The sequence below is a fragment of the Cynocephalus volans genome, chromosome X (genome assembly GCF_027409185.1).
Source record: "Cynocephalus volans isolate mCynVol1 chromosome X, mCynVol1.pri, whole genome shotgun sequence".
NCBI lineage: Eukaryota > Metazoa > Chordata > Mammalia > Dermoptera > Cynocephalidae > Cynocephalus > Cynocephalus volans.
In genome coordinates this window covers 61,230,747-61,302,835 of record NC_084478.1, presented here as the reverse complement: position 1 = coordinate 61,302,835, position 72,089 = coordinate 61,230,747, and the positions used below count along the sequence as shown (strand labels likewise).

Here is a 72,089-nt window from a genome sequence, read left to right as displayed (position 1 = left end):
GTGTGTCTTAGATTGATTTCCTCAGGAAGCAGAGCCTGAGGCAGAGGGCATATACATTGCTACCCCACTGGGGGAGTGAAGCAGAGACGGACAGAGAGCCAATACAATACAATGGTGTGTTACCAAGCCAGCCACCTCGAAGTGCAATTTGCTGGCTCGATCTGTGTGAGCATGCCCCGGAGAAGCCCTGTCCACTCCATCTCAGGACTTCCCTGGCTGGTGGAGTCGGGAAGAGGTTGGGGGCGGGAGGCAGGGACAGGAAAGAAAAGGGAATGAATTTATCCATTGGCTCTTGTCTCTCTTGGGTGGAAGGTTTACCCCACCCATATTTGCTGCTTAACCAGTCATCAAATCTAAACCCTTAATAGGGTCAACTCACTGGATGATAGTTTTCTGACAGGGCTATGGTTAGTTTATTAAAAAAAGAGCATAGAGACCACTCTTTCACCAGGCACTAGGCCAAATGTCTATTACCAAGCATGACACTCTAGACATTTTCTCAATATGAGTAAAGAAATAAGCGATGCGGCCTTGTGTGGGCCTGTGGTGGGGAAAGACTGGGAGGGGGGCATTTAGCACCTTGCCTTCAAGCAGGGGGAGGGGGATGTGGAGCATGAGCAAAGCCTCCCTACAGAGCAGGAACTTAACACTAGGCTTGCCTCGGGTATGGAAATTTCCACCATTAGGCTTGGTCCTTTGGGAAAGGCAGTGTTTAACTGAAATCCCCAGTCAGTAATGCATGATGTCATCAAAACTTTGTCCTGGATTATTTATAAATCTTCAGAGAAAGCCTCAGGGGGGACGTAAGAGATGCTTCCTGATGAAGTAAGAAGATCAATTCTAAGACACCAGAGAAAAAGAAACACACACACACAAAACAAATAAAACACCAGAGAGAGGGCAGGGATGGATGGGGCATTGCCGGGGTTCCCTGGGGAGCAAGCGTTGTGGCCTCACAAAGGCAAGAAGTCAACTGTTGTCCACCTCACATTGGTGGTCACACCCGCCTGTCCTTCCCAGAGGTGACTTTATTGTCATCCCTGAGTAGCCACAGAGCTCCAGTGTCACTGTGGAGGAGGTGAGAACACTGACACAGGAATCATACTCAGGAGTTATATGTGAGGCTTAAGGTGTTAAAACAGTGGGTGTGCGGAGGTGGGTGGGGTGGGCCATGTCTAGCAAAGATGCAAATGCATTTACAGTTTGGCCAAGAAATCTCACCTCTAAGAATCAAGTATGAATTACATCTGAACGGATTTGAAGGAACACATACACAACATTATTTATTGAGAATTATTTATATAAATAAAAGTTTGGGAGCAATCCACATGTCCATCAATAGGAACTGATTGAATAAACCATTGTTGCTAATCAGCAGTGACTATCCCGAAGATATAGATCTGCATATTCTTGAACACACTCCTTCGGAAATCTTTAATTCCTCTAAATTAGATCAACAAGAAGGCGTCATGTTTGGAGCTGTAGAAGTTTTAATCTTTTTCAGTACATGAATGACTAAACAATGACACAAATGGAAGACTCCCTCTTTCACCAACCTCTGCCTCCACCCCACAACCTTCTGGGCTTTAAATGAGGCCAGAGGAAACTTAGCCTCAGCATTTCAAAAGCTTAAGACAAGGACTTAACATGGAAGCTATTTCTTAGCAGTCACTCTAACTCTGTAATATCACAATCCCATCAATATGCTGAGGCAGGAAGGTCGTGGATTAGAATATAATACTTAGGGCTAGCTGGTTAGCTCAGTTGATTAGAGCGCAGCATTATAACACCAAGGTCAAGGGTTCGGATTCTCGTACCATCCAGACACCAGTAAAAAAAAAAAAAAAAAAAAAAATACTGTACTTAGAAACCCAGGACCATAAGAACTGAAAACATGTAAAATTAAGGAAATCAGAGAGTTCATCATGTTAAGAACTGAAGTAATTTTGGTATATATTCCAGAACTCCAAATATTTCAAGATTTGAGAGTATAATATGTGTATTCCCAAGAAGACCTTGAAATGTTTTTAGAACAGCAGATGTATAAATTATTTTTAAAAGGTAAAGAATAAATGTTTGGAAAGGGGAGAATTACAAAAAGAATCAGAGAAATCTAGTTTGAAAAAGCCTCAAAGAAATGAGCCTCTTTTTTAAAAAATAACTTCTTGTGCATTGTAAGAAAAATATTTTTTATTATCTTATATTTAAATGGAGCCTTTACTTGGGGAAAATTATCATACACTTATAAAATTTGTAAGCAGTGTCAAAGATGAAACCAGTTATTAAATTAAAGGACAGTAAACACTTCACAATGTTAAGACTTAATTCTTCTTTTTTCACTGCATGGAAAGGAATTTATTTTGGGGTCTGACTGCTGTACTAGTGTAGATCATGGTTTGATTATGCTTATAGAGTTACTTTTATGCTCTGAATATACAGGCATCATCTCCTTAGGCACCAAGATTATAGAGTTTCTAGCTGTATATAAAATTAGTTTCTGCTTTGTTTTATTCTGGTTTATTTGCATTTAGATATTAAACTTAATGTTAGAAGTAAATGGAATAAAATAAATAGATATTGGTATGGCTAGGACTTCAGTTGTTTTGCTTTTACATTGTTCTTGGACATGCAATTAAGGCTTCTTTGAAGATGCCCTTTTCTGAACTCTTAAAAGAATAAAAACACTCCTACATACGGCTATGCTAACATATGGCCTCCTTAATGACGGCACAAACAAGACACCTACTCATCTTAAACAAATTTTAGCATAAGACATGAACAAATGATACATTAGTGCTGAATGTTCCTGGGTACATCCCAACAGGGAAATAAAGATTTATATGCATCAGGCTGGATGGACACCCAGAAACTGTTGGTGCAGAAGTGAGAAAACGTAACCTGACAATGATGTATGCTACTTAGGAGCTAACTAAATGTTATCATAAATTATAAGCGTGGAACTTTGGGAAGATATTCAGAGAGGTTTAGTATTTTTTGTTAAAGGAGAACGAACGTAAACACACTTAGCCTGGTGCTCAAAAGTTGGTAGTCTCCCCTCTAAAACCCTCCACATCTTTGATGAAGAAAGCCCCATTACACAATCCTCCATTCTGAGTAGTTATAGTTCACTAACTCATCTGCAATGAGATGTACTTTTTTGTGATCTAAGGAATTTAGGTAACAATGAATAGTTTTCTGATCACACCAGATCATTTAGTCAGTCTGCAGCACACACTTGAACAGTGGACTTTCAGTCTTCTGCAAACTCATCCTTACCAAAGAGGGGCTTCGTGCTCCCTGTTTAAAGATGGCAGCATCTAGGCAGCTCTCTCCCCCACCCCTGCCCACCTCCAAACCCCCACACAAACAGCCCATGCATAATTCTTTCTCTCTGAGGTAAATTTCCATCCGAGGTGGGGACCACGGTGCAAGATGCCTGATTCCTTACCCCCTGTCGATGCTGGGGAGGAGTGATTATGTCCTAGGAAGTCCTTTGCTGAGAGTCTGGGAGTCAACAGGAACCCTCCAATTCCTTTCCTGTTCCTACTCCAAGTAGTGCCAGCCTCCCGTCCCGACCTTTGACCTTTCTCGACAAGGATTCTCACCACAGCTGGAAAATGATTTGTTGCTCCAGTTCACTCCTTGCTCATTTACATAAATGGAAAGTTGTTTTTTCAGTCAGACTGGAGCTGCAGACTTGCCATGGGACACGTACTCTTCAGATCCTGAGAAACCAAGGAAGACATCAATAAAGCCATGCTGATTCCACCCTCACCCTGAGGCAAATCAAAATCCTGCAGGACTCTAAGACAATGTCAAGGATAAGAACAGAAGCCAGAAGGAGCCTTGATGACACTTTTACCTGGCTCCTTACTCATCCCCTCCCACCTGCTTTTCACATCCCTCATTACATTCCCTCAATCCCCTCTTTAAAAACCCCTCTGTAAATGTGAATCTTTGAGATGGTTTTAGTCTGCCCATCTCCTTCAGGTTTACCAGGGAGATGGGTTAGCCAAACATCTCCCTCAGGTTACCAGTATTTCTGAATAAAGCTGACTTCCCTTTTCACCAACAATTTGACTTTTAGGTTGTTTGTTTCTGTTTTAGTGGTGGGCAGCTGGACTTGGGTTCAGTAACAAGGGTGGCCTCGCTGCTTGAAAGACCTCCCAACCACCTCCCCCCATCTCTGCTGGACCAGATCCTCTTCATCCTTCCAAGGCTGCAAGCTCTCCAAGCTTTTATCACTTTCCCCAGGCAGGATTAACTCCTGTCTCAGTGAGTCTTCAGTATTTGGATGGTACCCCTCTTAGGACAGCCTGTTGTTTGTGAACTTATTTTATCTGCCCCCACTCCAGTCACCCCCTCCACTAGAGTACAAAGTCTCTGAGGGTAAGCGTTGTTCCTTATTAGGGTCGCTAGGTTTCTTATTAGAACAGCCTACTAAATTTGAATTTCAGATAAATAAGAAATACTATTTTTGCAATAAATATGCCCCAAATATTGCATTGGAAATACTTATACTAAAATATTTTTCATTCATTATTTGTCTGAAGTTGAAATTTATCTGGGTGTCTGATATGTTTATTTGTTAATCTGGAAACCCTAGATCGTTTCATCTCTGACCTCCTAGGGTCATTATCTGTAAAGGAGGTATGGTTCTTGCCTAACTCGGGAAATGCTGGAAGCCCTATTCCAGAACAATAATGTGAAATCAGAGACCCCATGAGCCAACCTGAATGGGCTCAATGCTTTTGGGACTGAAGGCTAGATCCACAAAGTAGGCATGCAGCCCATAATCTCAGAACCTGGCCAAGGCTGGCACTTGGCATCAAAAATTCTATTGATAATGATAATGGGAGTCTATAATGACATCTTGGCTACTCATCCATGTCTTTTGTTGACTGATCCCAGTGGATTCAAGCCATAGTGTTTTCTTCATAGAGCTTTCTTCTGTGCACAACTGTGGTTTCAAACATTGTTAGAGGAACTTCCGTGAAGCCAGAGGAAATATATTTAATATCTCATGCATTGATTTTTGATGTTCTGATTATGAGTCCCCACTAGATTTTTCCCCTCTGGCCATGAAAATGTTTTATAAATTAGTTTGTAGATAATCTTTCCACATCAGCTGCTTCATTGTAGCCAATTTCAGTGAACATTGAGAGTAAACAAGGCACACATGAATGTGTCTCTATTAGCTTCCTGAGGCTGCCTAATAGATTATCACAAAGTTGGTAGCTTAAATAACAGAAATTTATTCTTTCACAGTTTTGGAGACCAGAAGTCTGAAATCTGGCTCCCTCAGGGGGTGCTCCAGGGAAGAATTTGTCCCTTGTCTCTTCCAGCATCTGGTGGCTGCCAGCATTCCTGGGATGGTGGCCTCATCACTCCAATCTCTGCCTTTGTCTTCACATTGTCTTTACATCACCTTCTTGTCTGTATTTGTGTTATCCACTATTGGCTCTTGCCTATAAGGACACTTGTGATGGCATTTAAAGTCCACCCTGATAATCTAGGGTTGTTATCTCATCTCAAAATTCTTAATTTAATCAAAGATTCAAATTAGATAACATTCACAAATTCTAGGGGTTAGGATTTGATGTCTTTTGGTGGCCATTAATCAACCTACTACAATACCACATGAATTAGTCTCATTCTCTCTCATACTAGAGTTAAAATTGTTTAGAAAAAAAACAAGCTACAGTGATCTTTAGGATGGAAAGAGGAAAATGAGTTAGAAAAGTTTATTGAGGGGAAGATAAGAAAGCAGGAATTCTTTGCAGTCAACAGGGATAAGCTAATATAAATTCAGCAAAGACTGGCCAGTTAGCTCAGTTGGTTAGAGTGGGGTGCTGATAACACCAAGGTCCAGGGTTCCATCCCTGCACCAGCCAGCCACAACACACACACACACACATACACACACACAGCAAACCTCAAAGAAATTAAAGTTATGTTAGAGGGACACATTTCAATTTCCACAGCATAGTGCACATATTCTATGTCAGCTAGTTTATTAGATTTTATTTATTTTACTTTATTGTTTATTTGGCGACTGGCCTATATGGGGACCAAACCCTTGACCTTGGTGCTCTAACACCACATTTCAACCAAGCTAACCGGCCAGCCCTAGATTTTATTTCTTTAAAAATCACAATATAAGATATTTGAAGATTTTAAATAATCTCATCCACTCATTTTTATCCTATCACTTCATTTGAAAGTGAATGTTGGATTTCGAAACATCTATATTTTGCCTTTGTCCAGAGTGAATCATTTTGGGAAGACAAATCCTTATGTTGTGCTAACTAACAAGAAGAATAAAAAGGTAGACTTTGCCCTTTAAAAGGTCCAAAACAAGAAATTTTTAATACGTACCAAATTCTGTTAAGGTCTAAGGAAAATAAAATCAAAATTTAAAGTGAAAACTTTCCTGGGCGTGAGAACTCTCGGGCTTCAGATCAGCGCTTGAGTTGATTCTTTGCCCTTGGACAAGCCATGTAACCCCTGAGTCTTAGTTTCTCAATCCTCAAAAATGAGAGGGCCTGATATAAAAAAAAATGTTTTTTAATTGTGGTAAAAAACAAGTAACATAAAATTTAACATCTTAACCGTTTTTAAGTGTATATTACTGTAGTCTAACTGCAGTGTGTTCACATTGTGGTGCAATAGATCTCTAGAACTCTTCTTGCAAAACTGAAACTGTGTATCCATTTAAACAACTTGTCATTCCCTCTCTCCCACAGGCCCTGGCAACTGCCATGCTATTTTCTGTCTCTATGAATTTAACTACTCTGGGTACTTCATATGAGTGGAGTCATATAGTATTTGTCTTTTTATGACCGGTTTATTTCACTTAGCATAATGTCCCCATGCTGTAGCATGTGTCAGAATGTCCTTCCTTTTCAAGGCTGAATAGTATGCCACTGTTTGCATATACCACCACATTTTGTCTCTCCACTCATCTGTCAGTGGACATTTGGGTTGCTTCCACCTCTTGGCCATTGTGGATAATGCTCCAATAAACAGGGGTGTGCAAATATCTCTTTGAGACCCTGCTTTCAGGCTTCTGCATACATATCCAGAAGTAGGATTGCTGGATTATATGATAGTTCTATTTTTAATTTTTTAAAGAACCTCTACACTGTCTTCCTTAGCAGCTGCACCATTTTACATTCTTACCAAGAGTGGGATTCCAATTTCTCTTTATCCTCGCCAACACTTACCTTTTCTTTCCCTGACAAGAACCATGCGAACAGGTGTGAGATGATAATTCATTGTAGTTTTGATTTAAGAGGGCCTGATTTAAAAAACGGCCATCTTTTTTTTTTCATTGTGGTAAAAAACTTATAAAATTTACACCCTAAGCATTTTTTTCTTCTTTTTTTTTTGGCGGCTGGCTGGTATAGGGATCAAACCCTCAGCCTAGAAGTTATTAGCATCATTCTCTAAAAAACTGAGCTAATCAGCCAGCCCTTAACCATTTTTAAGTGTGCAGTATACTAGTATTAACTATATGAATGTCGTTGTGCAAAAAAGACCTCTAGAACTTTTCCATCTTGTAAAACTGAAACTCTGTATCCAATGAACATTTCCCCTCCACCGAATCCCTGGCAACCACCATTCTACTTTCTGTTTTAAGAGAGACTGGTTTTTAAAAAGAAATTATTGTTTCAACAAATTTTGAGAATGCATGCAAAACATTTGGCATAATGCCTGGAATACAGCAAGTGCTCAATGAATGGTGGCCATCGATATTGTCATGGTCTGTCATGGCCCAGGCATTGTGCTGGAGGCTGGAGATTCATGAACAGGAAGACTGAGGCCCTTGCTCTGGAGGAGTTAGGACAGATGTCTATTGACAGTATATTGGGGCCCTAAAACCAGAGAAGAGAAATCCAAATATTTTAAAGATGAAAAAAAATAGCTATATTAAAAGCAAAATTGATTAAATTCAAAACCAATATTTTTAAGGGTGAAATATGAGCTGTTATTAAGTCAACCTAAGGGGAAAAAAAGTGTTTTAGTATACATGCCTTCAAGTTAAAACAGCAAAGTTTCCACGTTTATATACATTGCAAGATTCATCATGAAAGTAATGTGTATGGCAGGTCAGAAGTTAATGTCTGTAGCCAAAATAACAGTTAGCAAATTCATTAACTTTGTTTAGGTTTAAATTGCTATCATTAAGGTTAACAATTTTCTGGCTGTAAGTAATATATCTTTATTTGAAAAAGGAAATATCATACAAGATGGTAGCAAGTTGTAAGACAATATGTACTGTAAGACCATATTTTTAAAGCTATTAATAAATAAAGCAAAGAGGTCACTTGCTACATTGAATACATTAGTTGCTTTTGAAATTTTAAAATATTGAGCAGGTATTACTTTTTACATTAGAAAACATCAATAAAGACACTGAAAATAACAAAATTAATTTCTAGAAAAAAGAAAATATTTTTATGCAAAATACAGAAAAATTTCTTCAAAAATTTACAAAGATAAATCTCTAACAAGACTGATCAAGGAAAAAAATGAGTGAGAGAAAATTAGGAATAAAAAACAATTATTACTAAATTACTGTAGAAGTTTAGAAATAATAAGATAACACTGTTAACAAATTTGTGCCAATAAATCAAAGAACATATAAAAAGGCTAATTAAAAAATATATATATATCCAAAGTTTATTCAAGAAGAAATAGAAAAAGTGAGCAGACTACTAACCGTGAACAGAAATTTAACTGGTAATAAAATGTATCACCAAAGTCCCAGGTTAAGGTAGTTTTACAGGTGAATTTTATGAAATCCCAAAGATTCATTAATGCAAACTATATCTGAGAATAGAAAAACAGAGCTACTTAATTGATTTTATGAGGTACAAAAAAAATTATAGACTAATCTTACATCTAATTGTGGATTCCAAATCCTAAATAAAACAATAGCAACTTAAATGCAAACCTGAATAAAAAAAGGAACATAATATGGCTAGGCAGCATTTATGCCAGAAGCGCAAAGGGTGTTCAAAATCAGAAAATTTTATCAGCAGAATTTACCTCACTAACAAAGTAGAAGAACTATATGATCATCTTAGTAGACAGAAAAGATATACGATAAAATTCAACACTGATTTAGGATTAAACCTTACAGCAAACTGGGAATATAAGGAAATGTCTTTAACTTGAGAAGGTGTCTGAAAAAACCTAGAGTAAACTTCCTGTCTGATGGTGAAATTCAAGATGCATTAATTTTTAAACAAGACAAACATGCCCATTATAACCACATCTATTCCAAATGATATTAGTTGTCCTAGGCAATGAAACAGGAAAGAAAAAGTAATTAGGAAGCATAGATTGCCAAGGAAGAGACACAATGCTATTATTTGTAGACAACATGATTTGTCTACACAGAAAATCTAAGGAAATCTATAGAACCAGTTTAGCAGGATTACTGAATATAAGATCAATATATAAAACAACAGTAATATTCCTAAACCCAATAATAAATTACAAAATGCAATTGTATAAAATATAGCATTTATAACAGCAAAAAAAATTATAAGAAAAAATACAAAACATTATTAAAGGATAAAAAGAGCTACTTTAAATCTCCATTTATGATATTCAACAATTACTTATTTTTTTTTTTTTTGCAGCTGGCAGAACAGGTCCATTTTTAAAAGATAACAATTCTGCTACAAATACCATAGTTCATCAATTATAAACATATTTTTAAAATTGGCTCTAAAATTGGAATGTGTCTGACAACCAATGGTCTCTTATATCTTGTACCCCAGGATAGATTGTGATGTAGCTGTCGTTGCTTGAGCCTGAGCAAACTTTAGGTCATTGCTGTTCATATTCTTGTCACTTCAGTTGAGTTATGTGCATTTTGGACTATGTGTTTAATGGCTATTTAAAATGTCTTCACATGGCAAAACTATGACTTAGCATTAAGATGAAAATTTATTGTGTGTGCAGAAAGGCACAGAAACTGAGCAGCAGGCATAAATTTGATATCAAGGAAGTAAATCCATGTTATTAGAAGAATGACTGAAATTGCAAATTTTCTTGCAAAGAATAATCAAGAGCATTATCAGACCTAAGAAAGGAAGATACCCACAGTAGGTGAGGCTAAATTATGTTTTGATATTGTGACTGGGAAAAACATTTCAGAGACAGCAGTGGATGGACTGTTCTTATAATAAATGCTGCATTACCAATGTCCTTGATGGTACAGAGGCTATTATTGTGTGGAAAAACACGGACATTGAAGTTTTACAGTGATTCAGAAAGGTCAGATTCTGAATGGCAAGAAGTTTTAGAGATATCTTAGCCAATTTATTTCACTTATGTTTTTATTTTTATGATCACACAAGAAAAATAATAAAAGTATACATCTAAACAAGTCTAAAGGAGCTCTTTCAATAAGTATAAAATAAAAAGTCTAAGCAATAAGAAGACATTATGTCAAGTTTAATGGGCAGCAATTTTTCGTTCTTAGTGGCACATAAAATAATAATGTCTTACAATCTGTGGCATCACAGAATAGATGAAATCTACAAGTGCAATGCAATTCCAAACAAAAACTAACATAAATTTTCTTGGAACTTGACAACTGAATTCCAAAATTCATATGAAAGATTAGAGTTACAAGATGGAACATCACAGGGACAGATTACAGAGGGCTTTGTGGGTAAGGGTAAAAAACTTAAATGGTTTTTTCAAGTGTGGTGGGAACTGGTTGATGCCTTTTAGCAAGTTAGTGCTACTCTCATTTACAATAAAAGAAATAAGTCACGTTGTCTGCAATGTGGAGAAATCTACAGAATACCCCCAAATCCCCCAAAGAACAGGGATGTGAGATTTGCCCTACCAAATATTAAGACTTATTCCAAAGCTATACTAAGATAAACCAATGTGTAATAGTTCAGAGATAGATAAACTGATTAAACATAATTAAAGAACTCAGAAACAGACCCAAACAATTATGGAAACTTGATATATAGCAGAGGTGGCATCGTACCATTTTTTTGTTTGTCTGTTTTGGTTTTTTTTGGTGAGTGGCCAGTATGGGATCCAAACCCTTGGATCTTGGTTTTATAGCACTGTGCTCTAACCAACTGAGCTAACCAGCCAGCCCAGAGGTGGCATTATAAATCAACAGGGAAAGGATGGCCTCATACTGAAGCAACAACTGAGGCAAATGGAAAAGCAATTTGATCCTTAAACAAAAATGAATTCCACGTAAATTAAAGGCTTAATTGTGAGAAGAAAATCTTTTAAACTTTCAAAAGAAAATGTAAGGTTTCTTCAGCAACTCTTAAAAAGACATACAAATAATCAAAGATCAATAAATTTTTGTGAATTAAAACTTTTTAAAAAATCTGTACAAAAAAGTGACCATCAGCAAAGTGAAAAAAACAAGTCAGAGACTAAGAAAAAGATGTTTACAATCAACATAACTGACTGAGGATTAGTATACAGATATATAAAGAATTCTTATAAATCCAAGGAAAAAGAAAAACAAAAAGGGTCAATAGGCCTTTCACAGATCAGGAAACCCAGATAGTTAATAAACATGAAAGAACATAAAAAAGATGCTCAATATGCAAAATAAAATGAGATATATTCATACCCATGAGGTTGACAAAAGTTAAACAATTTGATAACACCAAATGTGTTCATGATAAAACAAGAATTCTTAACCATTGTTAATAAAAATATAAATAAATACAACCAGTTTGGCAATTTCTAGTGAAGTTGAATAAGCACATGTTCTTTGACCTTACACATTCCCTTTATTGATAGAAAACTAAAGAAGCTCTCATTCATATATACAAGGAAAAATGCACAAGGATGTAATGCAAAATTTCTTGTATTAATTAAAATTGAAAACATCATTAACTTATTACAGTCTACCTTCAAATAATATTATCTCACTTCATGTTTAGTATTAGAACTCTACATTACACTTCCAGTTCTCTCCTCCAGGCCTTTGTTCCTTTGTTGTCACATATTTTACTTTTACATCTTATAAACCTCACAACATATTGTTTTTATTTTTGCTTTAAACAGCTGATTATCTTTTAAAGTTATTTAAATAATGAGAAAACAGTCTTTTATGTTTACCCCTGTGGTAGGCAGAATAATGGTTCCCCAAAGATGTCCACATCTTAATTCCAGGAACCTGTGAATATATTACCTTACCTGGCAAAAGGGACCTTGGAGATGTGATTAAGGTTAAGGACTTTGAGATCGGGAGATTATCCTGGATTACTAGGTGACTTCAATCTAATCACACAACTCTTAAAAGTGGAAGAGGGAAGCAAAAGAGTAAGAGAGATGGCAGTGTGAGAAGGATTCTGCAATGTAGGAGGTCGTGTGCAAGGACCAAAGAACTCTAACATCTAAAGGCAGTTCCCAACTGACAGACAGCAAGGAAATAGATTCTTCCCTTCAGCCTGCAGAAAAGAACACAGGCTTGCCAGTACCTTGATTTTAGCTTATTGAGACATGTGTCAGACTTCTGATCTACAGAACTGTGAAATAATAAATTTGTGTTGTTTTGTTCCACTAAATTTGTGATAATTTGTTAGGGCAGCAATAGAAAACTACTATACCCCTATCAATAAATATGAGTATATCATTTATAATGTACTTTATTCCTTTGTATAAATACAAATTCCCATCTGGTATCATTTCACTTCTGCCTGGGGGACTTTAAAATTTCTTGTAGTTCAGATGTATCGGTAATGAATTCTTTCAGGTTTTGTATGTCAAAAAAAGTCTTTATTTTGCCTTAGTTTTTGCAAGACATTTTCACTAGGTATAGAATTCCAGTACTTTAAAGGTATTCCTCCACTGTCTTCTATCTAATATATCTTTTCCCCCCCTCTGGCAGATAAATAGGAGAAAATATTTGTGATCTTGGGTTAGGAAAAGATTTATTTGATACTACACCAAAAGTATAATCCAAAAAAGAAAAAATTGACATGTTGTACTTCATCAAAATTAAAAACTTCTATTTGTTACACTTCTCACTGTGTAACGGAGATGCAAAAAAGGATTACTCAAAGCAACATGAGTGCAATGAGAAGCCCGAAGGGACTGCACCTCAGCAACTCCTCTGTTAGAAGGAGAGACTGGGTACAGCCCCAATTCAAAGTTAGCTTCTGTTTTTATTGTAAAGACAAGGAAGTTTCACAAGAAAAATCAGTTGATTCAATCATTTCAAAATGGACACAAAGACATAGGCAATGTGACAAAAGCTATCCATAGCTAAGTATAGCTTAAACAATGGAATATAGTAACATCATTAAAACTAACAGTGTGATATTCCAAAACATAATTAGTGAAATGTTAAGCTAATTACACTGTGATCATTATCTTTAACTTAAGATACAACTATTTTTATAACAGCTAAAACAATCATTACATTCCTATGATTCTATCTGTGATTGTATCTTAAGTTTCCTATTAACAAAAAGTTTTCCCTTCAGCAAACATTTCTCACATATTTTCCTTCAGCAATTCTTTAAAATCTCTTAATAAGATCGGTATGTCAACTACCTGTTAACTCTAAAATCACTAAAGTATACAATCCCATACCTAAGCGTGATTAGAGTTGATGCAATGGGCTCTTGCCCCTATCTGTAGGCTTTTGCCTCCTCCCTAAGGACTTTTGTCCCCTAAGTTTGTTAGCTAAAAACCCTATACTAAAAATCAACTGAGAATCAACATTTACTTGATTAGAATTGATTAGATAGGCTTTTGCCCCGCTAGCTGTAGGCTATTGCCTCCTAGCTAAGGACTTTTGTTCCATAAGTTTTTTAGCTAAGGAGCCCTGTCTAAAAATCAAACAACAATCAAGATTTCTAACCCTCTACACTATTCTTCGAAAGACACTGTTAAGATAATAAAAAGACAAACTATAGACTGGGAGAAAATATTTGGAAACCACATATCTTATATATTCTGAATATATAAAGAACTCCCAAACTCAATAGTAAGGAGACAAACAACTCCAATAAAAGAACAGGCAAAAGGTATGAACAGACACTTCACCAAAAAAGATATATAGATGCCAAATAAGTACATAAAAAGATGCTTGAAATAATTAGTCATTAGAGAAATGCAAATTAAACCACAATGAGACATCACTATATGCATTTTATAATGTCTAAAATGTAAAAAAGTCTGACCATATCAAATATTAGCAAGGATGTGGAGCAACTGGAACTCTCATACACTGCTGGTGAGAATGTTGAATTATGCAACCACTTTGGAAAACAGTTTGGCAATGTCTTATAAAATTAAATTTATTCTGGGCTGGATGGTTAGTTCAGTTGATTACAGCATGGATTGCACCAAGGTCTAGGGTTTGATCTCTGTACCAGCCAGCTGCCAAAAAACTTTTTTTAAAAAAATCAAACCTATGCCCATCATATGATCCAGTAATACCATTCTTAGGTACTTACCCAAGAGAGATAAAAGTTATGTCCACACAAAGACTTCTATATAGCAGCTTTATTTGTAATAGCCCAAAGCTAGAAACAACTCAATTATCCATGAATATGTAAATGGAAAACAAATTATAATAGATCCATACAATAGAATACTAGTTAGCAATAAAATGAGCTAGAAGCAATAACATGAATGAAGCTCAAAATAGTTACACTGAACAAAAGAAGCTAGATAAAAAAGGAATAAATACTGTATAATTCCATTTATGTAAATTTCTAGAAATGCAAACTAAAATCTTTAGTGACAGCAAGCAGATTAGTGGGGCCAGGGGCAGGGTGATAGGGATGAGAGGGTGTATTAGTCAAGGTTCTCCAGAGAAACTGAACCAATAGGATACATGTATACATAAACATATGAGGGGATTTATTATGGGAATTGGATCATGTGATTACAGAGGCCAAGAAGTCCCACAATATGCCATCTGTAAGCTGGAGACCCCAGGAAACCTGGTGGTATAATTCAGTCTGAGTCCTGGCCTGAGAACCAAGGGAACTGCTGGAGCAACTCTCGGTCTGAGGCCAAAGACCTGAGAGTGTTGGGGGCTGCTGGTGTAAGCCTCAAAGTCCGAAGGGTTGAGAACCAGGAGCTTTGATGACTGAGGGCAGGGAAAGATGAATGTCCTAGATCCAGAAGACAGAGTAAATTCACTTCTCCTCTGCATTTTTGTTATATCTGGGCCCTCAATGGATTGGATGATGCCTGCCCACATTGGTGAGGGTGGATCTTCCTTATTCAATCCACTGATTCAAGTGCCAATCTCTTCCAGAAACACACTCACAGACACACCTGTGCGTCTGTGAAATATTTTTTTCCAGCTATCTAGGTATTCATTAACCCAACCAAGTTGACACATAAAACTAACCATCACAAGTCAACCTCTTGTCAACTTGGCACCAACACAAGCCTCCCTAAACCATACTTAATTTCCACATAAGGACAAAAGGTCATAATTCTGCCTAACATGATACACTTATCCTGTGTACAACCAAAAATGCACAAATCCCTTCCACCATTTTAGGACATAGCAAGAAGTTACCCTCTAGGAGGAACAGGTCTTCACCATACACTGAATCTGCCAGTGATTTGATCTTGGACTTCCCAGCCTCCAGAACTCCGAGAAATAAATTTCTGTTGTTTATAAGCCACCAAGTTTATGGTATTTTTCTTATAACAGCCCAAATACACTAAGACAGAGGGATAACAAAGGGGTACAAAGAAACTCAAGGGTGATACATATGTTTATTACTGCTTGTCATGATATGATTATCGTTTTATGGGTGTGCATATATACATATTAAAATTTACCAATTTTGCACACTTTAAACATGTGCAATATACTATATGTCAATTATATCCCAATAAGCCTGTCACTAACAAACAAAAACTAAATGATGATACCATTTCCGAACCACCAGTTTGACAAAAATAAATACCAAGCTGTATTAGTCCATTCCTGTTGCTTATAACAAAATACTTGAAACTGGGTGATTTATAAAGAAAATGAAATTTATTGCTTACAGATTCTGAGGCTGGGAAGTCCAAAGTCCAACTGGTGTTGACAACAGTGACCCAAGGGTCTCCCATTGCAAGATGGTAGAAGCAGAGAGAGCAGAGAGAGAGACAGGCAGACTCTCCTCTCCTTTTAAAGCCCTCAGAACCATGCCCCTGACCACCATTTTTAATCCATTCACTACTGCACAGTCCTACAGTCCAATCACTTCCTCAAGGGTCCACCTTTCAATTACCATAATAGGATTTCCCACCCTCTTAATGGTCACAGTGGGGGCTAAGTTTTTAATACATAAAACTTGGGGAACACAATTCAAGCTTCAGTGAGTTGGGGGGGGGGACATAATTCAATCCACTACACAAGCATTGGTGAGAATTTGGAAAAAATGAACTTTCACACTGGTGGTAGAAATACAAAACAGTACAAACACTTTCCAGAACAATTTGACAGCATACAATAAAATTTAAAATGTTAATACCCTACGATTAAAAAAATTCTACTTTTATGACTATAACCTAGAAAAACTCTTCACACAAACACCAGGATACGCAGTAGTATGTAGGTAAATATGAGGGTACTTCAAAAAGTTCTTGGAAAAATAGAATTAAAAGTTAATGCAGTCTATCCATGAACTTTTTGAATTATCTTCGTATGTAATCATTAGCTCTCTGGGAGGGTAAATAGCCTATTTTCTACCATTTGCCAATTTCTATGGTGTAAATACTCCCACTATGGCTGCTTTCTAGCTATTGACATCATTGAATGCAGAATTGAGAAGTGATACTTACACCAACTAAATGTACATCAATAATATAATGGGTAAACAAATGTAGCAAACTTGTGCAGTGGACCATATGGATGTATCTCGGAAATATATTAAGAGAAAATTTCCAGTTGCACAATACATACAGTACGATACCATTTATATAAATCTAAAAACTCATGAAAAAATAGCATACATTATATATTGGTAAATATATATATAGGAAAGTTATTTAAACATGGGAGCAAGGACATATACCAAATTCATGATAGTGCTTAGGCCTGGGGTGGGAGGAAATAGAATAAAACTGGTGTGTTGTTTATTGCTACATAACATTATTACCACAAACTGAGGGGCTTAAAACTACACACATTTATTATCTCAAAGTTTCTGTGGGTCAGGAATCTGGGAAAATGTTGGGAGCTCCTTGATTAGGTTTCAAGGCCTTTTTGTTCCACCCTCAAGGCCCTTGTTTCCATTCTCTGGGTCATCATTCCTTTTCCAGAAAAAGAAGCATGTGCTTTCAGCTGAGTATCAGGCTACTTCTTGCCAGTACAATTTTGGGAGTCCATTAGGCCTCCTTCATTCTGTATTCTCTGTCCCTTTCAGTCGAAGTTGGCAGTGTTCCTACTGAAATAATTTCCTCAAGAAGGTTTTGAGTATCTGGTTGATCTGATTGGGGTTTACTCCCTTAGATAAAAGCTACACCCACAGATCTTGGCTCCACCTTCTGTCATCCCTTCTCTCTCATGGGATTCTGCTCAAATGACTTAGGGACAACACTCTTAAACTTCCTAGAGGCTCTCTGGTTTGATTTCGAAGATAAGTGAGGCACACCTTTAATGTCTTGAAAGGGCCCCTTGTATAACTGAATACTCTGATCTTTCGATGTTCTGAGGTTTTAGCAAAGGGTTTTTATAGGAAGACCCTCAGCTTTTTCTCTAAACCATATTGTCTTAATTTTACTGTCTTTTGCCATATGCATAGGCTAAGACCTTTCCAAACCATCAAATCCTGGTTCCTTTTTGTTTAGCAGTTTTCCCCTCAATTTATCTCTCTCTTACGTTTTACCACAAGCAGCAAGTAAACAGGTGATACTTTCAACACTTTACTTGGAAATCTCCTTGGCTATATAGCCAAGTCTATCACTTACAAATTCTTTTTTCCGTGTAACTGCAGGAGACAATTCTGCTAAGCTTTCTGCCTCTACCTAACAAGGATCCCCCTTCCTCCAGTTTCCAGTAACATGTTCCTCACTTCCTCTTGAGTCCAGACCAACAGCATCCTCAAAGTACAGATTTCTACTAACAATCTATTCAAGGTGATTTAGGCTTTCTCTATCATGCTCCTTAAAATTCTTCCCACCTCCACTCACTACCTAATTCCGAAGTCATTCCCAAATTTTTTTAGGTACATGTTACAAAAGCAGGCCATTTCCAGGTACAAAAATTCATAGTTTTCTACTGCTGCATAACAAATTACCACACATTTAGTGGCTTACAGCAACACACATTTATTGTCTTGCAGTTTGTGTAGGTCAAAAGTCCAGGCATTGCTTAGCTGGGTGCTCTGCTTAGGGTCCCACAAGCTGCAATCAAGGTGTTGACAAGGCTTTTAACTGGAGGCTTGACTACAGAAGCATTCCCTTCCATATTCCCATGGTTGTTGGCAGCATTCAGTTCCTCGTGGTTGTAGGATTCACAGCAGCCTGCTTCTTCAAAGCCAGAAAAGGAGAAAGAATGACTCTAATCTAAAGAGTGTGCTAGTATGATGGAGTTATATAATGTAATGTGATCACAGGAGTGACATCCCATCACTTTTGTGATATTCTACTGGCTAGAAGCAAGTCACAGGTCCTGCCCACATTCAAGAGTGTGAATACCAGGAGGTGGGGGTCATGGAGGTTCCTCCCAGAGTCTGTCTGCCGCAACTGGGGTAAGAAACAAAGAGACCTTAAATTTGATCTGTAGAGGTTTACTTCTTTTGTTTTAAAAAAAAAAATCTGAAGCATCAGGAGAATACTAAAAATCGACATACCCTGTGCAAACAATATCAAGTTATATAATACAATATCACAGGAATAAAAAAGGAGCATATCTAATAAAAAAAAACCTTTTATGTGTGTTAATACAAAAAATCTTATATCGTAAGCTACTACTGTTTAGGAAATGATCTTTTACAATAGTAGAAGGTTTACTTTAATTTTCTGACAAAGCTTATTAATACCTCACACATCTCTGCTTATATTTTCAGACTCTATTCCCCTCAGGGCAGAGGCCATCTCTGTTTTTTTCAATTGCTGTATTGTTAAATTAAGTAACCTTTTAGTGGCTGAGCCCATAAAGCAACCTTTGTTTTGGATGGGTTTCTGTAATTCCTTCCAGCCTCTTGACTCCCAAATCTTATAGCTGCTACATGGGTTGTGTGTTATAGCTATATATATACATATACACATGTATTGGCATAAAGTATAGAATCAATTTTATATGAATTTTGTTGCTGTATTTGAGTTTTAATTTTATTTTTCCTTTGGATAGATATGAAATCCTTTATTCTAATAAGCAAAGTGTTACTATTGCCTTCTCAGGAGACAAATACAGCATTCTTTTAATTTGTTTACAATATGAAACTCACAGTGACAAAATGGATCTTTGTATTTTCTATGTTTATTACATCTGTTGTCACTGTGCAGTCTGCGTTTATTGAAAACACCCAACATCTTGTTGCATTAAAAGCCAAACAGCATGACATACAATGTCAATCTGATTTAAAATTTTGTTTTTCAACTTTGTTAGTATGTTAATATGATCTTTTTTTAGAGAAAAGAGAAATAATTTTTTACCTATCAATATTTGAAGTATTTCTTATATAAATTGGATTAGACATAGAAATATAGAAAGCATCATGCCACATTATAAATTGTTAGAATATAGCTCCACTGCCAAAAAAGGAAACAATTATTTAATAAATTAATAATTCTCAGATGAAGGAAGAAATCTGTGGATTGAACCTGCTAGCAGTGTAAGTGCACATCTACTTAACTAAGTAGAGTATTTCGTATTGCATTAAAGGAAGGCAAGAACCTATTGTATTTTTATTCTGTTTTGGGTTTTGGTTTTTGGGGTTTTTTTTTTTTTTTTTTGGCAGCTGGCTGGTAAGGAGATCTGAACCCTTGACCTTGGTGTTATCAGCACCAGACTCTAACTAAGTGAGTTAACTGGCCAGGGTACCCCTTCCTCACCATCGCATCTTCTCTTATATGGAAGGCTGCTGTTAATATTTGCTCACAAATATAGTACAGTAGTCTTTTACCACCAAAACATCTGAAATGTTATGATCAATGGCCTGTTTTTACAACCATGTAGTCACTTACATAAATATTGAGCACTTACACAGTGGGAAATATAAATATGAGTGAGACATACCTTGCCCTAAGGAAGTTTATAATCTAGCATGGAGATGATGTACATAAATAATAGCAACATAATGAAAATAGCTGCAGGAGTGATAGAAACAAGAGTACTGTAAAAGTTCAGAAAAGAAGTCATGATAGCCACCATGTATTTACTACTATTTATGCGCCATGTACATTATGATGGTTTTTACTAATACTCGTACTCCAATACTATTTGAGTATTAACTCAAAGATATGAATTGAATACTTACTATCTTCTGGGCACTGTTCTTAGCACAAGACGTATTCTAGTAAAGCTCTTTTAATCTGCACAGCAATGCTATGAGGTAGTCATGATTATCCCCATTTTATGGAAGAAAAAAACTGAGATTCAGAAAATTTCAGGAACTTACCCAAGGTCATAAAGCTGGTAAGTTAATGAACTAGATTGAACCCACATCTGTCTGAACTCAAAGTTTATGCTCTCTGAAGTGGCTTTGGTTCTTGTCTTCAATATGCCAGATATTAACTCACTGTTTTGGTTATTTGCTGTGAAGTAAATCACCCAAAACTCAGTGTATTAAGACAACAATGGGGGCTGGCCGGTCAGCTCAGTAGGTTAGAGAGCAGCCTTATAACACCAAAGTCATGGGTTTGGATCCCCTTACTGGCCAGCCACCAAAACACACACACACACAAAAAAACCAGAAACATAAAATAAAAATACAGATAGAAAAAAATATATGAATAGAAAATGTAAAAAAGAAAATACCTATAGTTTTCAGTTGGTTAGCATGCAGTCTTATAACTCAAATGTCATGGGTTCAGATCCCCACACTGGTTAGCTGTAAAAAAAAAAAGACGACAATGATGTGTTATTTCTCCAAGTCAGTGAGCTGGCTGGCCAGTCTTTCTGTTGATGTGGCCTGGGTCACTCATGCTGCTGCAGTCACCTGGCGTATGGACTTCCCTTTAAGTAGATTTCTCTCTTTCATACTGGCACACCTCCTACCCCACACCAGCCATTCTCTCGATATAGTTATATGGTAATTAGGGCTTGTTCAATTAGGTATTTACATTATTATGACTATGCAAATCCTGTTGATCACCAAGCCAGGTCATTTTATGTGTTCCTGCTATACAGAAAAATGATCTTCTTTGTTTTACAATTTGATAAAAAAGAATTTATACTGGCCACTTTGGAAATGTAGATACCTCATCTGCATATTGTATTACTCAAAGACTGGGAATTTAAGAGCTTTTGGCTGACCATCTATTTGGCACGCTGCTGGCACAGAGTAAGTACTTGTAGCATGAGTAAACACAGACTGGCCCTCAAGTGACAAGTTCAGTCTGAGACTTGGGTTCTTCATCTGTAAAATGAGGAGCTGAACTGTCTCTGAGGTCCTGCTGTCACCTGTGACTGGGAAATAGGTAGAGGGCATGGGTGGTGCTGTCTTAAGCCTTGCTTCTGCAGCTCAGTTCCATCATCCCTTGACATGCTGCACACTAAACTGCTTTCCCTCACAGAGAACCTTCCTAAACCTTCTCAGTAAGGCGGGAGGGGGCAATGTGCACACGGATGGTGTGGTGGCTTCACAGGGAAAAGCAACAGAACACGTTTGTCCATCCACTTTTGTCAAATTTGAAATGTAATGTCTATTATTATTTTCACAGAGCTCCTATTATCTTCTTAATGAGCATTACCTTCCTAGCGCAGCTGGAGGAAGAAGAGGTGGTGATCACGGAGGGTCCCATAGGTGATCCTTCAAAAGGGTTGACTTTTCAGCAATGTTTAAGGTACCTTGCTGGCTTGATCGTTCATATTGTGATGAAAGGCTGTAAGAAGAAGGGGTGGGAAAAACTAGACTTCAACACAGGGAGCAGGTAGCCAAAAGGTATAGGCCCTTTTAATGTGCTCATTCTCCCACCAACCAGTGGTATGGGTCTAGCCCACCCCGCCACCCCCAGCTCTGCCTTTAGTAGTGCTTCCCCTCATGCTGTGAACTCCTAAGTCTTTGGATTCTGCAATTGAGCCAGTTCATCACTGCTAACATTAAGTTAACATTATTGCTGGACTTAACTAATATTATCTCACATTGTTTCCAATCTATTGAGTACATTTGTTACATTTGCGTTTTTTCATGCTTGTTGTTGTATTGTTGAATCCACAATTCACAGAAATGGGTCAATGACTCACAAGTGGTTTATTGAAAAGTAGCAATGAAAATAGTGATATACATGTGTAGATTAAAATGATCGGAGTCGCGAAGGAAGGCACAGCAGACGAGATGCAGGTGAAGAGCAGAGGGCCACTGCTCTCCCAGGCGAGTGGCCCTGACCCAGACGCTGTTACAGCTTTTATTACATTTAGCAAGCTTGTGCATGCGAGATAAGCATTAATGCATAAATTCTGTTATATTTTTCTCAAGAGCAGAAGGCCGTTACCTCCCTTCTCAAGCACTTGGTTATCTATAATGCGCCTCCTGGGAACATCCCAAGGAAGTGTTCTCACAACTTCAAACGTTCTCAAGGACTGTTTGCAATCCTTGACATTTCTTGGTTGTTTACTCGTATGCGAGTTCACCAAGTGAACACGTCCTTGAGTGCTGACCACAGATGTCCATTAACCATTTCTTTCATAGATGCTCCAACTTAAAATAAGGTCATAAATACAGTCAATAGGGCTCCAGTCTAATTTTTACCATGAGTCTGTAAACGCTAGTATAAGTGAATCTGCTTGGGATGATTTCTGGCAAGTAGCTGAAAAAGAAAAGTTTGAATTGGAAGTACAATGAATAATATCTGAAAACTGTCTTTTACTAAACCTGTGATCTATTTAAAACCCTCCAGGGCATAGTCTGTTACATAACTTTATTAAATAGTAGGAGGAAGATACTGAAACTCCTGTCATTTCAAATCAAACAGTGACCTCTCTGGTAAATTTATTGTGTTTACTCAAAACACGCATGCAATAATGCTTCCCATTATGCAAATTATTAACTTTATATCTAAAGATAAAGAAGAGACTGACCTACGGAAGCATATTCAAAGTTTCCCTTCATGTGTTAAACACACATATAAATCACATTACTTCTGGAAGCTTGTAAAACCAAATTCAAAAACTGATGATCTTATTATGCTCAGAGAAAAGCAGAATTAGCTATTGGCCAAAATAATTTCATGTGCTAGGCTGATATTTTGCTTTACAACGAGGAGAAACCACTGAAGTGCCAAGTGTGACTCAGCACTCAGCAAACATGTCGCACATATATGAAGAGGAAGGGGTGGATGACAGCTTGTTCTGACTATAGCTGAGAAAATCATGCTTGAGGAGAAGAGATGTTTTGTTGCTAGTGGTAATTTTATGAGCCATGATGTAGCCTGGCAAAGTGAGAGCTGCACCTGGGGCAATAAGTGGATTGGTCTTTAGGTACAACCACCTTTACTCATAGAGCAGGTTCAACTTGACTCCGATCCACACCCTGCTGTATTCCCAGGAGACAATCCACAAGAACCAAACCAACCTCCTGACTCTGACTGAGTGTTGCAAGAAAAGTGAAAACTCTGCATATAATTAAATTATGTGACTTTTTAGCATCATGTATGAAGAAATAAGCAGTATATAAAAAGGTAGAACCTTGCAACACCAAGTTCAAGAGTTTGGATCCCCATACTAGCCAGCCGCCAGGGAAAAAATAAAAGGTAGAAGTCTGCTTTTTCATATGGAAATATGCTCCCTGGTGAGGGGAAAGGTGCCCAGAGTTTGGGAAATGAAGAACGAACGAAGTAAAAAAAAAAATTTTTTTTTTGACACATCGATAATACCAGTAAAGACTATTATTAGCCTCAGTCAAATAATCAGGGTCATGATCAGGCTGAACTTGTCACTTGAGTCTGTGACAAGTCTGTGTCTAATCATTTTGCAACTACTTACTGAGTGCCAGCAACGTGCCGAATAGATGGTCAGCCCAAAAGCTCTCTTAAATTCCCAGTCTTTGTGTAACACAGTATGCAGATAAGGTACCTACATTTCCAAAGTGGCCAGTGTAAATTCTTTTTTTCCACACTGTAAAACAAAGAAGATCATTTTTCTGTAGAGCAGGAATACACAAAATGACATGGCTTGGTGATCAACAGGATTTACAAAATCATAATAGTGCAAGTACCTAATTGAGCTAACCAAAATTACAATGTAACTATATTAGGAAAATGGCTGGGGTGGGGTGGGAGGCGGGCCTATGTGAAAGAGAAAGCCTCTTCCACTATAGAGGGAAGTCCATTTATAGAGCCTGAAACTACAAAATCAAGAATATTTGGAGATAGCATGGTAAGTACCAAAACAATCAGTTAAAAGAGTTGAAAGTTATTACCTTTAGAAAAACGGGCTTTGTGAGACTGGGGCACTGCTGTTCTTTGCAACAATCCTTGTATTATTATGAAATTACAGGTACATATAACGTTGTTTTAAAAAGTTAAAAAGTTTTTTAAAAAGCAGTGTTACTGTAGAAAATTTGGAAAACACAGAAAATCATAAATAAGATAAAAATCCCATACAATTTCTCTACCCGGTCATAAATGGCTTTTTATAATCAGCAGATTAGCAAGTTTATCTTTTTCATTTTTCAATAATAAAAAGAATGATACCTTGCATATCAATATTTGAAATATTTTTTTGCAAAAATAATTATAAAGCTATCACCAAAGTAGAATATCTGTTAAAAACAAGCTGGTAACTACCTTCTATGTGAAAGTAAAAGATAATTGCACTAAGTCAGATATTTTTAATACTTGCAATGATTTTTAAAATTCGTCAAATGCTAGAATAATTATGAGTGTGAGAAGACAGAAATAAACTCTACTAACTGTAACTTGTAGAATTGAGATCCACGTTTTCTCCAAGGTGACTTTTCACCTGACACAATAAATCCTGCATAGCTCACCTCCCTCCTCCCACCCTCCCACCTCCACTCACACCATTTTTGCAATGTTTAGATCACTTTTTAAGTGAAACAAAGACCCTGAGGTTATATGGGTCTTTAGGCAAACTGCCTGCTTAATATTTACTCTTCCAAGGGGAGGTGACAAGGGCTTAAAAAAAATGCAACAGCTGCCTGGTTAGCTCAGTTGGTTAGAGGATGGTGCTGATAACGCCAGCATCTGGGGTTTGATCCTTGTACCCATCATCTGCAAAAGAAAAAAAAAAAGAAAAATACAATTTGGGGAAGGGTTCAAATCCAGAGAAGTGAATTGGCTGCCTGCTCTGACTAGGGCATCATCTCATTTAGCCCCTAGTTCTGCAGACACTCCGTGGGCCTGTGGGGAGCTGTCTCTGGAGCTTTTTCTTGGTTTGCTGCTGAGGTCAGAAGAATTAATTCAAAAATCTGCACTAAAAAAACCCCAAAAACCTTCACTGAAACTGTGGCTGGGAATTGGGTTAATGTAATTGAAAACCACCAGTATTAAATGTTTTTAATTTTTCCTCATAAAATTCCAAGGTTATAATCAAACACCCAAGCTAGAAGAGCACAGCCTATAGGCACAATCTGGGGAGTGTGGATGAATGATTAATCTGGGGACTCTAATGGATCGTCACAAGGTGATTGATTATACACAGCAAATGCTGAAAAGACTGGTCTTTTTTGTTTTGTTTTACTTGTTTGTTTCTAATGGCCTGATATTCTGGATGTTTCTCCATTGAATGTAGAGTCTCAAAACTTTTGCAAAAGATAAACTTTCAAAGTACCCTCAAGGAACAGACCCACTTCCACCCATCCAAAAACTGTCAGATGTGCTAGATATTTTGGAGTGAGAAATGTTATTTTGAAATCTGCTTATGGGCAGGAAGACTTACATCAGGGAATGGGGCTGTTGGCAGCCTTCCCGTCTCCTGACATACTCAGGGCTGACTGCACTGGCCATGTGTTTGCTTTTTAGTCCCCTGAGGAAGTGTATTGAGTTATATAAAAATTAGCCAGAAAAGATAAAGCCACAGAAGTTTTCCTGGGACCCACCAGCAAGCTTTGAATAGTCTCTGATCAACCAGGTGCTGCAGCAAATTTTGCCTGTGACTTTAAGGATTTGCATGATTGAGGGTTATTTCCTTTACTCTACCATCTCTGACTCATGTGAACAATTTTCTCCTCTGTATACTCTTTAACAGCAGCATGTTTACTGATCTGAGTGCTGCTTTCTTTTTCTTTTGTTTTGAGATGAGCGCTGCTTTCTTTTTCTTTTGTTAAATATTTAGGTGACGTTATTACTAACCTTGTCTTCTTCCTTCTGTGTCTTTCTTTGAAAAATGAATTATTTCTCTCATGCTCTGGGGTTTTCTGGTTACAATAAGAGACAACGGCTTTTGAGTCTCCCCCCAGCCCCCCTTTTTCTTTTTTCTTCTTTCTTTCTTTCTTTTTTTTTTTTTTTTTTTTTTTTGGTCCTGGGCCGTTAGAACTCTACTTTTTTTGGAAGGAGTTATGAAACAGTGTAAGTTTAATTTCTCTGGCAATGCTATCTACTCCTGACAGAACCAGGAAAATTTGGCTTTATTTTTTATTTCATTTATTTCCTTGGGCTACTGACTTTCTTCAACCACCATTATCATGCTATGGAGGTTATTTTCTATCCCAGAATACTGTAACTTGACAAATAGCAAGAAAATATTTTTAGCAATGATGTGTGCTGTTTACAAGAGCATATATTTGTTTTAATACAAACATCAGGGGTAAAAATTAACAGTATAATTATGACACTCCTGTCTATTGCATATAGGAAAAAGTTAATAACCATTGTTCAATGAGTTAATTAAGTAGCCAAATTATTCTTTATTCAATTTGAACTTGTAGAAAGGGTCATTGATTGGAGAGTGGATAACTTACTATTCATGTCTACTTCGCTCTTCCATCTTTTCCTGTATGTAGGTTTCTATGCTTATTAATAGATCCCTTGCTCTTAGTAACTCAAGAACGTCACAAGATTTGGATTTTTTGCTTTGGCAATGCATTTAACATTGCCCAAAATTACAACAATATAAAAAGTTGTACCTAATGAGAAGTCTTACTCTCTTCTCTCTATCTACCCTGTTTCCTCCCACCTTCAACCAGTTTTATTAGTGTCTTGTGTATTCTGCTAGTGTTTCTGTACACAGATACAAGCTACAAGCAAAGACGTATATTTGTATCCGACTGAGGGTTGTTACACAGAAGACTTGTATGCCAATATTCAGAGACTTGTAGACCAATGTTCACTTCAGCATTCCAAGTATTTACAATAGCCAAAAGGTGAAAACAAACCAAATGTCCATCAATAGATGAATAGATAAACAAAAGTGGCATATCCATACAATGGAATATTATTCAGCCATAAAACAAAATGAAGTTGTAATATATTTATGTAATATATATGTAAGGATGAACCTTGGAAACATTATGCTATGTGATTCCACTTATAAGAATGCCTAGAATAGGCAAATTCATAGAGATGGAAAGTAGAGTGGAGGTTAGCAGGGGCTGGGGGCAGGAGGAATGGGGAGTTATCGCTTGATGGTTACAGAATTTCTGTTTAGGGTGATGAAAAAGTTTTGGAAATAGTAGTGGTGATGGTTGTACAACCATCTGAATGTACTTAATGTCACTGAACTGTACACTTAAAAATTGTTAAATGGCAAATTTTATGTTATCTATATTTTACCATAATTAAAAAAATAATAATGTAAGATACTAAAAACTGTACACTTCAAATGGGTGAATTGTATGATATGTGGACTATATCTCAATAAAACTATTCCCTCAGAAAGGTAGCACACTGTTCTGTCTTGCTTTTTTTCCTTTTAACAACATATCCTACAGAGCTTTCCAAATCAGGATACAGAGAACTTTCTCATTCTCATCTGTTTTTTATGACAGCTATGGTTGTATCCATATACTATGGTTTATTAATCAGTCCCTTAATGCTGGACACTTGGAATGTTTCCAATCTTTTGCTGTTCCAAACGGTGCTACAGTGAATAACCTTGTACATTCATGGGAAGGTATCATGTGAAGATATTGTCTGTCGTTTTACTTTTGGGTTTTTGCTAATCTGTTAAGTGAGAATTACTATGTTCAATTACCATGAGTAAGGTTCAGGATTTTTCACATTTCTAAGGGCCATTTGTATTTCTTTTTCTGTGAATTTACTTATATGCCCTTTGCTCTTCTTCCATTGGGGTGATTGGTTTTTTTTTATCTACTCTTTTTAGGAGCTATTATATATTAGGGAGATTAGTTCTTTGCCTTTGATATGAATTACAGACATTATTGCCAATTTGTAATTTGTCTTTTGGCTTTGATTTTCTTATGCTTAAGTTTTAATTTGTGTGTGTGTGTGCACGTGTGGCCGGCCAGTATAGGGATTGAACCCTGGACCTTGGTGTTACGATACTCTAACCAACTGAGCTAACCAGCCAGTCCAAGTTTTAATTTTTACATAGTCAAATTTATCAGCATTTTGAGTCATTCATAAAACGCTGTCCCCACTGAAAGTTATAAAAAATTTGCCTAGATTTTCTTCAAGAGTTTTTATTATTTCAATTTCTACATCTAGATACTTGAGCCATTTGGAATTTAGCCTGGCATATGTTGTGAGCTATGGATTCAGCTGTATCTTTTTTCCAGATGTCAGATATCAGCCTTAGTTTTCTGACAACAGTTTATAATAAAGTTCATCTTTACCTGATTTAAGACTCCACCTTTTCCCTGGTAGTCTAGTGGTTAAAAGAAAAAAAAATTCTACCTTTATCATAAACTCAATCCTGGTGTATATTGTTTTTATTTCTGGACTTGCTATTCTGTTCCTTTAATCTGTCCATCTGTTCATGCAGCAGTACCACACTGTTTTAACCAGTGACTTTTATAGATTATATTTTCATATCTGGTTGGACTAGTCCTCTTTCATTTCTCCTCCTTTTTAAAGTTTTCTTGGCTATCTTTGTTTATTTTTCCATCCGGTACTTTTCTATCACTACCTTACAAACCATTCAGTTCAGCCTAATGTGGGGATAAATGCCAAAGGGCCAGAATCAGGTCTGCAGTGTAATCCATTACAGTATCAAGTCCTAATGCATTTTTATTTTTTTTTTAATTTTTTAATTTTTAAATTTTTTTTGTCGTTTTTGTGACCGGCCGCACCGTGCTCAGCCAGTGAGCGCACCGGCCAGCCTTATATAGGATCCGAACCCGCGGCGTGAGCACTGCTGCGCTCCCAGCGCCGCACTCTACTGAGTGCGCCACGGGGTCAGCCCTCCTAATGCATTTTTAGCAGAAATTGAATACATAACTTGCAATAAAACTGTGTATACAATTTGGTCTACTTTTTTTCACCTAAGCATTTTCATATCATTACAGTATTTTTAAACATAATGTTCCATAATTTCCTTAACTATTCCTCTATTGCTTGGACATTTTTCATTTTCCCTTATTGTTTCTACTCCTTTTCACTATTTTTTTTTAAGGCCCTTCAATGAATATCTTTAAGTATAAGAACTCTTTATACAATCTTTGGCATTGATTTTTTAAAATTTTTACTTATTTATTTTTAAAGCTGCTAGTTTTGAGTTGGCACAGATTTTTTTTTTTTTTTACATTTTTTTTTCTTCCAAATTTTATTTTATTTTGTCAATATACAATGTGGTTGAATATTGTGGCCAATTACCGAAACCTCCCTCTCTCCTCTCTCTCCCCCCTCCCTCCCAACAATGTCCTTTCTGTTTGCTTGTCGTATCAACTTCAAGGAATTGTAATTGTGTCTTCTTCCCTCCTCTCCCCCAGTTTTTTTGTGTATTTATTTATTTATTTCTTAGCTCCCACAAATAAGTGAGAACACGTGATATTTCTCTTTCTGTGTCTGACTTGTTTCACTTAATATAATTCTCTCTAGGTCCATCCATGTCGTTGCAAAATGGCACTGCTGGGAATATACCCAGAGGAATGGAAATCATCAAGTCGAAGGTATACCTGTTCCCCAATGTTCACTGCAGCACTATTTACAATAGCTAAGTGTCCGGAGCCATAGAGCCCGGCTGTTGGCTAAGAGCCTACCTGTCCGGAGCCATAGAGCCCGGCTATTGCCTCGAGGCCTCAGAACCTTGTTTGCTGTTATGTTCCGTCCCTCCCCCTCCTGTGCACTATGGGTGTGGGAGACTTTGCAACTTGCCATAGATAACAGGGGAATTTTCTGTTTACTGGAACTACCCGCCCTGCGGTTTTCCCGGAAAACATCTGCTGCTCACTTCCTTATCTGCTGATTCCCTCCTGCAGGTTATATAAGCTGTGACCTTCTGGCTAATAAATGAGACTTGATCAGAATACTGTCTTGTCTCCATTTCTCTCGTCTCTTGTCCCATCCAATTCCCATTCCCCCCTCCAGGGTCTGCGTTGAATATCCCACGGGTCGGGACAGCTAAGAGTTGGAACCAGCCCAAATGTCCATCATCAGATGAGTGGATAGGGAAAATGTGGTATATCTACACAATGGAATACTACTCTGCTATAAAAACGAATGAAATACTGCCATTTTCTTTTTTATAAGATGATCAGTAAGGGGATCTTAACCCTTGGCTTGGTGTTGTCAGCACCATGCTCACCCAGTGAGCTAACTGGCCATCCCTATATAGGATCCGAACCCGTGGCCTTGGTGTTATCAGCACCACACTCTCCCAAGTGAGCCACAGGCCAGCCCGAGTTGGCACAGATTTTTAAGCGAGATTGTTATTTCCATGCCAAGCTGTAATTAAGTGAGAGTTTTGTTTGTTGGTTGGTAGCTGGCCGGTACAGGGATCCGAACCCTTCGCCTTGGTTTTAACACCACTACGCTCTAGCCAACTGTGCTAACCGCAATTAAGTGAGATCATTGAGGCAAGAGACACGAGCATCTTTAAGATTGTATGTACACATCACTGAAATTTGTACCCGCTTACGCTCCAACACACTGCTGTATGCAATATTAATTTTACCACACTTTGCTCAACAGCAATTATCTCCTTCCTTTGAAAGGCCACTTAGGGCATTTTAAATTGTATAAATGTGGGGTAAATGGGTCCCATTGTGTTGGGGTTAGGGCGTAACAAGACCATTTAAAAAATAAGTTTTGCACAAATTTTCTCCCTCTTGGAATGCTGATATGGCCTGGAGAGGAGTAGATTTATTTACATAGTGGCCCAGGTGTCTTCTGGGAGTTAATGATTACAAGTCTCCCTTCCCTGCTTCAAAAAACACTACTGGAGATTTTTTTTGGTGGGGGGCAGCTTGCCAGTATGGGTATCTGAACCCTTGACTTTGGTGTTATAGCACCATGCTCTAACCAACTGATCTAACCAGCCAGCCCACTTCCGGAGGTTTGAATTATGAACATCTATAGGATGAGGGTGGCACTAATCAAGGCCCAATGGCTTAAACAATCAAAAAGAGTCTTTAAGTTATCAAAAGGTTAAGAGAAATGGACCTAACGAGTAAGCCTTGGCAGTACACAGGAAGAAGAGGTAAAGGCCCTCACTTCCAGAGGCTGAGAAAGCTTAGTGAGAGAGAGAGAGCTGGGAAGCTCTTTCAATTTAGTGCAACACAGGAAGAACACCTTACCTGCAAATGCCATTTGTTTGATTTTCATAGCTGTCCTCGGGGCTGAAATACTTGCTTCTGTGTCTCCCTCCCTCCCAAACTCCAGCCCCTCATTGACAACTGAGTCCTTTCCATTTGGTTCTAGGTTCCAAGGCTGGATCAATCTGGATGGGACCTCTCTCACTTGAAATTCCAATACATTCTTGGGGATCCCTAGACACAGAGAGTGGGAAGGGGCTAAGGAACTATATTAGTCTGCTTGGGCTGCCATAACAAAACCCTATAGGAAGGTGACTTAAACAATTTATTTTCTCACAGTTCTAGAAGCTAGAAGTCCAAGAGGGCTCTCTTTTTGACTTGCAGATAGCCACCTTCTCACTTTGTCCTCACATGGCCTTTCCTCTGTGTGCATGTGAAGAGAGGGAGAGCTCTCTGGTGTCTCTTCCTCTTTTTGTGTGTGGCCTTGTTTTTTCTTTTTCCTCTTCTTATAAGGACACTAGTTCTACAGGATTAGGGCTCCACCCTTATGACCTAATTTAACCTTAATTACCTACTTAAGGCCCTATCTCCAAATATAGTCACACTGGGGATTAGGGCTTCAATCCTAATTTTGGGGGGATACAATACAGTCCACAAAAGGAACCTTTGGAGGGTAGCTTGGATTTCTAGAGTTCTTACTAATAGTGGTATTTTGGGCAGGGAGGTGGAGAATATACCACAATTACTGTGAGATACTACATATAGATTTGGGAATTGGAAGGGAGTTTAGTAATCCAATCCTTAGTTTGTAGTTAAGGGAGACCCAAAGAGCTCAAAAGACTTAACTAAATTAAATTTGGGACTTAATTATTTTACTCTCAGTAGATTACTGATAATACATGTGAGGACTTATGCCCTTTACATTCTTTTCCTCTCACTGTTACTGAACCCAAGTCTGGCTGCCTGCCGCCAAATGGAAACAAAAGACTCAAAAGTCAAATGGGTGAAAAAGAAAGGCAGCTTTAGTCAGGAATGCCGGCCACCTGAAGAAGATTTAGGCTAACCCATCCCCCTGGCTCAGATTCACCGAGAGGTTTAAGAGGGAGGGAATGGAAAGCAAGAGGGGGAGATGTGAGCTGTGGGGGCTACGTGTAAGGGGGCCAGGTGCAAATTCTCATCAGGGCACCATCTGACTTCTGTTCTGGTCCTTGATGTTATCTTAGGGTTCTGCAGGACTTTGATTTGATTTGGGGTAGAATCAGCATAGCTTTATTGATGTCTTCCTTGCTGATGCCCATGGTCAGTCTCCAGACATCTGTCTCGGAACTCAGCAAGCCTCAAAGAAGAACTGTTAGTTTTGCAAGGTACTGATTAGCTTTCAACAGCCTCATTTTTCTACTTAGCAAGCAAGAATAGAAAGGGGACCGGAACAAAGAGAGGAGAGAAAAAACTGTCTTTTAAAATTTTTCTAAAGCTCAGGTGATTTTAGGCTCCAACATGGTTTCAGTCCTGCTCACTCCAACAACACTAATTATAATCTGTATTTGTGTGTCTTACTTTGTTGCTGTAATGTCCGGGAAGATCAAAAACTTGCCCATCTTGTTTATTGATCTATCCCTAACAGTGCCTAGCACATTGCCTAGCCCTTTGGAAGTACTCAACAAATATTTGGTGAATAAATAAATGACTAAATAATTAAAGCTAACCTTTAATGAGTATTCATTATGGGTCATGCTCAAACCTCTTTACATACTTGATTTTATTTTCAATTCATCCTTCTAAATTTTCAGAGGAGAAAGCTGAAGCTTAGTAAAGATAACACCCTTTTCAAAGACAAAGCTAGGAAGGACAGAGCTAGAATTTGAACTCAGGTTTGGCTGATCCCAAAGTTCATCCAAATGCTTAATCAAAATGCTGAACTGCCTGCTTCAAATTCAACACAAGGATCAGAAGGAAGGGAGAGAGGCCTCTGGGAAAAATAGAGAAAAACTGTGTGGAGCTTACTCTTTTTAAGATGCGTTTTTGTTTTTTGTTTTTTTTTAAAAAATGACCAGTAAGGGGATCTTAACCCTTGGCTTGGTGGTGTCGGCACCATGCTCCCTCAGTGAGCTAACCGGCCATCCCTATATGGGATCCGAACCCGTGGCCTTGGTGTTCTCAGCACCGCACTCTCCCAAGTGAGCCACGGGCCAGCCCTTTAAGATGCGTTTTAAAGCATGTTTGGGTGCTGTCCAGCAGAGAACAAACACTGCTTTCACATAGAGGAAAGAGCATGAACCAACTCACACAGGTTGGAAAAAGCCACGTGTATTTGGAAAACTGAATACATTCAGGAGACAAGAGAGGCCAAAATGTGAAGGGTCTTGTGTGCTGCGGGTCAGCAAACTACAATCTGCCGGCCAAATTTGCCCCGCACCCCCATTTTTAAATTTTTTTTTAATTTATTTTTTTAAGGCTAGTCATGCAAAGCAGTGGAAGTGGAGAAGGAACAAAGAAATCTGTAACTGATTATGATCGATTAGTTGTAAACATCACTTCACTGGAACCAACCCCACACCCCATTTTTGTAGAGTCTGTGAACTGAGAATGGCTTTTACATTTTTAAGGAATTGTTAAAAAAAAAATTGCGACAAAGACCACAGGTGGCTACCAAAGCCTGAAATATTTACGATTTGGCCTTTACAAAAAAATTTGCCAACCCCCTGCAATTTGCCTTGAGAAGTTTAGATTTTACCTTGTAAGACTTTACCTTGTAAGGGGCAATTGTTAAGTATTTAAGCAGACAAAGGATGCTTACCTGTGGGAGAAAAGGGAGGCGGAAAGGAGAAGGTGATCCTGAATTTTTTCTCATTCCTTTGGGTAGCTTCAAAGATAGTGAGAGTTGTTTTGGACTGGCTGAATCTGTAGATCATTCAAATGCAGATATCTAGTAGGGCAGGACGGTGTAGCCTAGGAGGGGAGGGGAGATTGCCTTGGAAGTGAGAAGTGTTCTGTTTGTTGTTCTGTCTGCTTTTTGTTTTTCTCAGTTCTGACCAGCTTGTTTTTAACAACTGAGATTTCCAAAGAGAAGACCTTGAGGAAAGGTGGAGCTCAGGAAAGGATGATCGAGTTTCATTATACCTTCACTGTGGATTAACTAACCTCATATTCTTGCTAGTCTCTATAGATTAGTTAAATTATATTGGGTCATGGGAAAAGAGAATTTGCTTTTTCCAATCAATTTTAAATTAAAGGAAAACATACAATTGAACCTAACAGGTTGATTATTTGCATGGATACAGTAAGAAATAAAGGAACACAAGTTACTTAATAGTAACTAGAAATTAGTATTGTAAATTAATACTGAGAGGGCTGTTTTGTTTAATTGTACTGCGAATGTGGATGCAATGCAAGTTCAAAACAAGTTTGGGGGCTGGTTTATGTTAACTTGTATTAGCTGCTTGGTGATCAACAGTTTTTCATTCTGCAGAGTCCCATGGGGCTTCGGGGTGAACTTGACCTATTCCTTTGTCAGATTTAAATAACAAGAATAATGCTAAAAAATTATGTCCTTTTGAGTAACTCCTGCCAGGTCAGTTATTCAGGAGGTTCCGAAACCTTCCTTTACCTCCTTGGGTTCCTGGTGGAAGTGTGAGGAGAGGAAGTGGGTTAAAAGGTTCCAATTCCCAGTAGCAGGGCATTAGAAACATTTCTGTCCCTTGGTGAGAGACCTTGCCTCCTTAGAAAAGCATGGTTTGAAAAAGCCCTTTCCTTCAAATGCTTGAATTCTGGTGCAGTGTTCAAAATACTGTTAAAAGTTATTCTGAGGCCGGTCCGTGGCTCACTCAGGAGAGTGTGGTGCTGATAACACCAAGGCCACGGGTTCGGATCCCATATAGGGATGGCCGGTTAGCTCAATGGCTGAGCGTGGTGCTGACAACAAAGTCAAGTGTTAAGATCCCCTTACCAGTCATCTTTAAAAAAAAAAATAAAAGTTATTCTGAAAAAAAACCCAAGTAAAAGTAATTCTGACATTTGTTAAAATGATAAGGAAGACTTTATTCCAGACTATTGCAGAAGTGTAGCCAATGATCAGAGCTAGGGGCTCAATGGGTGGAAGAGCCAAAAGAAAACACCAAGGGAAAGAGGATTCTTGCTTTAGGCAGGTCAGAGTGATCAGATAGCAAAGGTGGGGCATGAGGAATTTGAATGGATATTGAGAGTAATTAGATATCAAAGGTAGGAGGAGTCTTGGGCCAGCCCGTCGCTCACTCGGGAGAGTGTGGTGCTGACAACATCAAGTCAAGGGTTAAGATCCCCTTACCGGTAATCTTTTTTTTTTAAAAAAAAAAAAAAAAAAAAGGTAGGAGGAGTCTCACTGCAGGATTCTTGCTACAACTGGACCAGGCAGGCCAAAGACCTGGCCCAAGGGGGAGCCTCCTGACTAGGTCAAGAAGAGAGTCTTTGTCAATACCACGCCGATTTTCCCTTTATACCACCATGTGGCGCCCCTCCCCCCATTCCTCCAGCCCTTAGGCTCTTTAAAACAAAATAACGAAATTCAGGTTATGGAAAATCGGGGGAGGGGGGGTGCGGTGGCGAGGCCATAGTTGCGGAAGGAAACGGACTACCATTCCCTTAAGGCCTGGCGGGGCTGCGATCCCACAGTCCCTTTCCCCGCCCCTGGGCCCTGCGCCTGCGCGGAAGGTCCTGCGCGAAGAGGAGGGGGCGGGGACAGGACAACGCGCCTGGAGGAGGAGGAGGAGGAGGAGGAGCAGGAAAAAAGAGATCATAGACTTCCATTTCGGCCTAGAGCGGCCCTTAAAGTGCTGGGGAGAGGAGGGCGGGCGGGGACCACCCCAGAGCAGGCCGCCGGCAGTATCATGGCCACCCGGAACCCCCCTCCCCAAGGTGAGCGGCCAGGGCCCGAAGTAGTATCTGGGACGCGGCTCACAGGTCTCGACCTTGGTCCCGGGACGCCTCCTCCTACCCCTGCCTCAGGATTCCTGGGGCTCTGTTTTTCTGGGGTTTTTTTGAGGCAGCCCCTTTGAATCCACCCTCCGAGCTATACTTCTCTCTCCCCTCTCAAGGCGGAGAGGGACCTCCCCAACCCCAACACAGCCCTACCTCTTGCCTTATCTTCACCTCTTGGCTCTTCATCTCCATCATTAGACGTATTTCTTTAAAAAAAAAATTTTTTTTTTTTAAGTCTTGACTCTGAAGTGATTTCTTCCCGTCGGGCTCCTCGCCGGCCCTCAGAGGAGGACCCCCTCCTCCCACTGATGGAAATGGATCCTGCTCTGACCCTGGCCCTACTGAGATTTGGGGGGGTGACCCCTCACTGCCGTGCAACTCGGAAGTGGCCCTGGCTCCGTGCCCCCAGGCCGGTACCTGGGCCTCTGGAAAGGCGAGGGGGGTATCATTGCAAGGCCCTTGACTCTTGAGGCCCTAGTCTCAGGAATTGAGTGTAACAAACTCATTAGTTTCCATCCTGGCATTTTTAACTGTAGGCCAAAAGTAACAGTGAGTTGTAACAGATAAACCAAAATGTATGGGACATTTCTGACTTTTGATTGACTCAATTTATTTTTTCCATTTTGTATTTTGAAGAGTGTGAAAGCGATGACGACTCTTACGAAGTGTTGGATTTAACTGAGTATGCGAGAAGACACCACTGGTGGAATCGAGTGTTTGGCCACAGTTCGGGACCTATGGTAGAAAAATACTCAGTAGCTACCCAGATTGTAATGGGTGGCGTGACTGGCTGGTGAGAACAACATCTTTTTCATTAAATTTCATTGGGAACTTGAACTGCTATCCTTTAAAACATGGGCCAGAGTCACCATGCACATTCAGTGGGTGTACACTGTTAATTCCGGAAAAGCATTGCTTTGAGGCTTTTCTCTGAGTTATTTATTTACTTATTTTTTTAAAAAAGATGACCAGTAAGGGGATCTTAACCCTTGACTTGGTGATGTCAGCACCACGCTCTCCCAAGTGAGCCATGGGCCGGGCCTTTTTCTCTGAATTATAATTGGTTTAATCTACGGTCAGAGGCTCCCTGTTGGGTATCGGTGATCCCCCCCCACCCCCCCACCCCCCGCCATGCCCACCACTTCCTCTTTCTCCTCATCTTTCCTTTGATTCTTTATGTTTCGCCCTCTCTCAAGTTCAGCAAATGTAGTGCATCTGGTTCGGTGATAGGAGATGGGAAGAAATATGAGTTAATTATATGTAAATTTTTACTTGTCATTCAGTGCTAACAACTGGAAAAACCTGAGAGGAACTGCCACAGTAGAACTGGCCTCTAGGATTGTCAGCCCTGTAGAGAACAGTATAAAATGCTCAGTAAAAATTGTCGATGATTATACAGACGATTCTATTTTTTTGTGGGCTAGTTCAGATAATGATAATACGTTGAAAAAGAACATTGGTTCTGTGTTGGAATTAAAGGTCTGATTGTTCTGTAATAATACTGTGGAGTACATTAAGGAGGAGTTAATAAGCATAAACCTCACCAGTTAACATTTCAGGCTACGTGATTACACAGTTGCTACTATTTCTAATTCTTTTATTCTTGGAATAAAAGATTAGCCAGAAAACAAGGGGCAGAAATAAGTTTAACCCTTTATTTTGGTTTTCTTTTTTGTTTTTTATAAACCCTTTATTTTGAAAATGTTCATGACTAGCGAATTTTTGAAGTTAGGGTGAATAATCATTTTTTTCTTAGATTCTAAGTTAAATTCATCTTACATCAATTTAATTGAAATATTTACATATTTCTACTTGATAAGTATAAAATTAAATTTTCTTTCTTTTTTTTTTTTCTGGCCAGTATGGGGATCTGAGTCCTTGACCTTGGTGTTATCAACACCTAACTTTAACCAACAGAGCTAACCAGTCAGCCCCTCTATGCCTTTTTGTAAATGTCAGTTCATGGTAGAAATTCTGTGGTGTGATGAAAAAAAAAAAAAAAAAAAAGATTCTGTGGTGCAGTACTTATTCATGATGTGTGCTTATTAATGCTGCTGTATGAAAAAAGCCTACAATTAGAAGAAAGAGATGCCTGGTCAGGGCCTTGGTCAGATGATTCTCCACAGATTGATTGTATTTCTATTCCCATAATTCAAGGTATGGTTCTCTGCTTAAAAAGGCTCACAATTTGGTGCCATAGGTGGTTGGTTAATGTGAGTCAGGGCCTAAATCCCAATTTTAAAAGAGACTAAAAAATAATTAGGAAATAGAATTATCAAGTCATTGTATGGTTTCTCCTTGTAGACCAGACTTGGTGAGAAGCCCCATCATTGGCAGCAGTTTTCTTGGAAAGCCTAGAGACACAGCAGTGGGAGGTAGTAGGTTCATTTTAGTGACTAATGCCATCTAGCAGAGGATACATATGCTCCCCAGGTTGTTGTGGAGACCTGGCTGCTGCTCGCCTCTTCTCCCTTTTCTGAGCCTTTGTTGCTAAATCCCCTACTGAGGGATACATTCTTTATAGTAATATATACTAGGAACTAGGTAATAGGACTCTAATATTATACAGGTGATTTGTTGCAATGACTAGATTCAGTGTAGTACATTTTTGCAATTTTCTTGGGTATAAAACTTATGTGATAATATGATGTATGTTAGAACAAAATAGGCATTAACCTAACTAACAATTCAGGACATGAATGGGAGGCTGAGGAGATTATATTTAGTTGTAAATAGTTATAGTTTTGATCACTATAAGAAATTAAAACTAATATGAGGATGGGTGGTTGCTAGGAGAGATGGAATGTGTGAAGATCAGTTAGAGGGTCCTTACAGTGGTCTGGAAGCAAGGTAATGATGCCCCTGAGAATGGAAAAGAGAAGACAAGAGTCAAATAATGTTTTGGAAATAGAGTATATGGAACTTTGCCATCAGTTGTTCCAAGGATGTAGAAGGCAGAGTCTGAGATGACTGTGAGGTGGCAAGCTCGGAGAATGGTGCTATCATTTATAAATTGGGACCTTAGCAACAGTCGGTTTAGCTGGAAAGAGGATGTTTGCTTTGGGACACTTTGAATAGGTGGTTCTGGGTGCTAGAAAAACCAATCATGTAATTGAAAGTGTAAATTTTTCATTTAGGAAGGTGTATTAGTTTCCTAGGGCTGTTGTGACAAAGTACCACAAACTATGTGGATTAAAAAACAACAGAAATTTATTCTCTCTCAGTTCTGGAGGTTACAAGTCTGAAATCAAGCTGTCATTGTTACTGGGCATAGGTCTGGCTGTCTGCCCCTTTTTAAAAACAAATAACTCAAAAGCCAAATGTTGGTGAAAATGGAAGTCAGCTTTTATTCAGGAATACTGTTGACCTGAGAAGAGATGTTAGGCTAACCCAGTAAACCTGAAAGAGAATGGCCAGACTAAAGCCATCTCAAAGTCTCACATTTACTGAGGGGTTTTTAAAGAGGGGGTTAAGGGAATGGAATGTGGGAAATGAAAAGCAGGGGAGAGAGAGAGAGAGACGTGAGCTGTGGGGGTCCCGTGCAAGGAGCCAGGTACAAGGTCTCACCAAGGCTCCTTCTAGTTTCTGCTCCGTCCTCGCTGTTATCTCGGGATCCTGCTGGAGGGGTGGAATCAGCGTAGCTTTACTGATGTCTTCTTTGGTTTCCCAGGGTCTGAATAGTACATACAAATCTGCAAGTTTGCAGCTTCAGGCTGGCTGGAAAACAACTTTACATTTATGTAAATAATGTCATCTTCCTCCATTACCAAGGTTCAAAGTATCAAATAGCCATGGGAAAAGAGGGAACTCAGAGAAGTGCATGCCAAGAAAAAAACTCCGTCCTTTTAAAATCTTTTAGAGCCCATGGGGTTCAGGTCCCAAAATGGCTTCAGTCCTGCTCACTCCAGCATCAGCAGGGTTGGTTCCTTCTTAGAAGCTCAGAGGGAGAAATCTGTTCCATGTTTCTCTCCTAGCTTCTGGTGATTACCAGCAATCCTTGGCATTCCTTGGCTTGTAGACCTATTACTCCAATCTCTGCCACATGGTCATCTTCCCTCTGTGTCCTGTCTCTATGACTTATGTTGGATTAAGGGCCCACCCTGCTCCAGTATGACCTCATCTTAACTAATTGCATCTACAGTGACCCTATTTCCAAATAAGGTCACATTTTGAAGTTTCAGGAAGGACAAGAGTTTTGGGGAGATGGCATTCAACCTAGTGCAGAAGGCTACAGTTAGAAATCTGGGATTCTTTTGCACAGTATGGATCTGGAATACTGAAAGGAATATGAGTTCACTGAAGGAGAGAATTAAGCACAAAAGAAGTATGGGCTGACACTCTTATAAGATAAATTAGACAAAACAGGTTTGATACAAAAATAGATATTAGATGAGGAGGCCATGAGAAATGTGGGCTAAAATAGTGTAATCATAAACATGGACCTCCAGCAGGACCTTAAAGGGTAGGAAAGCTTTAGATAGGCAAAGCTAGGTGGAAACTCCTAGAAGCAGGGAGATTAATAGCTTGATCAAAGGTGATGACCTGTTTGGAAACTAATCAGGTTGGAGCAGAAGGTTTGGGTAGAGTGGGGGTCTGCCAAGTGTATGAAACATCTTGATGGTATTAAGCAAAACAAAACAACAAATCATTTTTGTTATGGGAAATTTCAATGTATGCAAATGTAGAAGTAGGATAATGAATCTCCGAGTACTCACCCTGTAGTTTCAGTAGCCACTCTTTTTTTCCTGTGAATTCCTTGCCTCATCTCTCCTCCATTCCTTATTTTGAAACAAATCTAAGACATTTTAGATTGTGCATTTTTGGCTATCCTATGTAACTGAAGGGATATATTGAGGGTTTCTGGGTAGCTAAGGGACATGATCAAAAGAGATGGGAAGGGCCGGCCTGTGGTTCACTTGGGAGAGCGTGGTGCTGACAACACCAAGTCAAGGGTTAAGATCCCATTACCGGTCATCTTTAAAAAAAAAAAAAAGAGAGATGAGAAGACATTAAGATTTTATTAGGAAAGCAATGAAAAGTGGCAGAGGGAGAGGGTTTGGTACATAGATTGTTCTCATCTTTTGTTATTTCTTTCATTAAAGGTGTGCGGGATTTTTGTTCCAGAAAGTTGGAAAACTTGCAGCAACCGCAGTGGGTGGTGGCTTTCTTCTCCTTCAGGTATGTCAGAGCTTTTGACACTTGCCTCTGCTTACATAGGTAGCCCTTGGGAACTGAGAAAGTCAAGTTTAGCAATTTCCCTCCTGTCTGTTTTAATAGAAGGTGAAATTTTTCTTTTAGGCATCAGGTTATGGAAAAACTACAATGAGTTTTGAAAGCTGGCGTCTGTCATGAAGACAACAATTTAAATACTTCCAAGTTCCTTAAGCATAGTTTGATTCCAGGTACTAAAAAGCTAACTATTAAAATTTGAAGTGCCTTAATTTTTTTTACTACTTACCTAAATTTCCCTTGAAGCATCTCCCTGGCTAAATAAACATTTCACTAGTAATATAACCTACTCATCCTGACCATTTTAAACATTTATTTAAAATTCACACACCCATAATATATAAAATTCAAAAGTTCTCTTTCTTTTCCTGTTTCCTAGCCATGTGGTTTTTCTCCCTGGAGGAAACTGCTGTTAGCAATTTCTAGCATTTTTTTTTAAACTAGAGAAACAATAATATAGAAAGTGGAAAATTGGGTTTAGAAAAATCATTCATAATCCTATTTCTGAGGCAGGTAGATTTGAAATTTTAGTTTTGGTTCATGTTCATGTTCCTCTAAGTATAAGGTCTAATAATGCTTTGCCATTAGAGGATATTTATCAGGATATTGTCTGGCATTCACATATATTTTGTATATATTTTTCCAAAAATATCATTCCCTGAAGATCAAATATAGTAAATCCAAAAGTTTAAAATCTCTTGGAATGAATGTTAGCAACAATTTTAAAGATAGAGAACTGTCAGTTTTACCAGATTTTTTAAATGATTGATGTTCATAGCAATCAAAATCTGACCTCAGCACCTAAGACTTTGATCATGTAATAACCAGTATAGTTGCCTTAAGTACAAAGGAACTGGATTTGTATGTGTTAAGCACAGATTAACACATACAAAATATATTTTCTTTCTATTGGTGACATTATTAGGAATAATTGCTTATAACTTATAATAAGAGGTGAAAAAGAATATGATTACTATCTAAATTTAGTCCTTTGGATTCCTGCATTGGTACAGAAGAGAATTTTGCTTAAGCTGATTTTGACCTGCCTGGGTTTATATAGAATCATATATAATTAGTTAATTCTGTAGCTATTTTGAAGACTCGGTTGTCGTTTTTGTTTAGCATAAAAGGGTATTGGACTGAAGCAGAGTTTCCTAAAATGCTCAAAGAATAGAGAGAATTGTATATTTTAATCCATTCTGCATGTCAGTTTTTCAGAAGTCCATTCAGTATGCACCATTCAAATCCACATTTTGCCATTGCCACCTCCTACTTTTCCATGCTTAGTCCACATATTCTTTGAAGTCACTAAGGCAGAGGAACACAGGGCATGTCTGCATCAAACCGATTTTTCCCAAAAATATAACTGCTTTGAAAACTCAGTAGAAAGAAAGTGAAAGGGAAAACAGAGTAACAAACGGCTTTTAGGCTAATTGCCTAAAATTCTTTAGCCCCATATTTATGACCTTTACTCATATTTATAGATAGTTTATTTAGAACTTAAAGCCTTTCGAATAATAATATTAAGTATTTTCTGGTAGATATTTATCATGCTGCCATCTTAAAATAGACAATGGTATATAAATCTTTTAGTTTTTGTTTTTTGGAGTTATATATGCACACAATTCAAAGGGTCAAATACTTAATACAAAACTTGCTACAAATTAATCCTTGGCCTTCCTCACTACCCCCATTTTTCCCTCCCTTGAGGCAACCACTTTGAACTCTTAATTGATTCTTAAGGTACTAATCTCCTTTTCCCTAGACAAGTTAATTGGACATTTCTTTTTTGTTTATTTTGGTTTTTTGGTGACTAGCCAGTATGGGGATCCGAACCCTTGACTTTGGTGTTATAACATATTATCTTTTAATTTCATTTTCCCACAAGCTCTTTGAAGTACCCTTGTATTTACTATGTGTGACTTGTCTTCCCCCAATCCATAATTTCAACCAGCATAATGGTTAGAATATAGTCCCTTCAGTAAGACCTTTAGAAATACATCGTCTAGTGGAGCACTAGCATCTTTGGAAACCATTTTAATTGCATGCCTGTAGACCAAGAAGGCTGGTGAGAGATAGTGAAGTTGAATGTCTTCTCTAATTTGAATTGAGGATAGGTTCTTAGAGAGTGGCAGAGGCTGAAAGTTTTCTTTAAATCACCAGATGCTAGTTTGATGTGATTGCCTTAATAGACTGCAGGTCCAGTGTTGATCCAAATGGTCTGTCCTGCTTCCATGGAATTCTTAGCATCTACACAGAATGCTCACTAATGGTTTATTTTTTCAGTTTTACAAACAATACTGAATGTATAGCCATTTATATACATCTTGGCACACTTGTCTTAAGCAAATATATGTATTTAAGCCTTTTGATTGTCAACTAGCCTTCCACAAAGTACGTGTCCGTACATCCTCACCAGCCCTATAAGAAAGTACCCGCCAACTTTTCACCCTTTCCGTACTGTACTCTTTGGAAGGAAGTCATTATGTACAGCCCACACTTAAAGAGTGGGAGTTATACTCCACCTCCCTGAGGACAGAGTAAATACATGAATTATTTAAAAGTTTTCTGCTGGAAGATTTGTCTCTTCTTTATTTGTTAATTTATTCAGCCATTGATTTATATCAATATGAACTCATGAGTATTTTATACTTTGGGTTAAAATCTAATACTATTTTATTTTATTGTTCAAATTGTTCCAGCTTTGGCCATTGGGAGCTCTTTCAGTTGTGCATTATCTTTTTTAATCTCTCTGAGGACATAAATGATCCAGTTTTGTTTTGTTTTTTAAATTTCTTTCTACAAAGTCTGTTCCTCTAAATTTCCACACATCCCCACCCCCACTTGTTTATTTTGGTCTTTAGTTTTCATGTTAAAGGACTTCCTCCATGCCTGATGATCTTTGTTGTCTGCTCATATGTAAGAATTGGGCACTAAGAGCTGGTGGAAACCTCTAAATGTGTGGATGGGGCTTTTCTTTCTCTGGGAAAATCGACCAGTTCAAGAAAAGTGATCTAAAGACTTGGAGTTGGGATGTTATGTGGGGGAAAAAAAAAGACTTGGAGTTGGGGATGGGAGAATTTTCCCCAATGAAACAGCCCCATATAGATCACTATATAGTAAGGCTCACAAACAAAAAGCTCTGTTTACCTGTTTAGAGCCTTCCAGCCAGACATGAATCCTTGAAAGCCTGGCATGATTTTTAACTTGGAAAGTTTTATTCTATTGAAACCTCTTTACCTAATTTTATTAAATGTTGTAGGAAAGTCAAATGTTGTTCAAAAAGCAGTTATCACTGCCCCACCCCCTCCCCAATCTGTTGGCTTGTATTTCCCTGTAATTGCTCAGATGAGTTCTGGGTGGACAAGACTGAATTGGGTCCCATATGGTCAATACTTAGAAGGTATTTGTCAATTAAGTTGGATGTACCTGAACCCCACTGGGGATAGATTGCTTGTCTTTGGTCAACTCTGCACTGGAACATGCTGCGGAATTTGGACTGGTATCCTTCAGTTTAACCAGATTTCCCTCCAAGGGAAAATAATGAACATCTGTCTCTCTCTTTCTTTTTTTTTTTTATTACAAAAAAATGACCGGTAAGGGGATCTTAACCCTTGACTTGGTGTTGTCAGCACCATGCTCTCCCAAATGAGCCACAGGCTGGCCCAATAATGAACATCTTAAGGAAATCTTTTCAATGATAGCGGGTCACTTCAGCATCAGACAGAGATCATTCTTTCACTAGCAGACATGAAAGGGCTCTTTGGGATAATCTAGCCCAGCCAGTTTGTTGCTGAGAGTCATTATTTGAGCCAAGTTGGTTAATACAGGATCTAGTGTTTATTCACTGTCTTTGTTATCATTCATTCACTGTGTCTCATTTGCCTGGCATTATCAGGGACTTCACTGGGAGAGCTAGTACTGGTCAGTGCTGAGCTGGAAGAGTGTGTGTGGTTCTGAGAGAGAAGAGGGAAGACTCTGCTTGGAGTGCTGGGGAAGGAGACCCCAGAGAGGCATTAATGTCTTAACATCTCAAGATTTTTCATTTTCCCTGTAACTGACATTTTACTCCAAAACATGGAGGATTCTTTAAACTATACAAAATCTTTATCTCAGATGACCCCAGATTTATTAATTTTCAGTGACAGATGGCTATGTGGAAGTATTTTTATGTATCATGTATAGAATGCTGTTTATGAGAATTTGTTTATTAATTTATTTGGTTTTTCTGGTGGCTGGCTGGTAAAGGAATTGAACCCTGGACCTTGGTGTTTTCAGTACCACACTCTAACCAACTGAGCTAACTGTTCGGCCCCAGAATTTTTATTTTTGGTGGCTGGCTGGTACAGAAATCGAACCCCTGGATCTTGGTGTTATCAGCACCACACTGTAACCAACTGAGCTAACTGGAAGATTAACTTTTAAAAAAAATTTAGTAACTTAAAATGTTAGGTCTTTTTTTTTTTTAAAGATGACCAGTAAGGGGGTCTCAGCCCTTGGCTTGGAGTTGTCAGCACCACACTCACCCATTGAGCTAACCGGCCATCCCTATATAGGATCCAAACCCGTGGCCTTGGTGTTATCAGCACCGCACTCTCCCGAGTGAGCCACGGGCCGGCCCTAAAATGTTAAGTCTTGAAAATGACAACTGAATTGGGGATTGCTGATAAGTGGTAGCATAGATAGTATTTTTGGTTCTGTTCTAACCAAAAAATAAAGCCATATTCATACATAAAATCTTCATACTTCTCACAAGCTTTGGATTAAGAAAATACGTTGAGATTCGGCAAAAAGTTAAATTCTCCAAAAACTTTAAAGTAATCAACTAGTTTGATTATTTAGTGCGAGTAAGAAGTCTTTTGAATTTATATGTAGGAAAGGCTTCTTTCCCATCACCTCCATGCCTGTGACCCAAATTGCTGTGTCAGGTACTGCCAAAAAAGCTTCCACTTGCTATTTTGTTTGATCACCACTCTTGTTTTGCTGAGGCTGGAGTTTGAAGTAATAGTAGTTGAATAAATACAGGAAGAAATACAGATAAACAAAATTCTTCAAGGGAATCATTCACAGACAAAATAAAACCTAAGATTTCCAGTCAACCTATTTATATAAAATCTGATATTTTTATTTGAAGTATTTTATATGTGGTTAAAAGTCAAAGTGATGCATTAAAGGGTTACAAAGAATGTGTGAGTTTTATAGATGTGGTTTTTTATGGTATATATGGCTTAGTTGTTCACTACTCGTGATTATTTATATTCTGATTTTATTATTTGTAGGCACTAATTTATTGTACTGGCTTACACATACCCTATTATTCCTGTTCAGATTTTGCAGTGTCTCAGTAGCACCATATGAGGGTTTTTCTTAACAATTAATATGCATTTAGCTATAGTTTTATTAAAAGAACTGGCATGAAACTTGTAGAGCATATTTCTTTATATTTTACTTTCAAAGGCAATTACCAAGAAGTATTCTTTTGCGGGGGGAGGGGGGTGGCTGGCCAGTGTGGGAATCCAAACCCTTGACCTTGGTGTTACAAAGCTATGCTCTAACCAACTGAGATAACTGGTCAGCTCCAGAAAATATTCTTGATTTAAGTAGAGTCAGAGTTAATGAAGGGCCTTTATCAGGCTACTTTAGATTTTTTTAGTGACCTAATAACTGACTAGCTTCTGATCCCTAGCAATTAAACATCTGTTTAATGAAAAGGTACTTTTATTACCTATATAATTTGCATACTCTGTATCTTTTTATCTAAATTTCCTATTCCAAAAGGTATGATAGAATTACAGTACAGTTATAATATATTTTTTGTAATCTTTTCCCATCATACGCTATACTTTTCTTAACACAGTGTTCATCACATCTAAGTAGTTACTTATGCTTAATGTCTGTTTTCCCTAACGAACCTGAAGCTCTCTGAGGGTGGGGACTTTTGTCTCCCTTGTTCGGTGCATTGGCACAGAGTAAAAGCACTCAGTATCTTCTGAATGAAAAAATTAGTGCATAAATAGCAATTTCTTACCTGTAAGTTTCATAGATTTTTTAAAAATCTAAATGTTCATGTATTCCTGGGTAATAGATTAGTTAGCAACCTACTTGGTTTAGAATTAACCGTTTTTATTACATTTTTGCAGATTGCCAGTCACAGTGGCTATGTGCAGATTGACTGGAAGAGAGTCGAAAAAGATGTAAACAAAGCGAAAAAACAGATTAAGAAACGAGCAAATAAAGCAGCACCTGAAATCAACAATGTAGTTGAAGAAGTAAGACGATATACAATTTTGGGTCCTTTTGCTGTTGTTATTGTTGTTGATGTGTTTCACTTAGCAGAAAATGAGACTGGGGATTATCTTCTTTTTAAAAAAATTGGTGTTTTTAGTCATATGTCAAGAGTTTTAAGTAAAATTTGGGATCAAACCACCATTTAAATCAGTCGTTATTTTTTTGGTGATAACATAGATTCCCCTGCCCATCTCCCACCCGCTTTGATCAGCATATAAAAGCTGATAATATTATTCTTCCAAAAACTTTCCTTTGCTTTTATAAATATGTACGTGTGTCTATATGGTGTAGTAAAACTAAAACTATTTTTTTCCTTGAGGCACAATAGTTTAAAGATGTATATTTTTTTAATATGATTAATATGTTAGTTTTATTACTGTTATTGTATGTATTTTGTCTCTTTTCTTCTTGTATTCTGTTTAGAAGTGAATTGAATACACCCTTTCCTTTATTTTTGTTTTATCCTTTTACTCCCCCAATGTTTTATTTTTAAAAATTTCAAACCAGTTGAAAAGTTGAAAAATGCAGTGAATACCTAAATACCCTTCACCTATTCACCAAATTGTTCACATTTTACCTCATTCACTTTATCTGTACGTGGGTGAGATTTATACTTTTTTCTTTCCAAACTATTTAAGATATCACGACTCTTTCCCCCCTAAATACCTCAGCATGTATCTCCTAAGAGTATGGATATTCTCCTATGCAGCAAGAAATACCATTATTAGTTCAAAAAAAAATTTAAGATGATACAGTAATATTTTCTAACATACAGTTCATATTAAAATTTTTCCACAAAATATCTTTTATGGCTTTTTTTCTCAATCAAGAATTATATATTGCATTTGGTTGTCATATCTGTGAAATCACCTTTAATCTTAAAATAGTCCTCTCATCTGTGTTTTCTTTTTTTTGTTTTTCATGGCACTGACATTTTTGAAGCATCTAGGCAGAATATCCCAGTCTGGCTTTGTCTAATGGTTTTCTCATGATTTTATTTGGGTTAAACATTTTATCAGGCTGATGTTTTTTTTGATCTTGTACATTTTTTCTTATTGACTAAGTGGATTTTTAATAAATATCATTGTGCCTGCTGTGGCAATTTATTAAATGATCTGTGTTAATAACTTGATGAATGGACCATTTACATCTGCCCTATAGGTAGATTTCTTCCCCCCTACCCCCTTGACCTTTGTTTTATAACACGGATTTCCTTTTACCTCTCAGATTATTGCTGCTGTATACCTGTTATCTCAGTTGCCAAGTTGCTTACTGGGCCTGGCTGTGGGCTCTACACTCCTTCAGTTTGTAATGAATAACTGGAATTTTGTGTGGCATTTGGCACCTGTGGTAGTTGGTGCACAGGAATTTTTGGTGATTTTTTTTTTTTTTTTTTTAAATACAGCAACCTTCTCAAAGCTGGAAATTTTTTTTTTTTCCTAATTTTTTTTTTTGGCAGCTAGCCGATAAGGGAATCCGAACCCTTGACCCTGGTGTTGTAACACCGTGATCTAACCAATTGAGCTAACCAGCCAGCCTAAATGTTTATTTAATTGAGGAATATAGCTGAAAATGTTACTTAGTGCCAGATTCAATAATTAAGACTATTTTTTAAAATTTGCATCTTTATTTTTTTGGTGGCTGGCCAGTATGGGTATCCAAACCCTTGACCTTGATGGTGTTAGCACCACGCTCTCTCAAGTGAGTAACCAGCCAGCCTTGTGTCTTTTTTATTGTGGTAAAATATATGTAACATCAAATTTGCCATTTTCACCATTTTTTTTTTTTTTAATTTTAAAGATGACCGGTAAGGGGATCTTAACCATTGACTTGGTGTTGTCAGCACCACGCTCACCCAGTGAGCAAACCGGCCATCCCTATATGGGATCCGAACCCGTGGCCTTGGTGTTATCAGCGCCGCACTCTCCTGAGTGAGCCACAGGCCAGCCATTTTTAACCATTTTTAACTGTATAGTTCAGTGGCATTGAGTACATTTGCACTTTTGTGCAACCATTACCACTATTTATTTCCAGAACTTTTTCATCATCTCAAAGAAACTCTGTGTCCATTAAATACTAATTCTCTTTGTTTACCCCTCTCTCCCGGCCTCTTTTCTACTTTCTGATTCTATAGATTTGACTATATAAGTAGAATCATACGATATTTGTTCTTTTTTGTCTGTCTTTTTTCACTTAGCATAATATTTTCAAGGTTCACCAATGTTGTAGCATAATTAAGAGTATTTTTTTTTAACTTACTTTGTGTTTCAGGCAACAGAATTTATCAAACAGAACATTGTGATATCCAGTGGATTTGTGGGAGGCTTTTTGCTAGGCCTTGCATCTTAAGGACATGAATGTTCTACCATAGTGGATTCAATGTGAGAAGAGAAGTGGTGGCTACAAGGTGGTCTGTCAACAGCACAGACCACTAGAGTCTTCAGGGCAAGGAAGAACAACTGGCTGGACAATATTGAACTCACAACTTAGCATTTTGCCATCTGAAGCTTGGCAAACTAGTATTTGCTGTCAACCTATACGGTATGCAAACAATAGTATTCCTGAGCAAAACACTTTCATCATTTTTAAAAATTTGCATCTGTTTAGAAGCTAGCCTATAAAATATCACCATTGGATGTAGATATGGAAAAGAAATAAATGTTGGATTTATTGCCCAGTGAAATATTATCCTCTTTTTATTTAAATAAGGTGTTCTTCATTATGCTTTACAGTTTAGTGCCAATAAATAAAAATTGGTATTATAGCTTCAATAGTAGGGCTGACTTGTTTTTTTAAAAGATACATTTGCAGTAAACTGAAGAATTGTAATGCCCTTCTTTGGAAAGCTTTAGAAATAATAGAATTATTAAAGATATTATACAGACTCCTTACTAATGTAGTTTAATACCAATTTTTAGGGTTTTTTTTCTTGCAGTTCTTACTTTGCTTATATGATAATTATGTTTCAACTAAGGCTCTTCTAAGGAAATACTACAAGATGTTTAAAGCTCTTTTTACTTTTTCAATATCTGTAGTAGTTTTAAAAATATCTTTTTGTATGTCAGCTTCTAATTTTTTATTTTTTCGTTTATTCTGGCAGCCTGGACAAAACTAATTATTTTGGGAGTACGTATAGTTGAGTCATTCATTCCTTTTATTGACCTTGAATGCATCTCCTTGTTCATTTCTAAAAATTCTAATTATTTTGGCTCTTTCACCAAGAAGCAAAAAATTACTTTAAAATGCTTAGTATAGTATGAATTTACTGACTGAAGAACAGTGATTTTCTATGTAATTATGAAGTTGTAGCTTAAAAAGAATTGTCTCCTTGATCTAGTCTGAGATTTAAGTACTAAGACTTTCAGGCTTTTGGGAACATTATATTGATGGACCACTAGGCCAGTTCACTTGTTTTTAGGACCAACATCATATTCCTTAAGAGGCTCCTTTGTCCAAAAAATTTTTCTGTATTGTTAGTTTTGTCCATAGAGTTCTAGGTTGGAATTGGGAAAAATGGCAGAAGAACGTGTATTGGAGTCTTCAGACTGGAAAGACTTTGCAGATATTCAGACCATCTCCTTGTGAACCTACGACGTTTCATGCTTTCAGGATTGGTTACAGGCTGTGTGCTTTCATTATCGCTAGACTCCTTAAAATTGAATGTGGAATCAATCTTTAGTTTCTTCCTTTATTTTAATTAGTGCCTCACATATAATGCTGAATAAAACTCAGACTTTCTTAATATGAAGTGACTGCTTATAAATTCTTATTTCTTCTTTTTTGAGCTTTTCTGTATTTCTGCCTTGCCAAGCTTTTCACTGCTGTGGAACTAAAAGTGACAAATATTCATGAGTGTGATCAGGTCACATTAGGTAGAACCTTGGCCAAACCTTCTGTGTGCCACACCTGTGTGATGCTGTCATCTGATACAGTGGGGCGGGCTACTATGGGGAGCTCTAGTAGCTGGCTCAGTTTGTTCATTTTGAAAATATCTACAGTGTCTGTGCCTGATACACTAGCGAAGTAGGGAGCACAAAAATTGAGCTTTAATTGAGTAGACATTAAAATATTCCTATATGAAAGTTATAGGAGAACCTCGCACGTGAGTAGTAGGGATAACTACTTTGAGAGTCCAAGCATACGGAAGAAGATAACGCTTCCTCTTTACCTATACATTTCTAAGTATCTGCAATGTTTGAAAATAATTGTATGCAAGTGCGAAGTATTACCAGTGCTCTCCATGCTGTCCCGTCTCTGTTAGGGCTCCTTGCTCTGCCTCATGTCCATACTGTTTCTCCCACTAGTTTGGATGCTACTTGGAGCAGTCGTATGTGTTAATCTCTAACCTGTAAAGCACATACAGTAATGCTTTGCTTACAGTAGGTATTCAGTTAATGTTATGAATGAGTGAGCAAGTACATGAAAAGCATATTAACTGTGCTAGATTTAGTATCAGCCTATAGAAAACTGTATTTCTTCTCTGTGTAGCAGTCCAGTGAATCAGAGGCTCCATTAGAAATTACTTCGTAGGACTTGGTCACAGTGAAAAGCCTATACTGTATAGCCTGCCCTTGTCTAAAATGGGGATTTTTATGTTGGAGGGTGTAAAGGCTGTTTGTGGGATTTACTAAAACTTGAGTATGTGGAATATATTTTGTGGCCTAGGCTTTGAAATGTCTATATAGAGACATTTTGACTGATTTTTATTCTTATAGCCCTCCATATCCACCTTAACAAATATAGATGATTTTTAATATATTCTTATTTCAAATATAAAACAAATGAAATATGTTCATTATAGAAAAATAAATCAGCATAAAATATATAAAATATTTATAATATGATGTACTTAGAGATAATTATTATTTTTCATATCTTGGTGTGTAGCCTTTGGAGTCTTCTCTGGCTGCATGAACACGTATATGTGTATATTTTCAGTCATATATTATGAATATCTTTTTATAATAGGTGAGTTTATGATAAGGGAAAGGTATAACATAAGTGCCCATCCTTGTCCCCTTTTATGGGGGAGAGCTTTTTAAAAGCTCTTTTTGCGTATGTTTTAATATACTGATTTTTACTATCAAAGTTTGGATAGTATATATCGAATGTCTACTCTGAAAGGTGAGGAATTTTGTGCATATCCACTTTCCGTTTGTTTTGACTGCTAATATAGTTTTAGTTTTTGTAGTGGTTGCCATTATTACTTTAAATATACTTTAATTTGTGTCTTTATTTATTAGCTTTAGGTAATATCTGCTAATTCCCTGTAATGAAAGATGAAGACCATATAGCATCTCTTCCCTCTTGATTTTTGTTAAATTGTTATTTTAATGTATATTCAAATGATGGAATTCTATACAGTTATTAAGAGCAATGTAGAGCTGTATAAATTGATATAGAAAGATATCCACATGTTAGTGATAAAATCAGGTTACGAACAGTTTGCTTCCATTTTTTGGAAAAAAGACTCAGGGGCACATAAGTATGCACACAAATGTTCATAGTGGTTATCTCTGAGAGGCTGGTATACAGGATTTTCACTTTGTACTTTCAACATTTTTATATTGTCTGAAGCCTTTACAGTGAGTACATGTTTTAGAAAAAGTTATTTTTTTAGAACCAGGAATAGCAACTTAAAATTATTAGGTTATTGTTATTTTAGGGGGCTTTTTCTTTTTAACTTTTCTGCTTCATTCACTGAATTTATTTTTTAAGTTGTTTTTATCAAAGTAATGCACATAGTTAAGTCAAGTAGCATTCATTATAAGGCTTCTAAACGGGCTCAATAGTAGGACATCAAGGCTGGGCCAATTAGCTCAGTTGATTAGAGCGCAGTGTTGGTAACACCAAGGTCAGGGGTTCATCTGGCCAGCCTCCAAAATGAAAAACAAAACCGAAAAAATAAAGAAAAGGAGTGTTTCTCTGTTCCACCTGTCTCCAACTTAGTGGCTTTTTCGCAAGAAATTTCACCTATATTTATTTCTCTTGGTATTTACTACAACTATATTTCTTAAACTTTCTATTAGGGTAAACAACTTACCTTGGACTTGCTGTTATAGTAGATAAAGATGTAGCTCCATAACATCTTCCTCTTCACATCCTTGTAGTAACAATTTATTAAATTCCTATAAAGTTTTATACATTATTATGACAAGTATTGTTTACTGTTGAATAAGGACACAACTTCCTATAGGTCCATTTATGTGGGTTCAGCTGGAATCTAGCCTTAGGCTGATCCTGCGAATAGCTTTGGAGCATGAAAGGCACTGTGGTCTGCAGAATAATGGCCCTGACAGATGTCTGTGTCCCAGTCCCCTGAGCCTGTGAATATGTTAGGTTACATGACAAAGGAGATTTAAGGTTGCACATGACATCAAAGTTGCCAGTTAGCTGAGCTCAAATAGATTATTCTGTATTATTCGGGTGGTCCCAATGTAATCACAAAGGTTCTAAATGAGATAGAGGGAAGCACACGAGAAAGTCAGAGAAAGATCTGTGACTACAGAAGGATAGACAGACAGATGTTATGTTGATGGCCTTGAAGATGGGGGAAGGGGACCATGGGCATAGGAATACTAGTTGCCTCTTAGAGCTAGAAAAGGCAAGAAAACAGATTCTCTCCTATTACCTCCAGTAAGGAACCCAGCTCTGCAGATACTTTGATTTTAGTCCAGTGAGACCCATGCCAGAATTCTTACCTCCAGACCCCTAAGATGATAAATTTGTGTTGTTTTAAGGTACTAAATTTGTGGTAATTTGTTACAATCACAGTGGAAAACTGATACAGGCACCGCTGAGTTATCCTCCCTTGTAGCAAGGGGATTAGCTTTTTTGTATCTCCGTGTTAGGCACTGGCTGCATTGTACCCTCAGATCGGAGTAGGTAACCTCCCAGCGAGGGAGGCATTGTCCTAATGAGAGCAGTTCTCAGGAAAATGGTGCAACTCTGCTAATACTAGCACTGGCCAGTGGGTGTACTGGCCCAATAAAAAGGATCTGATTGGGGCACCAATAGTCTCCACTACAATGTTGTGATGGTTAATTCTAGGCGTCAACTTGATTAGATTAAGGAATATCAAGAAACAATAAAGCTATCTTTGTGGGTGTGTCCATGAGGGTGTTTCCAGAAGAGATTAGCATGTGGGCCTGAGTGGATGGGGTGGGACCCATCCAATCCCCTGGGGGCCCAGAGAGAACAAAAATGGCAAATTTCCTCCATCTGCTGGAGCTGGGATACGCTCTACTCTCCTGTTTGTGGACATCAGAGCTCGAGACTCTTCAGCTTTTGGGTTCCAGAACTTATACCAAGGATGCCATCAGCTTCCCTGGTTCTGAGGCCTTCAGACTTGGACTGAGCCATGCTGGTGGCATCCAGTTTGCAGATGGCCTATCATGGGACTTCTCAGTCTCAACCTTCACAATCGCTTGCGCCAATTCCCCTAATAAATCCCCTCTCATATATTAATATACATATCCTATCAGTTCTGTCTCTCTGGACAACCCTGACTAATACAAGTGGTTAAATTGAAGCAAACACTGCATGTGTAAAACAATAATGTCTACTTGGGTAGAGGGGTGAGGGAAGGCAATAAAACAAATGTAGAACTGAAATATTTGTAGTTGTGGTATAAAGTCCTTGCTCTAGAACATACTGATTAACTTCACACTTTGAGTATGCATGTATGTTACATCTTATTTATTCATTTATCTATTTTTGGCAGCTGACCGGTATGGGGGCCCAAACCTATGTTACATTTTAAAGGCAATCCCTAAATGCATTACTATTAGTTGTGAATAAATACGTTTCAAATATACAAACAAGCAATCCAATCTAAATGAATGAGGAAAGGAGAACAAAGAAGCATAGAGAAAGCAGGGTAAATAGGAAGCATAAAATAAGATGGCAAGAGTAAATCCGAATATATCAGTAATCACACTTCAAAAGAAAAACTGAACAGAACTCACAATGTGATTTTATATAAACATTATTCTGTGTAGAATCAAGTAATGAGATTAGCTCCATAGGAAATGTTTATAAAACTTCACTATTCAATGGAGAATTCCCCAGGCATCAAGACATAATAAAGCCTCTTAATTTTCTTCTAACTCTTCTGCCCCCAACCCCAATCTTTTAGACTGAGCCTCTACTGTTTCTTATATCTCATATCATCTTCCCTCTTGGATTACTTGTAGTTTTGGTTAAATAATTTTCTTGAGTAGTTCTTATAGAGTGTGGGAGGTAAACTTTCTGAGTTCTTGTGTGTCGTAGAATATCTTTTGTTCTTACACAATTCAAGATTGACAATATTTTTTCCTTAGAATTTTGAAGACATTGCTCCATTGTATTTTAATATCTTAGTATCTGATGTTGCGTGATTTCAGTCCGATTTTGAACTTTTCTGAGTAACCTTTTCTTTTGTTGTTTTCTTTTCTTTGAAAGCTTGGTGGATTTTTTTCTTTAACTAGGGTTTTGAAATTTTGTAAAATTTCTCTCTAAATGTGAGTTTTTAAAAGCTGAATTAGAGAACTTTCAAAATGTGTTGGTGTCCTTTCATTGTGTGTTCTTGTCATTACAGAGAAGATACACATAGTTAACATTTAAAAACATTTAAAAATCAAGGCCAGTGAGAGGGTCAAAACTCACTCCCTAGATTGTGAGATTGAGAGCTCCAAAATAAGCATTCAGTAAAAATGACAGAGAAGGATTCAGAATTGTGGAAATGAAAAAACATGTAATTTTTGAGTGGTTTTTTTTTTTCATTATACTTAGCATTCTTTAGGTTTTTTCATTCTGAAGATTCATGTCTTTGCCCAAGCAAATTGTACTTTTTAAAAAGAGAGTTTATTTTTTAGAATGGTTTTAAATTTACAGAAAAATTGAGCAGATAGTACATAGATTCCGATATACTTTCCCCCAGATCCACATTGTTTCCCCTAGTATCATCCTATACTATCATAGTACACTTGTTATAATTAATGAACCAATACTGATACATTATTATTAACTAAAGCCTATACTTATTCAGATTTACTTTTTACCTAATGTCCTTTACTGTCCCATAATTTTTTCCAGAATACCACATGGTATTTAATCGTCATGTCTCCTTAGTCTCTTGGCTGTGACAGCTGCTCAGACTTCCCTTGTTTCTGATGACTTTTTGTAGAATGCTCCCCTATTAGAATTTTTTGATGTTTTTTCATGATTAGACTGGTGTTACGGGCTTTGAAGAGGAAGACCTCAGAGGTAAAGTGCCATTTTTATCACACCTCATCAAGTGTACACAGTCAACATGACATCACTGCCGATGCTGACCTTGATCACCTGGCTGAGGTAGTCTTTGTCAGATTTCTCTACTGTAAAGTTACTCTTTTCCCTTGCTTTCCATTACTGTACTCTTTGGAAGGAAGTCACTATGCACAGTTCACACTTAAGGAATGTGGAATTATGCTCCCTCTTCTTTAGTGTATCTGCATAAATTATTTGGATTTCTGTTTGAGAGATAAGTGTTTTCCTCCCCCACCAATTTATTCCGTCATTTATCTCACTTTGGACTCACAGATACTTATTTTATAATGGGTTATAATCCAATACTATCATGGTTACTTATTTTATACTTTGGGTTATAATCCAATGCTATTCTATTTTGTTGCTTGAGTTGTTCCAGCTTTGTCCATTGGGAGCTCTTTTTTCTTTTTTTTTTTTTTTGGCCAGTTTGGGGATTCAAACCTGTGACCTTAGTGTTATAAGGCTGCACTCTAACCAACTGAGCTAACCCGTCAGCCCTGGGAGATCTATTTTTGTTGGCTTTGGTGTCTCTGACATAACTTCCATCAATTGTTTATTTTTAAATTTTCATGTATTTAACAGCCCAAAGGCTTTCTCTATCTCCATCAATGTGTTTAGCAAATTGTATTTTAATAATAATTTTGACGATTTCTTCCCCAACATAGTGTCTGTCCTCTGCTTCTGGAAAACTGATTAGTTAGGTGTTGGAGCACCTAGATTTTTCTTTTATAACTTTTTAATATTTTCCATCTGTTTTTTTTGTTGTTGTTCTATATTCTAGGATAGTTCTTTAATTTTATTTCAAGCCCACCAATTTGGTCTCTTAGGCTAGTTTTATCTTTTAGCCTGTTCATGAAAATATTAGACTAGTAAATATATTTATTCATTTATTTTCTAAACCCTCTCTGTATATCTGGGTGTTTCTTTTTTATTGCAGTCTGTTTGTATTTTTCTTTTCTGTTCCCTGAAAAACCTGTTTCCTCTAAGGGGATCAGTTCTGTTCATTCATATTGAAACTTCTCCCTCTCTCTCTTTTTCTTTTTTTCTTTCTTTTTTTTTGGTAGCTGGCTGGTAAGGGAATCTGAACCCTTGACTTTGGTGTTATAACACCGAGACTTCTGTTTTATGGTATTGGTTTTTCTCAAAGATCTGGCAATTCTTGGTTTTTTGTTTATATTTATAAATAGAAGGATTGCTTTGGTTAGCCAGAGTGGGTTTCCTTTGAAGCCATGCTGGTGTGCTTTCCTGACAAGCAGCTGTTTTTTTGATTTTCTTTTTAAATTTTTTTATTATTTATTTATTTATTTATTTTTTAAATAGGTGACCGGTAAGGGGATCTTAACCCCTGACTTGGTGGTGTCAGCACCACACTCTCCCAAGTGAGCCACAGGCCAGCCCTTAATTTTTTTTTAATTGACAAAAAATGTATATATTTATGGTGTCCAACATGTTTTGAAATATGTATACCTTGTGGAAGGGCTAAATTGAGCTAATTAACATATGCATTACCTCACATACTTATTTTTTTTTAATTATGAGGACATTTAAAATCTACTCTCAGCAATTTTCAAATATACAATACACTGTTATTAGCTATAGTCACCATGTTGATCTCTTGAACTTATTCCTGCTATTAACTGAAGTTTTGTATCCTTTGACCAACATACCCCCCCCCTACACACACCACCATTCTACTCTCTGCTTCTATGAGTTCACCTTTTTTAGATTCCACATATAAGTGAGATCATGTGGTATTTGTCTTTGAAAAAGAAGCTCTGTGAGAAGGGACAGGTTTTAGCAGCAGGAGGGCTTCCTCTTAGGTGGGGGAGGGGGGTGAGAGATTTGCAGTTCGGTGGCAGACCTAATGGAGAGCTAGAGTGATGGAGCCCTTCTGTGCTTTCTTTTCCCTGTCCCTGGGATAGTGCCAGTTTTTTTAGAAAACATTCTTGGACTTTTCCCACCAGCAGTTCTGTTCAGGTAAGGGAAAAAAGAGCAGGGTGGAGAGAAAGGAATCTAATTGTCTCTACTCATGTCAATAAGTTTTGAAATATACAACTTTGGGAAGCTATACATCCCCACCCCGCTTTCTCCAAGGCTCCTTTGGCAAGAATCCTTCTAATGACTTGATTTGTGGTTTCCTATGCTCAGGCTTCTCTTCCAATCTGACCCCATCTACTTTCAAGTGTCCCGAATTCTACAAAATTTCTGATCTGTAAATGGCACCTTTGTTTTACAGCACTTGTTACAGTTTTTAAAAACCTGTTATTATGTTGTCGAGATCTTTTACCTGCCCGTAATCCTGCTGACTGGGCCAATTGTCGAGCTAGGGCTGGGTCTGGAGCTCTCAGACCCCTCAACCCCATTCACAGACTGGGTCACAAACTCCTCACACACCAGGCTGGGTCATCAGACCCCTCACATGCAGGTCTGTGAACTAAGTAACTGGCAAACAGTCCTTGGAAGCCATAGGTTGGAGAGCATGGTTGTGTGTGTGGCAGCACCGCCCATGTGCACCAACTCCACCTATACACAACTTGCTTACAAAGAATGCACCGCACCACCCCCAACCTGACCTAAGGTGAGGGAATCTGATTAAATTATTCTACTTTCCCAACATATGACAATTTCCAAATATATATAAAAGTAGAGAGAATAATATAATGAAGCTCTATGTACTCATCACTCAGCTTTGACAATTATGAGCGCAGGGCCAATCTCATTTCAGCCACACTCCCCCACTACCTCTAACCAACCCCTCAATTATTTTGAAATATATCCTAGATATATCATTTCATTAGTAAATATTTCTGTATGCATCTCTAAAATTTAAGAACTCTTAAAAAATTATTACCATCATTACACCAAAAAAATTAACAACGATTCCTTAATAGTATCAAATATCCTCTCAGTATTCAAATTTCCCCAATTATCTCAAATTTTTTCTTTAGGTTGCTGTTGGTTTTTTCCAATTATCTAAACAGGGTCCACATATTGTATTTGGTTGCTGTTAAGTTTGTTAATTCTCTTTTAATTTACTAGATCCACTTTCTTTCCCCGCTCCTTACAATTTATTTGTTGAAGAAACCAGGCCATTTTCCCATAGAACTTCCTAAATTTTGGATGTTGTTAATTGAATCCTTGTGGTGTTATTCAACATGTCTTTTCTTCCATGTATTACCTATAAACCGGTAGTGAAGTCTATACACATAATTAAATTCAGGTTTGTTTGGTTTTTTTGCCAGAACATTTCATAGATCATGGTGTGTACTTCATGTTGTATCACAAGAAGTAACATGTAATGTCCATTTATTTCTCTTCTGGGGATATTAAGATTGATTAGTGAAGGGGCTGGCCAGTTATCTCAGTTGGTTAGAGTGTGGTGTTATAACACCAAGGTCAAGGGTTCAGATCCCCATACCAGCCAGCTGCCAAAAAAAAAAAAAAAAGAAAAAAGATTGATTATGGGTTCAGGTGGTGTTGGCCTAAGTCAGCCATTATAAAATTTCTCATTAATTTATCATTTAATGTTTTGAGCAGCCGTTAATGATCACTGCCTAAGTCTCTTATTTCATTTGGGGGTTACAAAATAATAATGTTCTAAGCAAATTATTTGTTTTTGAACAAATAATTTATAAGTTTGAATTCTTTTAGAAAAAAAAGAACATTTCTTCATCACCTATTTGGTTACTTTTAGATACAGTTAGGCAGGATATGAAAATTTGCATGAATTGGATAAATTTTTCGAAACACAATTTACCAAAATTTACTAAAGAAAAAATAGAAATCTTAATAAAATCTAAAAAGTCTTATATTATTAGAGAAATCGAATCCACAATTTAAAGCCTCCCATAAAGAAAACTTCAGGCCCAGATGGCTTTAATGGTGAATTCTTCCAAATATTTAAGGAACAAATAATGTCATTCTAATTTAAACTTTTCTAAAGAATAGAAACAGCAGAAATACTCCCAAACCTATTTTATGAGGCCATTATAACTTGAATACCAAAACCTAACAAGCACATCGTAAGAAGAAAATTAAAGGCAAATATCTCCCATGAACATAGACTCCAAAATCCTGGAAAAAATATTGCAAATTAAATCCTGCAATATGTAAAAAAGGACAGTATATCATAATCAAGTGGGATTAATTTCAGGAATGCAAGATCAGTTTAATATTTGAAAATCAATCAATGTATTTCATCTCATTAGCAGAATAAAGGAAAAAAACATTATCACTCAGTAGATTCAGAAAGAGCATTTAATGAAATTACACAATTATTTATGATAAAAAAATATGGACTCAGCAAACCAAGAATAGAAGGGAACTTCTGCAATCTAATAAAGGACATCTACAAAAATCTTACAGCTATCATCATATTTAATAGTGAAATACTGAGTGCTTTTGGAATGACACCAGGAAGTCTATTTTGAGTGCTTTTATTTAACATCGTACTGGAGGCTCTAGCCAGTATTTTATTAAACTTTTGGATTTTGCCAATCTGATAGGTGAGCAATGTTATCTTAGTTTAACTTTAGTTTGCATCTCTTTAATTACCAAGGTTGAGCATCTTTTCATATGCTTAAGGACCATTTGCATTTCATTCTCTTGAAATGTGTGTTCATTATCTTTCCCATTTTTCTATGGGGTAGCTGGCCTTTTGTTCTTTATTTTAAACAAATATTTAAAGGAAACTAAACCTTTATCTGTGATACAAGTTGCCAATATTTTTCCCCAATTTGCCATTTGTTGTTTTCCTTTGTTTATGGTATTTTTTTTGGCATGTGGCTTTCTTTTTCAATTTTAGGTGGTCAAATTTAGCAATATTTTTCCCTTCTTGATTCTGGTTTTTGAGTCCTTGTTAGAAAAGTTTTTAGAAGAATTCACTCATGATTTCTTCTAGACATGTATGGCTTAACTTTTTACTTTTAAATTTCTGCTCTATTTGGAATTTATCAGATCTCATTTAATCTTTTTCTATATAGCTAACAAGTTACCCCAGTACCATTTAATAAAAAGTCCATTTTCCTCCACTGTATGACATGTAACCTTTGTCATACGGCAAATTTCCATATGTAGGTGGGTCCATTTCTGGATATTCTGCTCATGTGCCAATACCTCACTTTGAATTATTGAGGCTTTATAATATATTTTTAAATTTTTATATTGTTTATTTCAGAAGGAAATAGAATGCTTTATTATTTCAGTAGGATGGATTTCTCAAAGGAACAGTAGAGTGTACATACCATAAAAGAAAAAAAATTGATGAATTTGACTACATCAATATTTAAAAGGTTGGTGTCAAAAAAGACACCATAAACAAGGTTTAAAATCAAGGATACAGGGCCGGCCCCGTGGCTCACTCGGGAAAGTGCGGTGCTGGGAGCGCCTGAGGCCACCGGTTCGGATCCTATATAGGGATGGCAGGTGCTCTTACTAGCTGAGCTTGGTGCGGACAACACCGTGCTGATGCGATCCCCTTACCGGTCAAAAAAAAAAAAAAAAAAAATCAAGGATGTGAAAAGATTTGGCACATATATAATATACAAATATTCTAAAATATATAAAGAACTGCTACAAATCAAAATGAAAATGACAATAGACAACCCAGTAAATAGGAACATGGTCAGAGAAAAAGAACATGGATACACAGAAGAGGAAGGCACTAATGGTGAATAAACAGGAAAAGATAATCGACTTCACCAGCAATCATAGAAATGCAAGTTAAAACAACTTTCCATGTAATATTTTCACCCAGCAGATTTGCAAAACATTGAAAGTCTAAAAAGAATAAAAATCAATGAGGATGCATGTGTTATTGGGGAAGAAGGGTGGAATTACATTTTTCATACACTGATGGTGGAGATGAAAATTGGTACAAGTAATTAAAGATCAATTTGACAATATCTAGCAAAGTTGAATTATACGGCCCAGCAATTCCACTTCCAGATCTGCTCCCCGGTTAACTATAGCACAGGCCACAAGGTAACATCTATAAAAATATTCTATGCAGTATTTTGTTTTTAATAGACTACTTTTTGTAACAGATTCACCAAAAAAAAAAAAAAAAACTGAGAAGACTGTATAGACTGCCCATATACCCCACACCCAATTTCCTCTACTATTAACATCCTATATTAGTATGGTACATTTGTTACAATTAATGAACCAATACTGATATGTTATTATTAACTAAAGTGCAGACTTTATTCAGATTTCCTTGGTTTTTACCTAATGTACTTTTTCCATTCCAGGATCCCATCCAGGACGCCACATAACATTAAGTCATCTTGTCTCCTTAGAGTGTTCTTGGCTGAGACAGTTTCTCAGACTTTGTTTTTGATGACCTTGACAGTTTGGGGGAGTACTGGTCCTGTATATTGTAGAATGCCCCTCTTGGAATTTGATGTTTTTCCTCATAATTAGGCTGGGGCTATGGGTTTTGAGGAGGAAGACCACAGAGATAAAGTGCCATTCTCATCACATCAGATCAAGGGCACATATCAATATGATTTATTCCTGTCGATGCTGACCGTGATCACCTGGTTGAAGTAGTTAGTGCTTGTCGGATTACTTCACTGTAAAGTTTCCATACTGCACTCTTAGGGAGGAGGTCACTATGCGCAGCCCACACTTAAGGTGTGGGGAGTTATGCTCTACTTCCTTGACGGTGGAGTATCTGCTCCTTCTCCCCCGCTTATTTATTTATTCAATTATTTATATCAGTATGGCTGTTTACTTTTTACCTTGGGTAATATAATATGTTTTAATACCAGACAGCGCTAGTTCCCATCATTGTCTATCTTTTTTAGGTGTCTCTTGGCTATTCTTGCCTGCTTGTTCTTTCCAAAGTATCAACTCCAGGAAACTAAAATCTGATGATATTTTTATTGGATTGCATTAAATGTATATGCTAACTTAGAATCAATTGACATCTTTTATGATGTTAGGTCTGCCTGTTCTAAAATATGGAGTTTGTTATGGTCTTCCATTGTTTCAAGTCTACTTTTGGTCTTTTGTTTTATTTTATTTTTTTGTGGCTGGCCGGTACAGGGATTTTTATGGTCTTTTAGAAGAGCTTTGTCATTTTCCATTTTCCTCATATAAGTTTTGAACCTTTCTTGTTAAACTTATGCCTAGCATTATTATTTATTTATTCTTTTATAAAAAAGTATAATTTTTGTCCTATCAGTGGAATTTTGGGTGTTATGGGATAGTGTTACATGTGTTTTCAATCCTTGTCATTGGACTGCAAATCTTTGTCCATTTTTTTCTTCTTTGCCCTTTTTTCAATTGATTTTTTTTTTTTTTTTTTTTTTTTTGGTGCCTGGCTGGTATGGAGATCTGAACCCTTGACCTAGGTGTTATAACACCATGCTGTAACCAATTGAGCTAACCAGCCAGCCCTAACTGATTTTTTTATTGTGGTAAATACACATAATATTTATTATAACCATTTTTAAGTGTACAATTCAGAGGCATCAAATACATTTACTACATTGTGTATCATACATCATTACTATCTATACCCCAAATTTTTTCATCATCCCCACTATAAACTCTGTACCCATTTGTTGTGATATAGGAAAACACAAAGTGTTTTTCCTACCTTCACACAGCCAACACTTCTGACACCAGATGTGGGCCCCCACACAGCACAAGCAATTCTGCAGCAGACACCAGCTGGGTGTCTTACAATTCAATTCAATTCTAACACTATCTACCTGGAAATAGTGTCAGATCCCACAGGCCAAGAGCTCAGTCCCACAAGGCTGCCCCCACTTCAGATTCCAGTCATAAGTCTGGGCCTCTGGAATTTCTCTTTGACTGGCTCTAAATTGGGGTTCCCAGTACCCCTTCCTCTGGTTTGATTAATTTGCTAGAGTGGCTCACAGAAACCAAGGAAAAACTTAACTTATGTTTACCTATTTATTTTAAAGGATGTTACAAAGGACACAGATGAACAGCCTTCTCCAGCCCTGCCACGCTCCAGGAACCTCTACGTGTTCAGCTATCTGGAAGCTCTCCAAACCCTGTCCTTTTGTGTTTTTATGGAGGCTTCATTACGTAGGCATGAGTGATTATATCACTGGCCATTGGTGATCAACTCTACCTTCACCCCCCTTTCCTCTTCCCAGAAGCTGGGGTGTGGGGCAGAAAGTCCCAACACTCTGATCCTGCCTTGGTCTTTCCTGTGACCAGCCCCCATCCTGAAGCTACCTAGGGGCTGCCAGCCATCAGTCAACTCATTAGCATACAAAAGACACATCACTCTGGAGATGCCAAGGATTTTAGGAGCTGTAGGCCAGGAAATGGGAAGAAGACCGAATATATTATAATATCACACCGTTAAACAATAACTCTCCTTTATGCCTTCTCTCAGCCACGGTAACCTCTATTCTGCTTTCTGTCTCTATGAATTTGTCTATTCTAGGTACCTCATATAAGGGGTCATACAATATTTATCCTTCTGTTTCTGGCTTATTTCATTAAACATAATGTTTTCCAGGTCCATTCGTGCTGTGGCATATATCAAAATTTCATTCCCTTTTATGGCTGAATAGCATTCCCTGATCCATTTTTTATCATAAAATATACTTAGCATCTTTTTACTTGGTCGAATAGTGGTTCTAGTTTCATCCAAATTCTTAACTGAACTTTTCTCTTTTTGAAGAATGTCATCTAACATTGCTGATTCTCAATAAATATTGAGGGCTGGCCAGTGAGCTCACTTGAGAAAGCGTGGTGCTGGTAACACCAAGGTCACAGATGCGGATCCCCATACCTGCCAGCTGCCAAAAAAATAAATAAATATTGAGTAATTGGGTCAATGTTTTGGTGTAAAGTAATACTGCAACATAAAACAAATAAAAGGTTAAGGACGAGTAAGCATCCAAGAAAAAGCACTTTCTCAAATTAGGAATTTTTAGGCTGGCCGGTTAGCCCAGTTGGTTAGAGGGTGGTGCTGATAACACCAAGGTCCCAGGGTTCAATCCCTGTACCGGCCAACTGCAAAAAAGTTAGGAATTTTCAAATATTTATAATGTATCACGTAATTCAGAACTAGAACAGAATGCCCTTTGTTTATTTGTTTTATTTTGTTTTATTTTTAAGCCAAGGACACTTAGTTTCTTGTACGTGAAACTTGAGTGTAGGAAAATGAAGTCTATTGCTGGTCAACAATCCGTTAAAATCTTTACTTTATGAAACAAAAGGTAGTTAGAAGTATAAAGTCATATTTAAAAGTAGAACAGAAAAACAGAAATGATTTAGCAGACATGAGTGCCTTGGTTTAATTTGTACCCAGCAATGCTTTTGTTTTGTTTAGCAAATGTCTAAATACAATTTTAAAAAAAAGAAAAGATAGAGATGAGCTACCGCTTTCTAGCTATACTGTTTTTTTGGGGGGGGGGTTAGTTTAGTGGGGAGGTTGTTAACTAGTTACGAATGGCTTTGTGTCAGCAGGTACACTAAAGTTAGGGGAATTAATAAGCACCATAAAATGTCATGAAGTAGCAGGAGATATATGCAAACCATTTTGGAATTTCCTTTCTCCTTACTGTTGTAGTAGTCTCTCATTGTGTTTAGTCGTGATATTTATTCATTTTTGGTTCTGGGGGGGAAGTTAGTGGGGGTAGGGACTTCTTGTTTGAGGCTCAGTGAACTCCCATGAAGCCACTTTTAGATGACCAGATACACTGTCTTAAATTTGCTGTATTTCTCACTGCCATGGGGTCCTAAGGTATGGAGCTGGGGACCGACCCCTCCTCCCATAACCAGGCAATGAGCATGCCAAAAACACCACTTCCATGTGACCACAGCCACCACAATAGCCATGACTGCTGCAAAAGCAGCTAGATGCCACAACCACCATGCAGATGGCCCACCAGCCACTCAAGTTCATTGACACAAGGAGAGTCACCAGCAGAGACCAAAGAAAAGAAGAGGGTGTCTCTCTCCATAAAACCCATTCCAGCGTGACAGAAGAAGCATCTACTCTACAGTAATAATGGAAGACCTGAACACACCTCTCTCAGCACTGGACAGATCATCTAGGCAACAAATCAACAGAGTAACCATTACTCTTTCAGAGGGAGAGAAGAAATCTAGGGTTATCAGAGGTGGGAGGGGGGAGAGAGAGGGGGATAGGGAGGGATTGGATAAGTGGCATAAAGAATAAGTATGATTTGTAATGATATATATGCTAATGATATTGATTTGATCAACATATGTCAACATTGAATCCCCCAAATATGTATAATCAATTATGATCAATAAAAATAAATAATAAATAAATAAATTTGCTGTATTTCTGTTGCTTGTAACAGAATAAAATAAATTGATTAGTAGATAAATTTGCTGTAAACAGCAATATTGAACAGGCTGCTAGCTGTCAGCATCTCCAAGAATTCTAACTACAAAATATTGTTTGCAAAAAGAGATACTTCAAGGCGTATGCCCTGTAAAATGAGAGCATTTATCATTTGTTAAATAAAAATAATACATGTTAATTGTAAATTTAGAAAAGGAGTAAAGTATAATGAAATCAAATTATTCATAATATTATTTCCCAGATACAAAATAATCACTATTAAATTCTCTTGACCTATTTTTAAAAAGTTAAACAAATTAATGTAAGCATTAGAGCTGAAATGTAGCCTCACATTTACTGTTCAAATTGAGGTAAGGGACATAATTTCTGAATTGGAAGTACAGTAATTTATTACAGCCAACATCAAAAACTTTAAAGTATGGGCTGGCCCCGTGGCTCACTCGGGAGAGTGCGGTGCTGATAGCCCCAAGGCCGCGGGTTCGGATCCTATATAGGGATGGCCGGTGCGCTCACTGGCTGAGCGTGGTGCAGACTACACCATGCCGAGGGTTGCAATCCCTTTACCGGTCCAAAAAAAAAAAAAAAAAAAAACTTTAAAGTATTCATCCTTTTGAATGAGTGTCTTTATTAGTCTCTCAAGGACTAGAGAGTTTCTGGTTTATGGTAATCCAAGAAACAAGTTCGTTACCTGTTCATTGACAGGAGTAGAGGTAATTTTGTTTTCTGTAAAGCAAGAGTTGATTAGGCATTTAGGTGAAGCTGAGATAGACTCTCTCCAGTAATAGATTATTATTACTTAAAAAAAATTTTTGGCAGCTGGACCGGGATCTGAACCCTTGACTTTGGTGTTACAGCACCGCAGTCTAACCAACTGAGCTAACTGGCCAGCCCCCCAAGTAACAGATTATTTTTAAGAGAAACTGACCAAATATGAATGCATAAGGATCATCTGGCTAGTAAAATCAGTGTTTAGCTGCTTGATGGGAGTAATTTAATTTATGATCCTCCATCCCCAGTCAGGGTTGTTTGAGAACATATTTTGTGTGAGAACATTATGGAGATATTCAGTAAAATTTCAAGAAAACGGCACACGAGTAGCAAGCTTTCTGGAGAGTCTGAGAAGATTTAGAATCATGGCATATAAAACTGTAGAAACAGATTTTTTATAGCTAGGGACATGAAACAAAACAATCACAACAAAAACCAACGAACCAACCAAACAAATACCCTGTTAGTGATGGTCATTTATTGATTAAGAAGAAGAAGCAAAAAATTGATGAAAGAAGTGCTCTTAATTGGAGAGTAAAATGACCAAAGGTTGGGAGGACCACATTTTAAAGAACTGCCGGAGAAACAAAGGTAAATGGTAGGAAAGCGGGGTGGAAAGGTCCAAGGAGAGAAGGGGCTACAGATGGGAGGCAGCAGGAGTGGAAATCAAAGGAAACCAAAACTATCCAGACGCATCTACAAGTCTGCTGTCTACATGGGCCATGCTGTAAAATGAACACGGGCATTTTGGAATGAAGACCTGGAAGAACTTTAAGATTCTAAATTGATGAAAATTCTGTTTTTCAGCACTCTGGACTTCACAAGGCAAAAAGCAAAACTGGTACACTTTAGGGAGATTTTTTTAAAAGGGTTGGGAAGTTGTGGTAAATGATCTCAAAATTCCCTTATAGTTCTAAAACTGATTCGACTATTGTAGTGCTTGTAGAATTACTTCTTAGACCATATGCTCATAGTAGAATGGGGAGTCACTTCTGTTACATCAGTGAGAAAATATATCATGAAACCGAATAGCTATATGGGATTGAACAATTTGTAAGTATTGGAGTAAAGTGGTGGTTCTCAAACTGTGGATCCTCTTCTTAGCATAAAGTTTTTGAGATGAGTCAATGTTGTGTCTATTAGTACTGTCATTTGTTCCTTTTTATTGCTGAGTAGTGTTCCGATGTATGATAATACCCACAGTTTATCTATTTGCCTATTGATAGATATGGAATATTTTTGGATTTTGTGTGCTGTGTTAAAGCTGTTGTGAACATTTGTGTACAGTTCTTTGTTTGCACATGTTTTCATTTATCTTGGGTAAATATCTAGGAGTGGAATTTCTGGGTTGTACAATAGGTTATTTGAACTCTAGAAGCAATTGCCAAACTGTTTTCCAAAGTGGTTGTGCCATTTCACATACCTATCAGCAATGCCTGAGAGTTCCAGTTGTGTTGCATCTTGGCCAACAACTAGAGTGATCAGGAGTTTACATTTTAGACATTCTAGTGGGGATATAGTAGTACCTCACGGTGGTTTTAATTTATATTTCTCTGATGAGTAGTGATTTAGAGCACCTTTCATTCTGTACTTGCTTTTTAAAAATTTGCAAAATACTAAACTCAAAAACCCTAGCCTGTACCTGTGGAATCATCTGATTCCAAAAGTTTTAAGATAGCAACAGCACAGCCATTTTGCACTGGTATAAATCTCTACAATTTACAATGCCCATAGCATGGGTACTGTACACACAATTTCTGACAGATGGTAGTTTCAATAAACATTGGCTGAATTATGGTCTAATGAAATGCTTAAAGGTGACAGTTCCTATAATTAAGGGCAGGAAGGGTTTTACAGAAGGTGATGTATCTGATTTAACTTGAATATTTCAATATCTCTGATTTTATTAGGCAGTGAAGTGCCGAGGAGGAAAATCCTTTTTAAGATTATTTTTAATTAATATAATGTCAAGAATAATGACAGAATCCTTTAAATTGGAAGACTGAAAAAGATTCCTGTGTAAAGCAGTTCTTTAAAAATACAGGGCATGATCTCTCCAGGAATTAGTTTCTCTATTTACAAAATAGGACAATTAGTGAATCTGAGTCCTCTTTCAACTCTAATTAATGCTCAATATTTTGAACTGCCCCATGACTGTTAGGTAGTTTTTTCATATGATTAGATTACTTAGAATTAATAGCACAATTCTAGAGGAAAAAGAATATCACCATCAGAACTGCATTTTTTCTTTTCCTGCATTTTTTTCTCAGAGACAGTTAAGTGGATTGAACATCTTGATTTTCTAGCTGTGATAGTTAAATACGCATGAATTCTTTTATCCCCAACATTTTATTATGAACATTTTCCAGCATACAGAAAAGTTGTAAGAATGTTACAATGCATGCTATAGGCTCACCTCTTAGATGCTACAATTAACATTTTGCTGCACTTGTCTTATTTTGTTGTACTTGTCTTTATCACGTATCTATCCATCTATTTATTGCTTGATCCATCTCTTTTTTTTTTTTACATTTTTCAAAGTAAGTGACAGACATCAGTACCCTTCATCCTAAATGTTTATAAATTCTGTTTTAAGGATAGACTCTCTGGGTATACGTATGCACTGCTGCATGTCCGTGCCTATTTTCTGGAAACAAGAGATGCTCGTGTATTTCCTAGAATAAATATCTCTAGATATCATCCTTTAGGATGGTAGCTCTAAACCAGTGTCAATTTTGACTCCCCCCATCCCCCCACCACCCCACCCTGGAGTACTATTTGGCAATGTCTGAAGGCCTTTTTTGTTGTCATGACTGGGGTGTGCTACTAACATCTAGTGAGTAGAGGCCAGGGATGCTGTTAAATGTCCTAGGATGCACAGGACATCTCCCACAACAGATAATTAATTACCCAACCCAAAATTGCAGTAGTACTGAGGGTGAGAAATCTTGTTTTAGGAAATGGTAAATTTATCTCTGGAGTTACCTAGAAACAGATTGGAGTATGAAGTTCTTTTGAAACACTGTAGGAGAGGATCAGTAAAGCTAAGAGGATACAGAGGCTTGAAGAAAAGGTAATTTTCTGTTTGTTTTGATTTTTAAAATTTTTTAGCTACCCTTGTTTTGATTGTGAAGTTATTTTACTGAGATACTGGTGCTCATCATCTAATTTCTTCCATTTCTTATTTTTCTCATTTAGATCTAAAATAATCATGCATTTTCTTGCAAAGTGATCTGAAATCTGCAGATAACAAGGGACAAGCCAATGTTTTCAGGATGACAACTGCCTCACAAAAACACCCCCTAAAGAGTGAACAGATCATCTCAGGAGTTAGGGAGGGAAGGGACAAGTCACATAGGAACAGGAGTCTGAAAGAGACTTGGACTCATCTCGTTTTTCAGTTTGCACGTACTTTCCCTTAACTCCAGTGGCATCTCGGTTTAGGTCCTTTGAAGTTCTCATCTCCACTTTCTATG

General features: G+C 37.5%; 1 protein-coding gene across 1 annotated transcript; it reads left to right on the top strand.

Annotated features, from left to right (window-relative positions):
• The first annotated feature begins 36,502 nt into the window (after positions 1 to 36,502).
• On the top strand, positions 36,503 to 50,910 carry FUNDC1 (FUN14 domain containing 1). Its single transcript, XM_063084097.1, has 5 exons — positions 36,503 to 36,647; positions 37,347 to 37,503; positions 41,813 to 41,888; positions 48,080 to 48,208; positions 50,499 to 50,910. The coding sequence occupies exons 1-5, from the start codon at positions 36,620 to 36,622 to the stop codon at positions 50,574 to 50,576; spliced, it is 468 nt and encodes a 155-aa protein (XP_062940167.1). The 5' UTR covers positions 36,503 to 36,619; the 3' UTR covers positions 50,577 to 50,910.
• The last annotated feature ends 21,179 nt before the right edge of the window (positions 50,911 to 72,089 follow it).

Coding starts and splice junctions, on each gene's coding strand:
- FUNDC1 (XM_063084097.1), top strand. CDS start 36,620: ATGGCCACCCGGAACCCCCCTCCCCAAG. Junction 36,648..37,346: donor CCGGAACCCCCCTCCCCAAG/GTGAGCGGCCAG, acceptor TGTATTTTGAAG/AGTGTGAAAGCGATGACGAC. Junction 41,889..48,079: donor GTGGCTTTCTTCTCCTTCAG/GTATGTCAGAGC, acceptor ACATTTTTGCAG/ATTGCCAGTCACAGTGGCTA.